The following is a 72089-nucleotide window of genomic DNA, read 5'->3' on the forward strand; positions in this document are numbered from 1 at the left end:
CTCATCATGACACAAACATTCTCCTAGAACTCACACTCAGTTAACAGATCCATACGAATCATGCATGAAATAGAAACGATAGCTTCATGTGCTTTACAGATGAATTTGAAGTCTTTATTTATTCAAATTTAGGGGTGCTCCGATCACAATCGGCAGATCATTATGCGCATCTCGTCAGTAAAGCCGGTTTTCTAATCAGCGGTTAATTCCCTCAGGTGTGTGATTTCACATAGGGCAGCTGTTACTACACAGAGCCGTTGCTAATAGAGAAGATGCGCAAATCCACTTAATTTTCAGCGTTTTTTGGCGCATCTTCTCAGTTAACAACGCCTCTGTGTAGTAACAGCTGCTCTATGTGAAATCACACACCTGATGGAATTAACCGCTGATTAGAGAACCGGCTTTACTGACGAGATGCGCATTAATGATCGGCCGATCGTGATCGGAGCACCCCTATTCAAATTGTCCAATAATACATAGTCTTTGACTCGGTAATACAAGTTCATGATCCGATTCGTGAACAGATGATTCTTTTGAGTCAATCTTTTAAAATGATCATTTATCTTGTTGAACAAAACCAGTTTGGAAACCAGTGTTTCACAAACTGGATAGATCTGAGGTGCAGGGCTCGTAAAACCGCTAGCCAGAGACCCTGTTGTGATTTTCAGTCGGGCTCCAAAATATATAATATATATATAATATAATATATCTTAAATAGTGATATAAAATTGCTAACTTGATTCACATTATTCACTCGCTTGAAGGGGTGAAATGGAACGTAGTTGATCGTTTGCACTTGTTTCTAAATCTTGCCGATTCAAACGTTTTAAACAATTTGCACGCACTCATTCAAAGCACGTGCTGAGATAAGCATTTCAGACAATGCGCATACACAGAATTAATTCATCTTTCACGTATCATAACTTCTGACTGAACACATACACACACAATTATCTCAAAATAAATGGCTCTGTAAGTATTCTCATAAAAAACAGTCGGTTATGTTTTAAAGTGAACTTATACTGCTCAGAGAAATTTGCTGTACCGGATAAATCTGTCTCTCTCTCTCTGTAAATGTGACGACGTGAAAGGGTGCGTGCTTCAAGATACGTGATGGAGTAGACCAAACTAAACAGGCAGTGAGGGCAAAACACTCATGCAAACAAAACACACTCCTTGTCAGCCGCGTGATCGACTCACTGATTCATTTGCATAGAAAAGAGATGTAATATTATGATTTCCGTCATTAAAAAATAAAAATAAAATTATATATATATATATATATATATATATATATATATATATATATATATATATATATATATATATATATATATATATATATATATATATATATATATTTGTGTACTGGTTGGGCCAGCCCACGTTGGCCAGAGGCCCACCGGGAAAAGTCCCGGTGCTCCAGATGGCCAGTCCGCCCCTGATATCTAATAATACCTCTCATTTCACCTTGTTTCTCCAAGCAATCTATTCTAATCACGTCTTTTCTTCTTTCAATGCTTCAAAATGAAAGCTAAAAGTCAAATTCTTAGTCATCTGGCGAGACAGTCAAACCCATTCCGACCTCTTCTCTTGTCCATCTCCATTGCAAGTTGGTATGTCCTCACCGGTGGTCATTTCTACCAGAGTATATTGCCCTAATCTTCTGGTGCACACAGCTGTTGCTCCTGAGACATCAATTGCACCTTGAGTAGCTAGTTTGTCTCTTTGTGGTGGCGGTGGAGGTTTGAGACGACTGCGTTTGCTAACTTTAATGGATCTAGGAGTCCCCAAAGGCCCTCTGGGGCACAATGCCACTTCACTGCCCTCTCTTACCATCCCCTCTTCTTGGTTGGGTTGGTAGCTGCTGCTATCATCATTGTTGTTGGAGCCAGGCATTCCTCCAAGTCTTGAGGTTGGTGGAGGGTCATCAACCAAAAAAATGGAAGCAGCTTCATAGCCACTTGATTTTCTGGTCCCTCTTTTGCCGTAACCTCCTGGTCCCATCACATCTCGAGTTGGCTGGATGCTGGCGTCCACTCCTTGATTTCCATTCCCTGACAAGTAGTACTGCTCCTCTGCGTACATCTTCTCTACTAGCATCTTTCCTTTGCTTTTTTGCCTCACGGAGCGCATGACGCCACAAATTAGGTCGCACACATTTAGCAACAAGGACAGAGTGGCTGCCCCCAACATGAAGTTCAACATGATGGTTTTCTCAGTGGGTCTAGAGATGTAGCAGTCCACTGTTGTTGTGCAAGGTGGCTGCTGACACATGAAGCGTTTGGGGATTTGGAAGCCAAACAAGTAATAATGTGCAGCTCCAAATCCAGCTTCTATAAGTATCCGAAGCAACAGATGCAAGATGTAGGCTCCTGTGAAGTACTGCACCTGGCCCTTCCCAGCTTTAACAACAGTCTTACAAAGAGATGATTTTCTGAATGGTTCTTGATGGATCTTATAGATAGAGTCCGCTTTTATGGACTCAGAAGTTCTGCTATCAGCAGTCAGTTTGTGGATCACATAAGTGACAAACATCATATAGGGAAGGCACAGGGTGGTGAGCTGCACCAGCCAGAATCGGAAAAGGGAGAGAGGGGCAAACATGTCGTAGCACACATTGGCACAACCGGGCTGAATGGTGTTACAAACAAATCTTTCCTGCTCATCCCGGAAGAGGGGATAACCAGCAAACAGCAAGATCAGGATCCTTAGGAATATCACCAGGACAAGCCATGCTTTCCCTAAGGAGCATAAACACACAGTTCTTTGTCAGTTTGACTTAGCATTCATAATGTTCCTTTAAATTGGTCTAGAAATTTACTTAATGTCAAGTTAATTGAATAAAATTTTGATGAATGGAACTTCGATATTACTTTAATGACAACATATAAGATATGCCCCAATGTTGGCAGGGTCATATCAGTTTTGCATTTGATTTCCAACTCTATATCAAACTCTAACTAACTCTAACAGATGTTTCTGTGAAACATTTTCAATGTACAGATGTGCTATCTTTCAAACAAATGTTTTGAAATTCAAATACAATGTCGTTTAGACATTGAAGTTTTGCACTTAAGTGCTCAATCGCATTTGGAGCTACTGTATGAATGCGTTTGAAAATATCGGAAGCGTGTACATACCTATAAGGGTGACGTTGTGGTTCAGTGTTATGAAGATAATTTCAGATGCAGTCTGTTTAGCCATGCCAGCAGATTTAGTCCTCCAACCCCGGAGACTACTGCACAGAATATCCTGGTCAACTCACAGCCCACTTGATTCCACACAAGAAACACTATTTTACAGTCTGTATTAAACTCAGTCCAAGCAGGCATTTAGAATAAGCGCTATTTACAAGCACTCAAATTCCTGGTCAGGTCCTACACAGCAGGTCAGCTGAAATCCGCAACAGCACGACTCACGCGTGTCCACCAACCTGGTTTCCCATCTTCCCTCTGCTTCTGTCCTGACAACAACTGTTCTCAGACAACAGAAGACGAGAGATGTGAGCTCTATTGTGAGGCTATTCTTACCCACCAGAGGCATGTCAGTCTTGGTGTGGTGTTTGGGCTCTGTCTGTCCTTACAGGAGAATAACTAGCTGGATCAGATATCAAATTCAATTATCATGTCTGATGGAAAGCATTTCAATGACAGTTCAAAGTGAAGTGACGTGACATACAGCCAAGTATGGTGACCCATACTCAGAATTCCTGCTCTGTATTTAACCCATCAAAAGTGCATGCACACACACACACACACCCGGAGCAGTGGGCAGCCATTTATGCCCGAGACGCAAACCCACAACCTTAGGGTTAGGAGTCAAACTCTCTAACCATTAGGCCACGACTTCCCCTCTGTCAGTCACATGAGGTCTTGGGTGGTAGAATCCTTAGGAATTTCAACATGGTGCATTTATTTGAACATTTTTGGATACTGAAGTCATTTACATACTTGTATCTAAGTGCTCTGTTGGGTGCTGAGGTCATGCAGCAAATTAATTAAACTTTTGATCTGAACTCTACAAGGACCTTTTTGGTTGGCTTCTATCAGTGATGCACTAGATTCTAATTTTAATGCATTATTCAAAAGAATCCCCTCTTTAGCCCTGTCCTTGAGGTGTTTGACATGACTGAATACCATGGGATCAGAAGAGATCATAGTGGAATCTCTAGAAGCTTTTAGCTTGGACTAAATGACCTCTGAATAAGGGACATCTGGACGGAGGGCTTGAAGGACTTGTTCTAATGAACAGAGGTTTAAGGCAGCAGCTTGGGTAGTGAACACTTACCGTTAAACTTTTTTGACATAAATGAGAGGAAAATTGTAGTGGAGCTAAATTCAGTAAGTAAAAAAAGAAGACCATAGACCAGTGAGGAACCATATGGTAACTTCATTGACATTGATTTGCAGCAGTAAAGTCACAAAAGTTTAAAAGTCTTGTAATAACCTCCAATAACACTATAGGGTTGACATTTGTAATTTCCAGGTATTTGATTGAGTGCGCTATAAAGGGTCTGTAATATGATTGGTAGGCCGCTCTGCTGGATAAAGAGATATTTTAAGGTAACGAGTATTGGTGTAGTTCACCGGGGACTTGAGATGGAAACTCATGGACCATATGCTCTCGGTTCAGAATGACTTGCTGGTATAGTTAATGCTTTAATTATAGACATGTCATTACTATTCATTTCATAAAATGGTGTGCAATGAAGTTTATGACCGTATTTGACGGGTTTTAAAGAAAATGCATCAGTATTTATGGAATTCCATTCATAAAAAAAATGAAAACTGAAAGTTTACTCAAAACTGAGGCTCATTTTCTGAATCACCCAGGGAAAGTTGACTGTTTCTAGAACATCTGTCAAAGCTTGTTCGGTATCTTTTGAATCTCATTTATTAGTCTGTGGCAGTGCTGAAAAGAAGTGATTGATATACAAATATCAATAAATACTATACGAAGTATAAATTATATCCGATATTATTGCAAATAATCATCCAGTAGTAAATGTATTTATGCATGTATGTTTGTGCAGCTAATTCTGAAAAGGAAAATATGCCCCTCCCCCCAAGATGATAGAAATAACAATAAAAATAGTTGGGAACCATTCGATTTTTCACATATTTTATACTTTTTTAGTCTCTGATAAGCTTCCATTGAGGTTTTCTGTTTTTACATTAATCTTCAGTGTCAACTTTTAAAAGATAACCTACTCTGAAGAGAGAGATAAAAATAAAATAAATAATAATAATAACAATATATCTATATATATATATATATATCTATATATATATATCTATATATATATAATTCTTTGAATTAATTTAATACATTTTAAATTAATAATTTTTCATTTCAATTTAAAGGGTTCCTTTGGCTCAGTGGTAGAGCATTGCTTTAGCACATTAGGTTAAAAAAAAAAAAAAAAACCTGTAAGTCACTTTGGATAAAAGCGTCTGCTAAATGCATAAATTTAAATTATTTAATATATATATATATATATATATATATATATATATATATATATATATATATCATGTGATTGGACTCATTAAAAAGACATCAAATCAGTTTTTATTGCAACTTTTAAAAGTTTATTCTTGTGGCGGTTTCTAAACATTGCTTCTGAACTGGGAGCATCAGTTAAAATCATAGTTTGAAGAAAAAAAAAAAAAAAACCTGCATGCAACCACTGTAGCCTCCAGCTCCTGGGCTGACTGGGTTCACTTAGTTAAACAAAGTAGAATCAAATAAGATAGCAGACAGGATTCAGCCTTTGGCACACATTGAAAACAGATACTGAAGAAGGGTTTGACCTTCGGAACAGAAACAAATGACAAGAACAATGTATTATTCATAATAACAGGCATACAACCAGTGACCAAACATAAAAATAAAAAGTCACAACTAAAGCAGTTTGCTTTCTTTTTACACAGGAAACCACTTATAGTATAAATGTTCTGAAAGATCTGAATTTGTAATTTCCTATAAATTGCAATGCAAATGAGAAAGATTACAGAGAAACAGAGCAAGAGAGAGTTATTAAATAAGAAACAGACTCTATGCAGAGGTAGAGGTCAGTGCACACGGCCAAAACTCCCATCAGGACTCGAGTTTATAACACCGTCTTCAGATCCAACGCCGGGCCGCATCCTCACATGCTCACAGAAAATAAATAGAATAATACAATCTTCGAATGCTTTTTATCAGTCTTTTGATTCATGGTTTTGTTTGTCTCCCCAAAGAGACTTTTCTAGAACGTTTTCCCTGATTTCAAACTATTTCCAACACTTGTTCAAAGGGAGTCTAAAGCACCACCATTTGCAAAGAACAGATCCTCCTTGAGAAGAACTTTGGTCGATATTCCTTAATCTTCAGGAAATAAACCGAAACAAACATCTGGGTTCACTGCCTTAGTTACATATTTTGTATAGTATCACGTCTCTGACAAAAAGTTATCTAAACACGCGATTAACACAAAACATGTCTGGGTCATATTTCACCACAGAATCAAAAGGAAATTATATATTGGATATATTAGCATCACATAGCCTACTTACTGTATTGTACACAAAAGACACAAAGTGTACACTACATTTAGATTAAACAATTTTAAGTAAATTGTTAAGACTTTTTTGGGCATTGGAGATAGAACAAAACAATGAAAATAATTAATGCAATAATCAACATACTGCTTGAAAATAAAATACCATTTTGATGTTATCTTTAGTAAGAAAATTACTAAGAAAATTTGTTTTTCATTGCTGCAAAAAAAAAGAAAAAAAAAAAGAAAAAAAAAATGCATCATTACATTCATGGCAACATAACATTGTTAAATTGCTTTATGTTGATTTTTTTTTTTAATCAACAGGAAATTCAATTGAAGACAAATGTACAACTAAAGAAGAAAAAAAAAAAAAAAAAAAAAAAAAATCCTCAATGACAGCGCTTAAGAGATTTGGGATCCCAGATTTACTTATTTCTGATAAAACAACTGACATTTTTATTTTTCAAAAATTGTGTCCATAATTTAGGAATTAGCTAAAGTAAATATTGGTCGCATATAAATATCTAAACATTATAATTAAATTTCTTTAAGTATGTACAATATACAAAATCTATTTCTGGAAGTACTAATTCTCAAGGTGTTTCTGAATGAAGTGTCACAAAGGAAAAAGTCTAAGTTATTCTTAACAGATAATATAACGAATCATCACATACATATGATGGCATAATTAAATGTAACTTTTACAACTGGGGAGAACTGATTTTAAAATTAACTTTGCTGTCTAAAAACATTATGTCTTAACGAGATTAATTTTAAATGTTTCTAATTTCTTTTTCTTCATCTAAGGCTGTTTTCCCGCTAAATGCAGGCACCGCAGGTGATGGCAGTGGATACAGCAGGAGTTCCTCTTCCTCACCAATTCAATTCAGTCTCTGGTTTGATGCATTGTAATCGAGAAATAAAACGCTGGAAAACACTAAGAGCTTCACCTTTGTGTTTTGACTCAAAATCATCTGGAAGTTCGTTAGGAGCCTTTCAAATATTCACTTCAATCTTTCCAGCAGGTATCGTATGGAAAAGAGCACAGCGTATTGCTTTGAGAATTGGAAATGAGTGACACAGCATGTGTATATCTGGCATTCGTTGAGGTTATAAAAAAAATAAATAATAATAATTAATTAAAATGGCGACAAGAATATGGAGCTTATACACGTTCATGGTCATTGATGATGGAATGTCAATGTTGGCTCTGCAAAAGAAAACCTTAGATTTCAGTATTAAAACTTCCAATTTCAGTCCATTTCTAGGCTCATCAAATCTTGTATTTCAAAAGGAATTCCCAGGGACTTCATATCCCAGAAACCCTCCACAACACATTCCTTTTGGAAATACAAAGTCAACTTCAATTACTCTTGGATTATAAGACTAAATGGTGCAAACTGCCTTTATCGAGTATTACAAATTGGGAAAAACAAAAAACAACAACAGCTACACAATAAAATATTCCAACTAAACAGAGAAGTCCAAAATGTAGATTTTCCCATGATCTTGCATTGTTAGACTAATTTTAGATCAATAAACAGTCATTAAGAATGTTTTTTTAATTTAAAATAAATCTTAAAGAGATAAAATGATAAACAACGGTTTGTAAGAACAGTGGCAATTTTATAGTTTAATCAACTCACAGCCATTTGGAAAGAAATGTTTTAAGGAATGGAGGAATATTCAGGGAATGTCTTGTGAGAAGTAGTTGATTTTGTCTCTTGATCTTGATACAACACATCCTTGAGCGTCCAAGTGGAATTTATCTAACCATACAAAATCAATAAACCGTACCTACACCCGCACCTACAATGGCAAACACATATGACAGAGCAGTTGGAATGTGGTTCCAGTCATTGGGCGTCTTTCTCCCTCATTTTTCATCCTCTCATTCGCATCCTCTAGTATTTCTGAACTGCAGTAGCAGTGTCCTCCTCTCTTTCCTCTAAGCCACAGGTTGGAAAGTGATCTTTGTGTGGGTGTCTTGTATATACAGCAGCCGTACGGCCAGCAAGAACACTCTTCTGACACACTCTGGCTCAAGAGTCTCATGGAGGTACTAAGCACATATGGTTCCTCTTAGAGAACGCTTCTTCTGAAAGTCTTTCTCTCTCAGTCTCTCGTGAAAGTTCTCAGTGTCCACCGTTATTAGGAGATGATGGCCGGCGACCATCTGACCACTGTCAGGTTATCTGCGCTCACTGAGCGCTTCTTGGCAGCTTTTCTCAAGTCTTTATATTTGTCGTCACAAAGCCTGGAGATCGCCTGTGAGAAACATGAGAAGGAGAGACAGACATTCACATTTTTTTTTGTGATTGATCTTTTTTACACTACCACTGGACTATTCAAAAAGTTTGGGATGAGTAAGATTTTTAATGTTTTTGAAAGAAGTCTCTTCATGCTCACCAAGGCTGCATTTATACACTAAAAACAGTAATACTGTGAAATAGTGTTATAATAAATATTTATATATTTTTAAACTAATATATTCCTGTGATGGAAAGCTGAATTTTCAGCATCATTATTCCAGTCTTCAGTGTCAAATGATCCTTCAGAAATCATTCTAATATATGAAGAGTTCCAAAGGTTCCAAAACGCGATAAACGGCATATAAAAAAAAAAAAAAAAAACGCAACAAACGCTAGTCTCCCTTTTTTGCAGAATGCAATATATCTGCTCAACCAATCAAAGCACACCATTCCACGCACTGTAAACAACCACAGCGAACCATGCCATGTACTCTGGACAGTAATGGTGGCGCTTTGAATACACCTGGAATTCCTCATTTACTTTGTATTTTGTCTTCAACAAACAAGGGCTACATGATAAATCACACGTGATTGTCATGCACATCTCGTCAGTAAAGCCAATTCTGTAATTAATAGTACCGGTAAATCTCCATCACTTGCTTTCAGATGGAAATTATTCGGATGCATTTGATACACAGAGCCGCAGATCACTGACAAGGTACGCTATAACGCGTTCATAGATGAATCGCATTCGGTTATGGACACAATATTGTGTAGCTTGTCAGTGTTGGTGTTTATATTAATGCCATGTATGTAATTTAATGGCATAAATAAAACTGAAAATAGAACTGGCCCCCCAAATGAGCCTGGTTTCTCCCAGAGTTTTGGTTCCTTGCCCGCTGTCGCCTCTGGCTTGCTTAGTTGGGGACACTTAATTACCAGCGTTTTCGTTGACTTGATTGCACAGATACTATTTTAACTGAACTGAGTTGGATGTTGACAGTTGAATTCAATGATGAACTGCATTTTTGCTTTATTGACACACTATTTTCCTATTTAATGCTGTTCAGTTGCTTTGTTACAATTTATATTGTTAAAAGCGCTATATAAACAAAGGTGACTTAACTATATTTTTGTTGATACAGCATATAGCACTAGTCAACTAAATGAATGTAACATGGCAAAGATTAATGCACTTTTGGAAGTTGAATGTAAGGGAAAAGTTTTGGAATTTCTGTGCTCTAATGTAATATTGTTGTTTATGTTCTTGTTCATTATGAAATTTAATTTTATGGCTGTACTGTAATTAATTTATAGCATTAACAAGATGACCCATTGAATTCATTTAGGAAGCGATGACCGATGAATGTATTTTCAGTCCAGTGCCTGTATATAATATATATTGACCAAGTTAAGAGGCTGTCATAATTAGATCAAGTTTCTATAGCCGCTTTTCACCGCTGGAACTTTCCCCAATAACTAGGGACTTTTGGCTGGTACTCTGTTTGTTTCCATCACAGGAACCAGAAAGTTCCAGGTAAAAAAATGCCCCTCAGAAAGTCCCTGCTGGCGAGGTAGTACTTTTTTAAATTTCCAGAAATTCTGGGGGTGGGACTTGAGCGCTAAACATCCTGATTGGTTGAGTTCACGCAGCATTGTGATTTCAACCACCATTTATTCGGATCATTTTCAGAATATTACAGTTATTGTGGCATGAAATGTAATTCTAAAAGTATTTTAGGTGAGATTGTAGTTGTTTAAAACTCAAATCTGTGGTCTACTTATAAAAATGTGTTTTTAAAAGTGTGTTTATCTATGTTGAAAACTTTTTTTTTTTTTTTCGGTTCGCAAACGAATCATTCGATGTAACCGAATGTTGAGTAAATGAATTACTCCGGGATATTGGTTTGTTTTAACTCAGAGGGAGTGTCAGCCACATTAAAAAAAGTTAACAGCTTAAGTCATTTGTGGATTATTGCGCATTGGAGACGGGAACAGTTTAAAACGATTCAGTTTGATTTGGTAAACTGGTTCAAAAAGATCCAGTTACATCGAGTGATTCGTTCGCGAACCGTATATGACAAACTGCTTTGTTTTGAACTCTCTCACAACAGACATGGAAGAGGAGACAATGCTGAATAAAGTCGTAGTTTTTGCTATTTTTGGACCAAAATGTATTTTCGATGCTTCAAAACTTTCTAACTGACCCTCTGATGTCACATGGACTACTTTGATGATGTTTTTCTTACCTTTCTGGACATGGACAGTATACCGTGCACACAGTTTTAATGGAGGGACTGAGAGCTCTCGGACTGAATCTAAAATATCTTAAACTGTGTTCCGAAGATAAATGGAGGTCTTACTGGTTTGGAAAGACATGAGGGTGAGTTATTAATAACATAATTATGATTTTTGGGTGAATTATCCCTTTGAGGTGTTCCCCAGGGTTCTGTTCTTGGCCCTTTTCTACTTTATTTCTACATTATTATTGTTATTATTATTATTATTATTAAACTTATATTATTAACTTATAAGTCATTATCTGCTGATGTATAAGTGATAACAATGTCATTGAGTAGATATAGAATTAGCTAGATTCACATTTGATACAACTGAAAGTGTCACAGAAAGAGTATTGGCTAAACTTGTACTTTCTGATGCAAGAACCAAATTTCCAAGTCCCAGCACCTCCAAAAAATAAGTGGTAAAAAGTTTAATTACTGAGACGATGCAACTTGTGTCCATTATTTTGAGATGATGAATGATGTGTGTGTGGGAGTGTATAAAGAAGACCAGTGCAAGATGGAGCAGGGGGGCTGGTCCTTATGAAAGAACTGGATCACAAACCACTGATTGACTGAGCTGTCCACCCAGACCACTGACTCTATATGGGCTGGTGAGCTATTACACCACCAAAGGCAACTGTGTGCACACACACACACACACAACTGAACTAACTAACATCATTATAGGCCTGGTCTTGTCAGGACTGTAATTGTGCAGCATAGAGGCTGAATGCTGGCATAAGACACATGGGGATTCAGACAAGGTAATTACTCAGCTCTGCTGCTACTGAACCAATGGACCAATACAACATGTCACGATATTCCTTCTTAGTGAGAGCTGTACCAATACAAGCTTACATATTCTTTATAACTTGATGGAACAACAGATTCAGTACTGCAATCTATCAAGATATTGGACTCTTCATGAAAACGTAGAAACCACAGCACACTGTGATGTGAATGAGATCTTGAGTGACAATCTGAGATACATATCTTGAGCTATATAATGTGTGTTAATGATCTAGAGTAGTATTGACCACTCACCTCGAGCTTCTGGGCCTTGTCTCTGCTGAGAGGTTCCAGGGGAAAGCTAAGGCTGTTCGCCTCAGAAAGTGAACGCAAGTCAAAATAATACTTGGCATACACGCTTGATGGAACGTTAATATTGAACTGCAGCAGCTCCAGAAACTGTCGCTCCAACTCATTCCTGGTGGGAGAAAGAAAGCAAAAAGAAGTAGCTTTGCATATATTCCTTTTGACATTTGTCACTGGGTGGAAGTAACTGAAAAGAAAACCTTGAAAGTTAAGCTATTCAAATAAATTCTGATTTTGCATGTTTAAAACTAAAATCCTGACAATATGAATAACTTTATTTATCCTCATATTTCTTACCACCAAAGAAAACTCCTGAAAGTTCAAAATAAACTATCTGTTGTCACCCCTTCCTACCAACCACATAATTATTCCAACACATGCAGAAACCTACCAGCTAAATATAACAGTGAAGCCTCTGACAACAAAAAAAACATCCAAAAACCACAAACCCACACTCTGTGGTCCTCCATTCTGTGATGTGCTTTGAGAACAATAATACTGCCTCAGTCACTGAATCTTTAGTCAGGTTGGCCTTTAAAATTACTGTGCTTAACTGTACTCAGCAGGAGTTTAAAGGGCAGATGTGATATGCTGGAAGTTTCAAGTGTCACTCTTTATATCGGTCAGCTCAATTTTTTTGGTACCTTACATTTATGGATATTATATATGCTACTTTAAGCTCTTTAGGATATACTTTCCAAAAATGTCACAAAAACATAATAAACAACAATTCTACAAATGCTTAGAGCCTTAGACTAACTAAATTTAGTCTAACCTTAGACTAACTTAACAAACCTAAATTTAACTAACTTAAAAAACCTAAAATTAAAACATGTTCCTTATTTGTTAGTGATTATCCAGCATATAGCATATATCTTAGAAATGTTTGAAGACCGAGCATCAAATCTATGTTTCCATTCATAGTTGCAAAATAAAAATTTGTATGGAAAATTTAAATATTGCATAAAACATTTACAAGTAAAGCACAGTTTTTATTACGTTCAAGATACTTGTTGCTTCCTGGGAAACTGGTGCAAATTATCAATAATAAAAATGGAAGTTGAAACCGACAACGTTGTTGTAGCCCTTTATTCCTACATATTAAATGACTTGCACTTCAGAGTGTTGTTATGTTATCTTGAATTCGGAGGCGCAAGAGACACACACTTACATGTCTTCCACGGTGATGTCTTTGAGGATCTGGCAGTAGTCAACATTCCATACGGCCTGATCATCCCACACTTTTGACGCCAACAGGATGGCACCCAAAACAATCCGCTTCCAGTTAGCAGGACAAATATCAATCTCTGCATATGTTAACAATCTCTCTAGATACACCTGAGCGAGAGAAAAAAAGAAGAAATTGCTAGCAACTCTAACACTGGCAAGTATGGGGAGTCACACGGATCTGTGTTAGGCCCCCTGGTGTTTTCAATATATTAGCTGCCCCTTGAGAAAATAAATAAATAAATAAATGTAAAAAAAAAAAAAAACACCAATAAAAAAAAATCATTTGATTTAGGTGAGTGTTTCTCTTCAAGTTTTTTTTTCTTTCTCCAACACCTCATCTCATTAACATGGTCACCTGGACTGTTCACTGGGCCACAGTTTGATTAAATGTAAGATTATTGTTCATAAGAAGCCAAACAACATTGTAATATCGCAACATGCATTTTCTGTAAAGCTGTTTTGAAAAAAAATTATATTGTGAAAAGTGCTATACAAATAAATCTGATTTGATTATACTTAAAATTACTATTCAATACTATGGTAAATACTTAAGTACTTGGAAATGAGTAAGATTCCTTCAGGGTTAGTTCACCCCAAAATAAAAATGAGTGTCTCGCAGGGCTCCAGGATGTGAACAAAGGCCTCCTGTAAAGAATCAATGTGTTTTTTTCTAAAAATAAAATAAAATAAAATAAAAAAATATTCATATTCAAAATGTAATAATGAGACACTTTTCTTTTCTTGGATGGGTGCTTTTTTTATTAAACTTATTTTGGACTGATGCATGCAACACCTGCTGAGTGGCATTAAACAGCTTGAAAGATCAAAGACAATTTTTTATATAATTTTTTATTACAATTTTGGCAAATCTTAAAGATAGGAAGCTCTGAAATTTTGCTATATTTCATGATTAAAAAATAAATATATGAACGCAGAAATGCACAGTAAATTATCAAAAATACACTATGTACTATTGACTCCTTAATCACATGGATACATTATTTCTCTAAACATGTAGGCATTGCAATTGTATACCATATAGATGAGAGAGAAAAACATACTCTGATCAAACTGCTTACTGAGGCACATTTATACATATTCTATGTCTGTTTAAAAGTTATCTGTTATGTGTCTGTACAAGGTTGAAACATACTGTTCAACACTACATTAATATTGAAGCAGAACAGGTAGATGCATGAGCCCTCATTTCAGTTTTATCCACTGTTGAAAGCACACCTCTTTTTAACATGCCACATGATTCAAGGTAATCTTCCTGTCTGCTAGACAAGTAAAGTGTAAAAGGCTATTGCTATGTTGAGTGGCAAAGAATAAGTATGAACACTATCAATAGTGATGGTTTCTTAAGTAACTCTTATAATACTTCTTTGTGTACTTCCATAGGAACGTTATAACCATTACTTCTTGAATGGTTGAATCATAAGTCTGTTCTCTATTGATGTGGTTTATGACAGTATGCAGCATTCATAAACACTGCTGATGGATGTAGGCGGACAAAGATGTCCTTATGAAATGAAAAAGCATGATGTATGCAGTGCAAAAAAGATTTAGCAGCACTGAGCAGCACAAACACTCATACACACTCAATAGAGGACAACAATTTCAAATAACATTGGTTTCCCACAGTGAGAAAGAAATCTAATAAGAGCTCAACTTTGTTTGTAGAAAGTATAAGACATAAATCGCAAGTTTAATTGGTTCCACTGCATCGCCGGACTCCTCCAACGGGCAGCTGTGCTTTAAATATGTGCTTATTAGAGTATGCTTATGTGAAATTCTGAGCTAATGTCCTCAAGATGAACTAGTGTCAGCAAATGGGCAAATTACACACCTACATTTATAAAACAACAACCTGTGGAAACTCTATGGACAGTGGTCTGCACCTTCAAAGAAAACACTAACCTGGGCATAGCTTTGGAAACATAATTCAGTTTTTATATATATATATATATTCATTTTTTTTTTTTTTTGATACCGTATTTTTCATTTCATATATTATTTATCAAATTCATTTTGATAAATAAGTCGCACCTGACTATAAGTCGCAGGACAAGCCAAACTATGAAAAAAAAGTGTGAGGATATAGTCCGGAAAATACAGTATTTCTGGTAAGGTTCATTTCAGTTTTAATAATTACTGTAATTTAGTTTAAACTGGATTTATTTTAGTCTGTTGCCAAGGTTAAATGTGTATGTATATGTGTATTTTATTTTTATTTCAGCATTGTTTCATATAATACAAATTATTTAGTTTTAATTAAGGCTGGGCGATATGGGCAAATCGGATATATATCTTTGTATTTTCGTTTTTGAATAAAAAAATAAAATAAAAATCACTTACTACCTAATGTTGTCAAACAAAACAATAAATATTAAAGGCTATGAAAACAAATGAAGTTAATGTAAGCCTTTATAATATGTGCAAAAAAGGGTTAAAATCACATCTCATATTAAAATTGTAACATTACAATATTAAAACAAAAATAAGGCTTTTAAAGCAGAAGTAAAATTAACTAAAAATGAAAATAAATGAGAACAAAAGCACAGATTTGTGTTAGGCTATTTTGATTATTATAGATTATAACTATTTTAAACTTGCACACACACACTTTCATTTAAGCCCATCTCAAGCATTCACAGCACTTTGTATGTCTAATACTTGTTTCATGACATCTCATGAAGGTAAATGGTTAAAAAAGATGCGCCTTCAAAATAAGGATTTGATCATAGATGAGGAACAGTCACACCTTAGACAGCTGCTGAGCTTAGCATCCACTCATAAAGCACTAAGAGTGACGGGAAATCCACTTCACTGACGGTAAACCCTATTTTAACTTGTGCTACCAGCCAATCCAAATAGACAAGGATTCATCTGTATTGGTCCACGATCGAGTCACATGACATTCACTCACCAGAGTAACTACGGCACACTCAGCCGTGAGCTGGGCGGCACTGAAGAGCGTACGGACGAATCTGTAGATCTGTTTCTGTTCCGGGTCGTGCTTGTCATAGTCTGACGGCACATCCAATTTCTGTGGAAAGAGGAAGTTTTAGAAACATTCAGGAAAGTTCAGGATGCAATTAAACATCTTATAAATGAGCTGCAGAAATAAAACACTTACTGAAAGTGGATGAAGTTTTTCATCAAAAATGTCTAACAGCATTCGCCCGTCCACATTTCTGAAAGGAGAAGGGTGAACTGAAATTAGATTAGGGAAGACTAGGACTTCTTCTAATATCATAGAAAGAATTAAAGAACTAGGAAAGAGTGTTGTGTTACATTTTCAGTGTAAAAGTTAGATTTCAACTGATCTGAAAGCCTTGGAGTTTGAAGGTTATAAATCATTAAAGGTTTATATGCTATTACAGTTTAAGACACAAAGACAGAGACAGAGCAGAAGATGGAGATAAAAGTACTTAGACACACAGATAGACAGAAGACCTGATCTGATAAGAGAATTGAAAAACATACCTGTTCTTTATGTGGTAGTAAATTGCGAGAGCAACACTGCAAACAGAAGAGATAGCAGAAAGAAGTTGATATAACGCTAGTCAACAAGATGAAGCAGCATTCAATTCAAGCTGAAGGAGAAGTAGTATATAGCGTTATCCTTGGTATTGCACAGCTTTTGCATTGTCCTCACTAACTGTACACTGAGCATTTGAGAATGTTTTTTGGCAAAACGATGAGACAGGCAAAAAAAGGTGGATTTTTGTAAATCATTCACAAAACTATTCCTGAATGAATGAACACAGCATTTAATGCCACAAGGAGCTTAATTTACAAAGAACAAATCTATTTGTAAATCCACAGGTTGTACCCATATCAGTTATCACAGTATCTTCTGTTTCATTTTGTATATGCTTTGGCCAATTTTGGATGTGCGATTATTCATGCTCATTTTTTTTTTTTTTTTTTTACATTAAAATGACCTTTGCTGACATCCAATGTATAACTCGTCTAAAACAAAAACAAACAAAAAAAACACTAATAATCTATTACCATTGTTGAAACTTTAGCAAATATATCATACTGTACTGTAATATTGTGACATCTTATCATTGATTTTACATTTTAGTTTGATGATTATGATGACGACGATGATTATTATATATATTGTATTTATTTAAATAGTACTGTATAGCATTTTTATATTGAACCTTTATTTTATATTAATGAAAATAGTTATTGGCTTACTACCTAACATACTTAAATTCATAAAGTGTTGTGATGAATGTGATCAGTGGAACTTATAAGACTGATATGATATGAAATATTCAGAATCAAATATTAAAATCATTTTTTTAAATCATGGACTTCATGATTTAGACGACTCCCTTCCACACTCAATCTGTTCACGTGACTCATTCACTCATTTTACAAGCAGTTATTGGGGAAGTCGTGGCCAAGTGGTTGAAGAGTTTGTCTTCTAACCCTAGGGTTGTGGGTTCGAGTCTCAGGCCGGCAATACCACGAATGAGGTGCTCTTGAGCAAGGCACCGAAACCCCAACTGCTCCCTGTGTGTGTTCACGGTGTGTGTGTGCACTTCGGATGGGTTAAATGCAGAGAACGAATTCGGAGTACGGGTCACCATACATGGTTGTATGTCACGTCACTTTTATTTATCAATAATACAACGTAACATGTTGTTAGGCCCAATTTCCAAAGGCTCCAGCCATGCTTTTGAAAACCCTCATTTAGATATCCGTCATAAACCAGTCGTGCACATTTCGATCAGTTTACAATGAGGGCGCAAGTACCATTTAATGGTGTATTTGAGGTTGGGTTGGCTGACGGTGCTGTCGTCCAGGAATATCGTCGAACAGGAGCTGTACTTGCGTCTCATCGGACCAGACGGATGTTGCTGAAACACAAGGACATGCAGAGTGCAAACTAAAACATCAGTTATTCTTAAACACACACATATTTTCAGCAAACAGGATGAAAATGAGGCCACCTGCAGCCTCAGAGAAGCTATTATCATCTCATTTATATCCGGGTGATTCTCACTTAATGTGTGTGGAGTACACGTTAGTATCCCAATCCAGTACAGCAGAAACAGTCATGTATTATACAGGACTTCAAAAACTGATAAGCAGCATTAATATTGCAAATAAATCATTACAATGTTAAAACAGACACTATCATACGTTTAAAGAAAATAAATAGAGCAATGGGCAAATATTTACCTTTGACTCCGCAATGTGTGTTAACTTGCAAAGCAATAAAATACATTAAAACAGGAACAAAACATATGCTATTCATTACAGTTTGAGTATGAATAGCATGCGGCAATGAAATGGAGAAAGTTATGCACATTAGAGGAACGGTTCACCTCAAAATAAACATTTGCTGAAAATTTACTCACCCATTTTTAAAAAAAATCAGAACATGTTTCGAGAAATGAAGCATTACATCACCTGCTCAACAATGGATCATCTGCAGTGAATGGGTGCCGTCAGAATGAGAGTTCAAACAGCTGATTAAAAAAAATATATAAATTCACAATAATCCACACCACCCCAGTCCATCAGTTGATATCTTGTGACGTGAAATGATGCATGTTTGTAAGAAACAAATACACCATTACCTCAACCATCACTTTTGGCCAAAAGACCAGTCAATTATCCATATTATCACTTCTTTACAGTGACACAGTCCATCCCCTGTTGACCTCTCACTTCAAAATCCACCGGCATATTTCTTTAGAACAATTTTGGACTGTTTTAGCTTGTAAACAGTGCTTGATCTATGCATATTTCTCTGCTGATTCAGACTTTTATTTACAGAATAAAGCATTATTATGGATTATGAACTATGGAATTTAACTGAAAGCATTAGACTGACATAAAAAAAAAATAATACAAATAAAAATAAAACCTTAATGATGGATCTGGATTGTACAAACATGCAGCTTTTCACAAGACATTAATTGATGGACTGGCTTCGTGTGGATTACTTGGGGACTTTTGTTTTGTTTTTAGCAGCTCTCATTCTGACAGCACCCATTCACTGCAGAGGATCCATTGCTGATGCTACATTTCTCTAAAACTGTTCTGACTAAATAAACTTATCAACATCTTAGATGACCTCAGGGTAAATGTTCAGCAAAGGATGGTGAACTATTCCTTTAAAGCATTTATATAGAAGGAAAGTGTTGATCAGAAAAGCAATGCTGTTACAGATGCAACACAAGCTCAGAGACTCATGCGATACTGGTTCCTGCATTCTCATGTGGGATTTGATTAGTTCTGTGGGTGTTGTGACACATGAAGGGATGTCTTTATTGTAGACAGAAAACACAATCAATTGATGACATGGCTGCTGCTACTTACATGGTTGACGTACAGACTTTTCCGTTTTTCCCGAACTGTGAAGAGAAACATAATCAGTAACACTAGCACAACAGTCAGTACAGTTAATCAGACACAGACAAAAAGACAAGGGCGACAATTAAAGGAACGTCAGTAATATAAAGAGTAATATATCCAATGGTCTTAAACCATTGGATATATTTCATTAACTGTAATTAAACTTCCCATGTAGCACCATTGCGCTTCGTGCGTCCTAAGTTTGAGTCCTGGCTTGCGAACCTTTTTTTTTTTTTTTTTTTAAATCATGACCATGATTTAACTAAAACGAGGCAAAAAATATTAAGTCATGAGAATGGCCATGAAACGTATAGTTTTTATTTCTTATGTCATGTACGTAGGGATCTACTGTTTTTGCATTTACAGTAGTTTGTTGTTTTTCTCTTGCATTTATTTTTTGACTGTAAAACAACAGGTTAGCTCGGTGTTGGAAAAACTAATTAGTGCAAAAATAACTCAAGCAGCATGCAGTCTGTGCGTACATAGTATGAGCAGTTAAAAAAAAAAAAAATAAATAAATCTAGTACACTTGACCAACTGACCGTAAAGCAACCAATCAGAGTTTGCTATATTGTACAATTTGGGCGTGAGTAAATCTATCAATGACATCACAATAGCACATCCAAATTTTATCACGTAGCAGCTGCACAAGCTATTAAACAGTGCTGGTGATGTTTGCCATTGATTTAGACTTTCAAATGTTGTTTTCTCAGTCAAAGCTTCATAAACCTCTCTATTTATTTGCCATTGCTGGTCTCTGTAGAACAAAGTTCAATGCACAGATACTGTATATACTACTCTATAAACATACTGTAACATTTCTCACAAAGCTATTTAAAAACACAAAAGTGCTCTTTAGAAATTGTTATGGTGTTAGCATTATAACCATAAGCATATAAACTTACGCCTACAAGCAGTTAATTTACATATAGAAGGCTGTGACACATCAAGCCAACAGCCATTCGCTAGACAATGATGGGTTGTTGTTTAGGCCCTGTCAGACTATTTTTTTTTTGTTTGTTTGTTTCGCACCATTGGCAGTAGTCTGACTAACATGGAGTGATTGTCTGATGATTGAACATGCCAAATTGGCAACTGAGCCCGTTTGTGAGAGAGATCACTCTGATTGGATGATCAGCATAAACCGTGTTTCCACCGCAGGAACTTTACCCAGGAACTAGAGACTTTGGGCCAGTACTCTGTGTGTTTCCACCGCAGGAACCAGGAACTAAAAGTTTTGGGTAAAAAAATGCCCCTCAGAAACAGAAAGTCCCTGCTGGCGAGGTAGTACTTTTTCAAAGTTCCGGAACTTTCAGGGGCGGGACTTGGGCGCAAAACATCCTGATTGGTTGAGTTCACGGAGCAATGTGATTTATTCGGATCAGTTTCAAAATATCACTGTTATTGTGTCATGAAATGTAATTGTAAAAGTATTTCAGGCGAGAATGTAGTTGTTTAAAGCTAGGGATGCACGATCATGATTTTCATGGCAACAACTGCATAGTTCTACAATCCAAAAAACACAATCAACACACATTCAATGAGAGGTTTCTTAATCAGCACTCAGTATTTGTTTTAGTTTTTACAATTTTTTTTTAAGGTCTTTACCATGAGACTAAAAAGTATGCTATATGAATAAATTATTCCAAAATTTTTAAATCAGATAATGTTGGTGCGAATAAAAAGATGCAAAGTATTTAATTCATCCAATTAAAAAAAGGGTATTGATTCACATCTATATATTAAATTTATATATATATATATATATAATATAATATAGAGGATACATTTTTTTTAATTGAATGAATGAAAGACTTCAGTGTGCTATAGCAGGTGATTTTTAAATCAAATGAAGTCGCACAGCTTCAGTGAGAACAGGAAAGTACTCTTATTTCTTACAGTTGGCTGTTCGCTTCCTAATGATTGCGTCATAACCTGCGACTCTCTGTCGCACAGTAGAGAAATTACCATATGGACAGGAAGAGAAGCTCGCAGGCAATCTTTTATGGTCTATGACAGTGGTTTTCAACCTGTAGTCCGCGGTGGTATTGCAGGTGGGCCGCCAATTATTTTCTGTTCATTTCCAGTCCATTCTAGGGCTGTGCGATTAAAAGAAAACGTCCTAAAATCACGATTTGAGCGTGCGCATATGCCTTAACTCCAGGTTCACACACTGTCTGTGATGCGCCTTTTTTCTGAGCCAATGTTGACGGATCAGAGCGTTCTCACTGCGGTAAAAGGCTAGAAATAAAAAACGTGCGAAAATAATTTATGTCTAACACATGAGCATAGAGTGAATTTGTTAGTGAACAGGATGCAGTTTAAGTGAGAGGAGACACGTTTTAAGTGTGCACACTCCCTCCTCGCAAAGCAGCGTGTATCTGAGCAAGCACGACCGGTTTTGTGACAGAGCAAAGGAAATCTGCTGCGAAAAGAGAGATTCGCACTCGTGCATTATTTTAATGTGCTTTCGCGTTATATTTATGCGCTCTCACTGCTGACCGCATACACATACTGTATACACACTGCAAACACCTGAGGCACCGCTACAATTAATGAGCTCTATGAACAATGCATGGCAAAAAAGAAAAAAAAGTCCCTGTATACAGGATTTATTTTTTTTTTTGCCACAAGTCTATACATTTTTTTACATCTTCACTATAGTGATAATTTTGACTTATGTCTGTTCTAGAGATGTTACTGTTCTAGAGAACTTTTTGATAAAGCTCTGATTGGTTTTCTTTTGGAAATATGTTTCAAATTAATCCTGAATGCATTTATGACTGTAAAAGCACAATTGCAAAATTGATAAAAAAAAATCGCGATAGTTTTTTTTTTTTTTTTGTCCATATCGCATAGCCCTAGTTTATTCAATAAATATAGTTTAAAATCTAGCTTCTGAGTACTAAGTTATTAACCCAACAATAGCGGGGTCAGTTAATTTTTTTGAAGTGGGCCGCGCAAACATATGTGTTTGGTTGTGTGGGCCGCGAGTTGAAAAAGGTTGGGAACCACTGGTCTATGAGGCTATCGGGGCTGAGTTATCGGGTATTTGAGTCAGCGCAGTATGCTCAACCCCCAGGAAGTGTGTGCTTCTAATTGACTTCACATGTCTTCATTGAATCCAGTGGTGTCGCTGTGTCCATTTCTTTTACTGTCTATGCCTCAGACGTAGCTCTGCACTTCCAGCGCTGAATGGCCGTGTGTGTCCTGCGCACAGATTTCACAATAATTCCACACAACTGACATGATGGCGAATGATTACAAATGTAGTCTGTGCAAGCGGGTGCACTTCCGGAAAAATCGGCCGAAAACAAAAACAAAAACCGATTGCTGATCGTGGATTTTAAGCAAAAACCGCCCGGTTCCGATTCATGGCCGGTTAACCGGTGTATCCCTATTCAAAACTCAAATCTGTGGTTTATTGATAAAGACAGAGCCTATTTAAAAATGTGTTTTGGAGTCGGTGAGCTCCACTCGATCATCGGGAGCTCAGTCCTCATGTATCCCCCCAGAGCACTCTCACCTCGGCTCGACCGTCTGATATGTGCAGCTGGCTCAGATGTCTCTTTAGTGGTTAAACATAAGATATAATTTGTTTAAGGTAAATCTAAAAGGTGATCTTTGGTCTGTATTCAATTTATCTATATGTTAAAATGAAAATAAAAAAGGCAAATTGATATAATACGTCGTTTCATTCTAATGACTGTATATATATATATATATATATATATATATATATATATATATATATACACATTTCCCTGGACATTTCTGCAGCTATTATTGTTTAAATGAAAAAAATAAAAAATAAAGGAGACAGTGGTATTTTATATCCTATTTCATTTTATTGTAAATATACAATGAGGGAAATTGCAGTATTCAAGGCGAGCTGACTGATGTTATCAAGTACTCTGCTGTTTGCAGAATTACCGGATTCACGTCGTCGCAGACGAATGCGCATATACGAATAATTTCGTCGGAAACGCGGCATTAGTGAACTGTAGCATGCGAAGAAAATCCAAACGACAAAAGCAAGTGGTCAGGTATGGAGAGTTATCTTTGATATTGTTTTGGCGTCTTGTAGTTTGTTTAGACATTTTATGTCAGTCCCTGGAGCCTGTTGGCCCTCATGCATACAAACACAAATATGAAAGCTACTGTATGTCTCATGACTCGCATATTATTCTCACATATTAGCAGTCTGACTATTTTCATCCATATTATAACTATTAATCTAAACCTACAGACGACAGCACAGCGTGCATGATCTAAACAAACAGCTGCGCAGCCAGACAAATGGGACAGATTCACAGACACTGTCAACATGCATATCCCCTTAATGCCATTAAACTGTGTAAATGACTGAAAGTACCGCCGTGATTGTATTTAATGAAACTAATCTGTTGCCCCATTAAGCAGTTTCAATGTACAGTAGTTAGCTACTTTTTGTTAGCCTGAATCTATAAAGCTTCAGCACAACACATTCAGCACACTAACAAACAGACTGAGATCAAACCTACTTTTCTTGTTGGGTAAAAGAACTGAAAAATAAGAAGGTATCTAAATTAAATCTGAGCATGGATAGCAAGGATGACAGAGGAGAGACACATAACATTACGCTAGCAGTTCACTGAGAAACAAGGAGAATATCACAACATTAGCCTGGGCAGAAATATCACCCACTGAGAAAAGCTGACATTTAACAAAATATCATCACCCAGGGGTATTCTGTTAAATAAAACTATTATTACAGCTTTTCTCTGAGGAGATGCTTGGTCTGACTAAGTCAGGGCTATCTGTGCGGTCGCCTCCTGATTGGTTTGGTTTCTTTTAATTAACGTTCCCCTCCAGCCTCCAGGCTTAAGAGGAGACCGTCCCACTCATCCACATGGAGTCTCTCACCGTCTGTCTGAGACTTGCTGAGAAAGATGGTGCTGGCGCGCGGGTGGTCCGAAGGATTGTACTCCATGTTGAGCTCTGAGGAGTGAAAAAGAAAGAGATGATTTATTATTCAAGACTGAGGCTTCCGCTCCTCTAGTATTAATAGAACATCCCAAACAATAACAGGAGATTTCTGACAGGATGATGTGAAACATTTAGTCAGACAAGCAACAACACGGAGTGGCTGTAATGTGAACACAGCATTGAGAATACAGAGATATATTAAATAATTAGATCAGAATAATTCGAACAGTATAATTTATGCATCATTTATATAATATCACAGTATTCATTATTATTCTAATTAACCTTCCATATTTTTATTTTAAGGTATAATTTAATGTAATGTGATATATATATATATATATATATATATATATATATATATATATATATATATATATATATATATATATACACACACACACACACACACACACACACACACACACACACACACAATTTTTCACAAACACACACACAGACACACACAATGATCTCATCAGAGCAAAAAGAGCATAGGCACACACCCTGACCAGGAAACAAGGAAACCAGAGTTCCCAGCATCTAAACCCGAAACAGCTGATCCTAGAGTAGCTGTCAGCTGCAACATGCATGCTGAGATTTGCTAAATGTGAGTGTAACCTTGTTAAGAAACGGCCTCTACGTGAGCAGGCCACTGGATTGTGCTTTAAGTCTTTTGAAGCGGCGTCTTAAATGCGAAAGAGTCACCTGAATCTCAAAAGAGCCTCGACAGTGAGACGTATGGAGCACTCTGGGGTGCAGGGGAAAGACTGATTAATAAAAGATGGAGCTGTGTGGGAGAGAAAGATGGAAGATGGATGAAAAAAGGAGAGAAGAGCAGAGAACGGTGAATTTGTTGCCGGTCTTAGAGAAGCTGGACACATGCGCTCTAATATTAATGTGTCTTATTGAAAAGAAATGTGCACACTCATGGGAGAACGTGTTGTAATAGTACAGTTTTCAATGGGATCGAGTCATTTCCTCTCTTCCTGTTCCCCACCCTCTGTATATTGTGAAAAGGGGCTCAAGTGTTCGGAGGGGGTCTGATCTGAACAGCCCACCACTTCCTCACATTCAGGAGAGATTCTTCCAAAAAACACACTACAGCTTTCACAAACCCCCATGAAGAACATCTTTCATGCATGTACAAAACTGTTTAGGGCCCAAATCTGGCCATGATTCAATACAGCATTATTTTCAAAAATGATTGTAATCAAATAATCACATAACTCATTTGTAATCATTTTCTATAACCATTCCTTTCATTTTTGGCAGACAAACTTAAAAATTGATGAAAATTGTGTGATATTCCTGAAAATGATATTTGAATAAAACATATTATTATTATTGTTATTACTTTGAGAGGTAAATTATATTCTGTATAATAGTAATATATTTGTCAAAATCTCTCTGCTTCATCCACATTAAATTCGTGATGCAGTCTGACCTGATGAAGGCCTGTGTTTACCCTCGCTGTCTGGTATTTTATATTCTATTGATGTTTCAGTAAAGACAAAGTGGATACAGTTGAATATGTATCAATGAGGTCAGTAGATGTTTCTAAGCTGAACGAGGGCAACAGCAGCAGTAGCTGTGGTCTGCCTGCCATCAGCTCCCACAGCGGGTACTGACAAACCAGAGTGTGTGTGTGTAAACAACACACTCAACAAACAGCAGAGAAAAGCACAGCCACATGAAGAGGATGTCCGATGGCTGCTCACTTACAAATGACAGTTTTTTTCATCATAGACAGAACGTTCTACAGACAAACATCTACTTGTTTCTAATAAGATTTGTGGCAGAATCAGATAAATGCTTTGGTTTTCTTGTAATACGAGCTTCATGAACTTCAGACATTCTACCTATGTTGACACAGGCACATTTATTATACATTTGCAAGAAGGGGTGATCAATATAAGCACATCATAATGTGTTTTAATATAATTTGAGATATTATTAGAGTTTACGTAATGGTTTAAATTAGTGTTTATTAATTTAATAATTCTTAATTATTATTAATTATTAATTATATATATATATATATATATATATATATATATATATATATATATATATATATATATATATATATATATAACACAAACTAAACATTTTAAGTAATATTTTTTTTCTTACTGACTTTTTTTATTATGTTTGGTAGAGCTCGTGTCAGGTAATAGGAGAGTTTCTGGGCATCATTAGTGCTGTGTCCAATATATAGATATGACGATGTATAGTAATAATCTGATTATGGAGTTTGGCAATAAACATTTCAACCATGCTTGGGACGGTCAACATAAATGAGCAAAAATGCTTTAAATGTCTTAAAATGATAACTTCTAAACATTAAACATTGACTGTCAGTCTTTATTCACCTGTTTCTCATTGTTTCTCATTCAAATAAAAAGTAAATCGTATAAATTACATAGCTAATGTCTATAACACATTGTAGCACTGTATAACACATAGCACATTGAAACACAGTGTTACAAATTAATAAATAACAGATTGGAGATTAAAATAATGGCAGATTTGTCTAATTTTAAATAAAAAAAAATAAAAAAAAACTGAGATGAAAAACATAACCCCACATTACTTTGTGCCCCGCTCCCCTATATGTCACACAACACACTTTTCTGGGAAGTTTCATCTGTGTGTGAAGACAGTACAGCAAATCCGTTCCTAAGTGAAATAAACGTCAACGGAATAAAATTGAATGGAATTGAACTTAAACTTCACTGTTCAATGCACTGATGTCAAACTCATTTCGGATAGTAAAGTTTGTTAAATTGTTAAATGGCCTGCCTCCATTAGATCTCTCTTTCATGTCATTATAAGTGTTTGAACACCAAATTTGTGTGATCATTGCAGAAAATGTGTTTATGTATATATAGATTATGTTTATGTAAATACTGTATTCTATATAGCAGTCCCTCCAGGATTTAGCGATTCTGAGATCACTGAATTTATCGCAAAATCACACAGTTTGTAATTTTCGCAAAAGCTCGCAAACTTTCAGAATTGCCACTGATTTTGGGCTTAGACACTTCCCATGACGTCATTGCAATGCACATTCAGACAAAGAAAGGTTGTTTCTCAGTTCCAAAAATGGAATGAAAACTACTTTGCTACTTTGGATAAACGAACCAAAAGCTGAACGAATCCGCACTATTTGTTTGATCACTGCTGGGAGACACAGTGAAGAAAGCAGTTGAATTCGCCACAGAATCAATAAAAGTAAATGTTATATAAATGTTCTACAGTATGAAGCGTTTAATAAACAGCAGTTTTACTAAATTCGTCTGAGGTGAAATTCAGTGCAGTCATGTATCATGATATGTATCATATCGTGAACTTTGTATTGTGATATGTATCGTATCATGACTTTACTGGTGATACACAGCCCTAGGCATCATGCGCACAGCATTTAGCACGAACACATCACAATGGAAAGTGTCACCTGGACATTGTATGCAATTACCAAACACTGACACAAAGCCACATGATAAGATCAAAAACATCCACTTGTCACATGAGCAACTCAAGGGAGTTTTGGAATATATACTTCCTTTTTTATGAAGACATAACTGCTCTTTTTCATTGACATTCCTTTCTTCCACAGTGTCGAGTTCTGTTACATTAACACACAATTCTCAGAACATTTTCAGTCAGTTAGATTTGTAAAGTTCCAAAGACTGAAGTCTCAAATCCAAAGAGATATTCTTAATTAAAGTTAAGACTTGTCCACACCCACTTTCTATAAAGTGGGGCAATTCCAACTTTGCAAGGACAGTCTGGCACATTTGACTCACAGCCAGTAAGTACATGTTTTATATTTAAAGAATTTGCCACTGATGATTCAAACTCGAGTTTCGAGCAGTGTAGAGCTTGTTGTTAGTCGCTTCTCCGAACACAAAAGGCAGAAAAAGTTTTATTTTTATGCAGCGCGATATGCAACATAACCCATAATAATCAGCATATTAAATAATCAGTACTTATGTCCCCACTGGATGCAACAAATGCCTGATTTGTAATGGGCTTTGTCTCGTCGTGCTGGGAGATGGCATCACATTATGGTAAGGTGCGTAACATTTCTGTCACATGCTTGAGGATTCAGCCAATCGCAAAGCCAAATACACAACTTAATATTCTTTTGTAGCAAAGTAGAAATGACCCCTTTAACTGATTATTGCAGTTTACTGTGATTAATTACAAACAATCCTAATATTTTTTACATCAATTCTAACATTAAAACTTGTTATCATTTATATATTTACACAATCTTTAATGGCATATTTACCAAGTTCTCTACTAAAAGATTTTATATTTATAAGTACCACAATGACCACAATATAAAAAATAAATATTCTTAACGATATAATATTAATAACAATATATAACTTTTAATATTATTACATGTAAATATTTACTATTAACATTCATTAGGGATGCACGATATTGGATTTTGGCCGATATTCGATATGCCGATATTTTCTAAATAATTTTGCCCGATGCCGATACCGATATCGATATATATACAAATATATACTGATATATTTACAAATATATACTGATATATTTAAACTTTAATTTTACTGAAGAGAAATCCATGTATCTCTTCTGTACTGATTCTACCATAAATTTATTATTTTACAAATGTAGACAGACATTCACATCTGAAAAACAGGTCAATTATTTCACTTGGAGAATATCGGTTTGGCTCATCGGCAGAAATATTCATATCGGCCGATACCGATAATGGTCATTTTAAGCTTTTATCGGCCGATACCGATGTTGTGCCGATATTATCGTGCATCCCTAACATTCATTATTAATATAAGCACTTGAAAATGCATATTTCTGCTTTCAACCCTCTTAAATGCTTTGCATCCATTGTAAGGAAGGTTTTTTTGTTAACACAATTGCGAATTGCTTTTAAAATGGAGAGCCTTTTCCCTTTTTTTTTGGTACCAGAATGTTTCTCTGCACTTTAAAGTCTCCAGGGTGTGAGATTTCTAAGAAAACAGCATCTGAGAGCACAAGCAGCATAACAGAGGTGTTAAGTGAGCTGTGCTGATGCTGACTGACGTCTCACTCAACACTCTCATTTACCCTACCTTTAAATTATATTTATTTCAGCTTTAGTTTTACTAATTTTAGTTAACCTTCAACATCAATGTGTGAATCAATTTGAAACATTTATTGTTGCGTGCAGTTTCTCAAGTTATTTTTCCCTTTTTTAAGTAGCATAGTCTGCACAGCATTCAGTATTCCAGTTAAATCATAGCCAGTGCCTTCCATTTGGATCCCTGTCAGGAAGACAAGAAATTAAATTGTCTTTGTTTCTTGATTTCTTTTTCTCCTGGCTGGTACAGAGGAAAAACTTGATTTGCTTCCCAGCCCCTGAAACGATGAGGGCAGTTAATGAAACTAAATGAGAAGTTCCTGGAACACAGTAAAGACTAAATAAGGCCAATAACATCAATAAAGTGTTAACAGCGTTAAAGGTGAGGTGTGTTTTTCTACACCACTAAAGGGCACAGAATGAAACTGGGGCAACATTCGAAAAGGTTTTTTTTTTTTTTTTTTAGGTTTAAGTTTTTCCATTGAATATTTAGATTTTATTTTATTTCAACTATTTTAATTTTAGAGATTACATTTTGGTTAACAATGACAACAATGGTGCTCAACATGCTAAAATGGACACACACAAGCACACAGGGTGGTCACTCAACACAAACAGCGAACAACATCCTCAGACGACAGGAAGTGACATAGGAGATCAAGAGCTTCCTCACTGAACCTTTACACACTGCACAGACAGTTCTTTCAGTGCATGCCTGCAAAGACTGTCAATAAATCAAGTATGATAAGAGTCCATCTGCATCTTCAATCAACCCTTCAGCCCAAAGTCTAATGGGAGAGACAGTTGGATGGTGATGTTATTTCTGTTTGAGTCATTATCTGGTTCAAATGAGCCATCTGTGGCCTGCCACATGCCCCAATCACTCTTCCAGTGAGCCCAATTGCTCTCGTGAGACGACATCATATCCTCTAGGTCACTGAAAGCTGTGGTGTAAACAACGGCGCTCTGCATATAAAGAAAGATTGCTCAATTGTCTGCACAGTGAATGGTTTGGGAAGTCTAAAATTGAAGAAAAGCAGTATAGCAGATTGGTCAAGAACTCAATTTGATCTTTGCAGACTGCATGGAATTAATAGTTTTAATAATCATTAAGTACATAGATTTCTGTCATTATTTATTAACCCTCATGTTGATGCAAACTTGTTCTGTGTTACACAAAAGGAGAAGTTTTTAGAAGGTCCGAGCTGCTGTTTTCTATTCAACAAATCTGAAGTTATACAACGCTGAGCTCTAAAAATGACAAAAAGTCACCAGAAAAGTGGCACGAAAGTAGCCCAAATGACTTAAGGCTCTCTCGGATTAGCAATTGTGTATTGTCATATTTCCATGCAGCAAAACCACAAAATCTTAATTAACCAAACATTAGTAACATTTAGTAAGTGATAACTTCGATTTTGATCTTTTTACTCCCTTTTCTTGGAGTTTGATGGTGCCAACTAAAACTTAAAATGAAAATTTACCGTAAAGTAGAAATACTGAAAGTTTTAATTTTTTTTTACAGTGTAATTAAAATGTTTAAGTACTAAAACTACTCAAATTAAATAAAATATAAATATATAAAAAAACAATTTACTTCTACAACTATTACTACTACTAATAAAAACTATAACAAAATTAATATTTTATATATATATATATATATATATATATATATATTAGTGCTGGGCAACGATAAAATATTTTAATCGCGATTAATCGCATGATTTTCTGCGATTAATCACGATTAATCGCAGCATGCGCAAAATTCAATAATGAAATCAAAAGTAGTGTATTGTGTAATTTTATTCTTTCAAAGTTCTGCTGTATGAACAAAAGTGCAATACAATTTTGTTTGTCAAAGCTTTAAACAAATAAAGTCCTTTTTTTACAACAGTTAAAAGTTAGTAGCGGTTAACATTTCTTGTAAATCTTAACTTAAACATTAATGTAATCATATTAAATATAACATTAACGTATAAATAAATAAAAATGTTTTATTAAATAAAACATTAAAGTTTTGTTTAGTTTGTAAAAATATATATATATATATATATATAAATTATGTCCAGAACCTCAATCATAACATTTTAACTGGCCCCTTCCGATCAACAACATCAATCTCCTTTAAGAGACTGAGAATCTCAGTCCAAAAAAAAATAAAAATATTTCAGTGATGCAGGTTGAGTGGACAAAATTAACTTCATTTATCCATTCTTCCAACTTTACATTTACTTACTCATCTGCACCTAGCCAGTTGCTAAGACACACAAGGTCATTCACATTTTCAGATCAGAATCAGAATCAGAATGAGCTTTATTGCCAGGTATGTTTACACTTACAAGAAATTTGTTTTCGTGACAGAAGCATATACATACATATATACATACATACATATATATATATATACATACATATATATATATATATATATATATATATATATATATATATATATATATATATATATATATATATATATATATATATATATATATTTATATATGCAAATTTATTATATTAATAAATACTAGAATAATATATCAGTAACACTAAATAACAGATTTGGCAGCCCGTGGTAACTGTATGTTTTCACTGTATGGAAAAAAAGCAGCTTGAACATTCTGCTAAACTTCTGTGCTCCTCAGAAGAAAGACAAGTGAGTAAGTGATGGCATACATATTTATGTTTGTATATTCCTCTAATAAAGGTGAAGACAAGAGCAGAGGAGCATGTGCAGCTTCATTTGGAATACAAACCACACAGCAGTGCTTTTCAAAAAGGGTTAAATAAATCAAAGGATCGTGCTGTGATGATTGAAACACTGCACCCATTAGTGAGGAAGAAAAGTCAATTGTGTTTCCAACACCAGAGACAGACTAGGCTTCGTTCAAACCACTCTTCTGCATAAACGTTATAGTCTGTAATTCACAAGATGCTCTCAGAAACAGTCTAATATACATTTATTGTAAATCCAAAGTATTCATAAGGTATAACGTACAATGACATAGAACTACCCCATCAAGTAAATATGTGGTGCATCCTGACAGTAGAAATTTGAAACAGAGGTGTGTGTGTGTATGGAAGCATATGGGTAGCATTATTCAATTTGGGATGTAATATGCAAAATGACAATGCAATATGTAAAATGGCAATGCATTTCTGTATTTACATATACATTTTTCAATACATCTGTGCAACGTTTGGTGCAAAATGAAAATGAAAATTAAATTACATAATTTTCATTTGCCATTTACTACACCAGTTTTAAAATGTAAAATGAATATTAATTTTAACGCTTTATAAGTTGCAAAATTAAAAAGAAAATGTATTACAGAAATGATTAGATATGTCTAACATGTTAAAGCAAAAACTGTGGCAAAATGATCATTTAAATGCTATTTTTCTTAATTGCATTAACACTCACAGTCAAGACACTTACGATTGCATTTTCATTCGGTGTCCCGCAATGAATGTAGCAAAATTCAATCTGCACATTGAAAATGCATTCCGAGCCAATCACGTGTCCCCGCCCTCGCGCCACGTCAATCATTGTGTGAACAAGGCGGGGCTTACAGAAGGTCAGAGACTCAAGTCTCAAGAAGAGGATTCAATCAAGTGAGACAACATGGACAAGACAGTTGGTCCGTGTATGTTTTGATCATTTAGGTTTATGGCTTCAATATTTCATTCGGATTTGTGGGCGGAGCTGAAACGCTGCTTTCATCTGATTGGTCGAATCGGATCGGTTTTCATCTGACAGCCTTCAGCTCGGTCTTGTCATTCTTTCAGGCAGAATAAGAGTCAGTGCGAGTGAAGCACTGAAATGTCTGAAACTACGCTCACTGTTAATTAGCATAATATTTGAATCAGATGTAGCTGGGCAAATTCGTGCTGCTGAGACCTGCAAATTATTTCTAGGTTGTAGTATTGTATGAATATTGTCCCAATGATAAATACAGTGCAAATAGTTCTGTCCCTTTGGATAACAGTGAAGGGGAAATTAAAATCAATAATAGACTGAACAGTTCCATGTCTGTAACATTTACCACTCTCATCTTTTAAGTCATAAGTGTGTGTGTGACATTAATAAATAATTGTAAAAATGAATATAGTTACATTTCTAAATAAAAATAGTAAAATTAGCTCTATGCTGCTCAGTGTTCCTGTAGCCTACCCCAGAGCGCCCTCTCGCGGCTGTAGACGGTAATGTTTTCTCTTGGTCTTGAATAAATGTGACATATAGTCCAGTGCGACTTATATATGTTTTTTTCCTCGTCATGACGTATTTTTGGACTGATGCAACTTATACCGAAAAATACAGTTAACATTATTATTATTATTTATTATGAGAGTAATTGACACAGACTAGAACTTTAATGTTTCACCCAATTCAGCTCATATCTTTAGACTCGTCCGACTCGTGTTGCTTGTATAACTGGCCAGACTTACCTTCCCAAAAAATCCTATTTAATTTTATTTCATAAATTTATATTTATTTCCACTTTACTGTTATCCAAAGGGACAGAACTATTTGCACTGTTTTTATCAGTGGGACAATATTCATACAATACTACAACCTAGAAATAATTTGCAGGTCTCAGCAGCACGAATTATGTGCCCAGCTACATCTGATTCAAATATTATGCTAATTAACAGTGAGTGTAGTTTCAGACATTTCAGCTGAAGGCTGTCAGATGAAAACCGATCCGATTCGACCAATCAGATGAAAGCAGCGTTTCAGCTCCGCCCACAAATCCGAATGAAATATTGAAGCCATAAAACCTAAATGATCAAAACATACACGGACCAACTGTCTTGTCCATGTTGTCTCACTTGATTGAATCCTCTTCTTGAGACTTGAGTCTCTGACCTTCTGTAAGCCCCGCCTTGTTCACACAATGATTGACGTGGCGCGAGGGCGGGGACACGTGATCGGCTCGGAATGCATTTTCGATGTGCACATTGAATTTTGCTACATTCATTGCGGGACACCGAATTAAAATGCAATCATAAGTGTCTTGACTGTGAGTGTTAATGCAATTAAGAAAAATAGCATTTAAATGATCATTTTGCCACCGTTTTTGCTTTAACATGTTAGACATATCTAATCATTTCTGTAATACATTTTCATTTTAATTTTGCAACTTATAAAGCGTTAAAATTAATATTCATTTTACATATTAAAACTGGTGTAGTAAATGGCAAATGAAAATTATGTAATTTAATTTTCATTTTCATTTTGCACCAAACGTTGCACAGATGTATTGGAAAATGTATATGTAAATACAGAAATGCATTGCCATTTTACATATTGCATTGTCATTTTGCATATTACATCCCAAATTGAATAATGCTACCCATATGCTTCCATATATGTGTGTGTGTGTTCAGCAGGGTGGAGAGCAGTAATTAGCCTGTGTTAATAGTTAGTTTTGTCTTGTCGCCGGTCGCTTGGGCAGGAGCACCATGGAAACGCCAGATGAAGGATAGCGGACTTAATCTCTATTAATGGTTCAGCCAGCAGAACTGCCTCTGTACATCTTTGTGAGTACACATCTACTGAATTCGGTCACTTTATAACGTGTATAACATTTAAAATTCCACCATATTATTTCTAGGTCATGCACTATATGGACAAAAGTATAGGGACACAACTCTAAAAGGGATAGTTTTTCTGTGCGATTTAGGCAAGGTACCAACTCACACTGTACGAGTAGATCGCATGCAATGTAAAGCCAAAGCTCACGATTTTAATGCGCTCACTGTATCCGATCGTCGAGTTGCGATTTGACTGCTTACACTATACGTGGGGAATCAACCGAATCAACACGTAGGATCCCTCAGAACCCGGATGTTTGTGGCTGTTCCAGAATAAACATGGTTTCCCGGGATAAACGCACTGCTTTGGTGATATACGCAATTCTTTGTGCTGAAACGTCCAAAAAAAAAAAAAAAAAAAAACTAAATAAATAAAAAGTCATCGGCGTATCTGGTGGCTTGGAAGATGTGGCCAATATGGTTTATCCATTTTGCAACGTGAAATGAAGGCAAGCAGGCGTTTTCATTAATCAACACAGCTCATATCAGAGAGCTTCCTCTGCGTTATGGTGAGCAAGCTGTCCAAACACCAGCAGTGTGTGCCAGTGCAGTGTGGCAGCTGCGAGTGGTGTTAGTGTGTGGGCAGAAAACAGGCCAGTGGCACCTGCTGAGGGCATTAGAGCCCAGATCAGAATCTGTGCAGTGCTGAGGTGTTAACAGGTTAACAACACAAGCTCAATGAAGCTTCACACATATGATGTGTGTGTGTGCATGTCAATGAAGAAAGGTTAGCTTATGGCATATTTAATAAATGTAATATTTAAAAGGCAGTAGGAAGCTTAGCAATACAAACAGAAAGACAACATGTAAAAATAAATAAATAAAACAAATTATTTATATATATATATATGTATGTGTGTATGTGTGTGTGTGTGTGTGTCTGTGTGTAAATGTAATAACATATTACTTATTAGTATTTAACTAGATGAGTAAAGTTTGATGACAAACTTGGTTGTTGGTTTGGCAAAGTCTTGTCTGAAAATTTTTTATCATTCTTGCTCTAAGTCAATATTATGTTGCTAACATAATTTAACACATTGCTAGCATGTTGTTAACATGATTTAACATTTTGTCAGCATGTTTCAAACATTAACACATTGCTAACCTGTTTTACCATGTTAACACAATTGTACATTGTCCAAGCATGGTTTAGCACACTACTAATGTTTCTAATATGTATTAACATGATGCTAACGTGTTTCTAGTATTTTAAACATATTCATAGCATGATTTAACACATTAATAACATTTTTATGGGGTGCTAACATAATGTAACATTGCTAACATGTTTTAAATTGTTGCTAGCATGACTTAACTTGTTGCTAGCATGCTTTAACATGTTGCTAACATGATTAGCACACTGCTAGAATGCTCTAAGATGCTATCTAAGGATAGCTTTGCTTGTGACTGATAGCTTAAATACTACATGCATATGATTGTAAAAAAGTATTGAACCCTCTCAGTGAAAGTCTCTACAACTTTTTTATATATAATTTTGATCATCTGTTTAAAAAAAAAAAAAAAATCATAAGCCCAATCAGTTAGAAAAGATAAGCAACTGAGTCAAATGTCTGAGCCAAGTTTGCTGGTTGTAGCTTAAAAACAGTTTAAAATGTAGTTCCATAAAAAGGAGAAGAAGAACATTATTTTATGCTATCAGCTGACAAAAACTAAGGTGTTAAGCAAGTAGCACATATCCTCCTGATAAAGTTACTATGTTGTTTTAGTGAAGGATCAGCTTACGGTAACCATGCCTGATCTGGGACATCTTGAGTGAATCCTGGAGGCTTTATTTTCAGATACTCAAGTCACTTGAGGAATGGTTGTCCTATTGCAGTATGAATGTAAGAATGTGTGTGTGTGTGTGTGTGTGTGTGTGTGTGTCATGCTGGTAAGGAAGCAGGTCTGACTGTGATGCCATCTGTGCCAGCGCCACCCTACCTTCCTGACATTTACACTCGGCAACACAATATGTACACTACACTACACATTACACACAGTTTATCCAATATGATATCAGAATCAGTTATGATTTCCACACTGGAGGAAAACATGTATAACAGAGATAACCTAGCTTTCAACTAATCAATAAATTATTTAATGACACAAACAAACATACACATGTAAGATTTTTCAAACGTTTTAAAAATAATGCCATTCTGCTCACCAAGGATGCATTTATGTGATCAAAAAGAAGTAAAAACAGCGATATTAAAGTTTTTCTAAATTAATATATTATAAAATTTAATTTATTTATAAGTCAAAGCTTAACCTGTCATAATTTCAAAAAATTAAAATGTTATTATTAAATACACTAAAAATTAAGATAAAAGTGCTGGGCAACAAAAATAATTTAACAGCGATTAAACAGCAGGACTGTCTGTGATTAATTGCAATCCATCGCATTATGCACAACTAACAAATGCATCCAAAAGAAGTGTACTGTGCACATTTTTTTTTCATTAAAAAGTACTGCTATATGAACAAAGGTGCACTAACATTTGGTTTGCAAACACTTTAAACAAATATGGTGCTTTTTACAGCAGCATTCCTTTTACAGAGTAGCAGTTAAATTATAACATTAATGTAAATAAATTAAATATAAAACAAGCTATTTGTCACTGCCAGGACATCAAGGTCTTTTTAAATAAATAAATAAATATACACACAGTGGGTATGGAAAGTATTCAGACCCCTTAACATTTTCACTCTTTGTTATATTGCAGCCATTTGCTAAAATCATTTAAGTTCATTTTTTTCCCCAATGTACTCACAGCACCCCATATTCACAGAAAAACACAGAATTGTTGACATTTTTGCACATTTATTAAAAAGGAAAAACTGAAATATCACATGGTCCTAAGTATTCAGACCCTTGGCTTGACCCTATATCTAACTCAGGTGCTGTCCATTTCTTCTGATCATCCTTGAGATGGTTCTACATCTTCATTTGAGTCCAGCTGTATTTGATACTGAAACTGATTGGACTTGATCAGGAAAGCCACACACTTGTCTATATAAGACCTTACAGCTCACAGTGCATGTCAGAGCAAATGAGAATCATGAGGTCAAAGGAACTGCCTGAAGAGCTCAGAGACAGAATTGTGGCAAGGCTCAGATCTGGCCAAGGTTACCAAAAAACAAAAAACAAATCTGCTGCACTTAAGGTTCCTAAGAGCACAATGGCCTCCATAATCCTTAAATGAAGATGTTTGGGATGACCATAACTCTTCCTAGAGCTGGCCGTCTGGCCAAACTGAGCTATCGGGGGAGAAGAGCCTTGGTGAAAGAGGTAAAGAAGAACCCAAAGATCACTGTGGCTGAGCTCCAGAGATGCAGTCGGGAGATGGGAGAAAGATGCAGAAAGTCAACCATCACTGCATCCCCCCACCAGTCTGGGCTTTATGGCAGAATGGCCCGACGGAAGCCTCTCCTCAGTGCAAGACACATGAAAGCCCCCATGGAGTTTGCTAAAAAACACCTGAAGAATTCTCTGGTCTGACTTTTTGGCCTTAATTCTAAGCGGTATGTGTGGAGAAAACCAGGCACTGCTCATCACCTGTCCAACACAGTCCCATCAGTGAAGCATGGTGGTGGCAGCATCATGCTGTGGGGGTGTTTTTCAGCTGCAGGGACAGGACGACCGGTTGCAATCAAGGGAAAGATCAATGCGGCCAATATCCAGCGATATCTTGGATGAGAACCTTCTCCAGAGAGCTCAGGACCTCAGACTGGGCCGAAGGTTCACCTTCCAACAAGACAATGACCCTACGCACACAGCTAAAATAATGAAAGAGTGGCTTCACAACAACTCTGTGACTGTTCTTGAATGGCCTAGCCAGAGCCCTGACTTAAACCCAATTGAGCATCTCTGGAGAGACCTGAAAATGGCATTCCACCAACGTTTACCATCCAACCTGACAGAACTGCAGAGGATCTGCAAGGAGGAATGGCAGAGGATCCGCAAATCTTTCCCAAAAGGACTCACGGCTGTATTAGATCAAAAGTGTGCTTCTACTAATTACTGAGCAAAGGGTCTGAATACTTTACTATGTGATATTTCAGTTTTTCTTTTTTAATAAATATGCAAAAATGTCAACAATTATGTGTTTTTCTGTCAATATGGGGTGCTGTGTGTACATTAATGAGAAAAAAAAAATAATATAAAATAATAATACTTAAATGATTTTAGCAAATGGCTGTAATTTAAAAAAAACGTGAAAAATTTAAGGGGGTCTGAATACTTTCCGTACCCACTTTATATATAGTTTGTTGTAGAAAAAAACAAGTTATGCTCAGAGTCCATAGCCTCGATCATAATATTATAACCGGTTCCTTCCTATTAGAGACCTGCAGGATCGCGGGACCCATCGCAGCAGAGTGTGGTGCAGGACAACACTTGATGGGTGGGTAGACACTTGTGTTACTGGATGTGGGAGAATAATTAGGGTGTGCTCACACAAGGCAATCTTAACCCCAAAAGCCTGGTTTGTTTGACTAGCGTGATCGCTCTGTTTAGCAGTCCCTGGCTCGTTGTAAAGAGGTGAGCAAGAGTGGTTCAGTTATATTTAGATCAGTGAGTGAGAGCGCTAACCGCGTCGGAGCGCAGATGTTCTGATGCGTGCTGCATGATTGCGTGAATATTTCTGAGTGGCAAAAGCAATATATCTGTACAGCAATATTTTGTGAGAGGGCAGTGTGTTACTGCGTCCCATACGACTCAAAATAATAAACCACAAAGTTAACAAAACAATGCACTCCACTGTGTTGAGCAAGTGCTTCTCTGCGGTCTTCACATGCTGTCGGAAACTTACTATTTCTCATCTATGAAGTAAGAAATATGAGCATGTTGCATTATTTTCTGTGGTTTGCGAATGCTGATGCTTAACCTAAATTATTTGATCGGGAGCATCCCCTCCTGTGACCCATGATTTGTCTGTATGTGTATTCAGAGCTGGTGAGCAACGGATTTTCATAATAATAATAAAAAAAACTACAAATTTCTATACAAATGCATACAGATATACAAATGTATATACAAATACACCCTGACCTAATATATACATATTAGGACTGGGTGTATTTGTATAAACATTTGAATACATTTTTCTTATTTTATACTTATTTTGTATCTTTTCAAATTGTCCTTTTTTTATTAATAAACACAATTTAGTTCCAATCTCAATTCCTCAGAGCTGATCCAAACATGTTCAGGAGACACACCTCCATTTGTCATATTCATAAATGTTTCGCTTTCATGTGGCTGCTCCTCAAACTACATGCATCAGCTGCAGTGATGTCCTGGGAATATTTCCTGCTCGCCTTGACTTCCTAACAACTCGAATCATCTGAGAATGTGTTTTTTTTTTTTTTTTTTTGATAAATGTAATCTGTTACTAATGTCCTCTCCTCTACTAACACCTCTCCATGCTTGACATTCAAGTGGCTTTAAACATTTAAACATCTGACGAAAAGCAGGATATCAGACTTGAGCTAGACAGGCTGAAGAGTTTAAAGACGGCAAATGTGTTTAAACACTGAGAGCAAATATTGAGGCAAAAACTGCTGGGAGCGAGACAAATTTTAGCTGCCTGTTGTCTTGCTGCTTTAATGAAAGGGTTGCGAGATATTTATGCACAGCTCTAAAAGCCAGTCTATAACTCCTAAACCCACTGAACAACAGCCCCTGTGGATTCACCCTCCAGGCATTAGATGCAGACGCCTATTTTTCATCCAAAAAACAAGAATGAATAAATAAAAAAAAAACAGACACAAACTCTGAATTAAAGGAATACCAAAGACGAACATGTTGTCGTTGTTTACTCAAGCGAACGTACAAACAGATTTGAATAAATTTAACTTTACATCACTTGCTCACCAATGGATCCTCAGCAGTGAATGGGTGCCGTCAGAATGAGAGTCAGTAATCCACTCCAGTCAATTAGCATATTCTGAAGCAAAAAGCTGCATGTTTGTAAGAAACAAATTCATCAAGGATATTACATTCAAACAGTCTCTTCTGGACAAAATATGAGTTCTTAATTCATAATAACACTTCATCCAGCAAAAAAGGAAAAGGTGTCCATTTCCTGCTGCCCTTTCGTATAAAAATTAAATAAAATAAAATTGTAATTCCACTGACATATTTGTTTAAAACTGCTTTGGAGAGTTATTCTTCTTCTAAAAGGTGATTGTTCTGTGTATATTTCTCTCCTGATTCAGACAGGCTTTTCACTTCACAAGTCATTAACTGATGGACTGAAGCGGTGTGGATTACTTGTGGATTATTGTGATGTTTTTATCAGCTGTTTGGACTCTCATTCTGACGGCACCCATTCACTACAGAGGATCCATTTGTGAGCAAGTGATGCAATGCTACATTTCTCCAAATCCATTCCGACCATGTTCTAACCCGATGGCCTAAGGGCAAGTAAATCATATAAAATGTTCATTTTGGGGTGGCCTATTCCTTTAATTACAAGAGATTTGCAGATCAGCACAAATGGCCCATACGTCTAATGTTCACAGTGCAGATTAGAAGAGCTGTTGCTAAAAACATTTCTCCTCCATTCAGCTCATTACGTTGGTCATCTGGCTTCACAAATCCAAGAGAGAGGTTTGAGAGGATTTATTTGTTTATAGCGCATCGGCTCTTTTGAAGTAGATCTCATTAGCATAATGATTATGCATACAAACTGATTCTGATTCAATTCAGATACATCTGGCCCTCAGTGGTGGGTCCTTTGCCTAAACAACTACATCAGTTAGAGAGGAGAAAACGAAATAAAGATATAAAACAGATAGTTCTAACTCTACATATCAACAGCATCCCCTACATTGGGCTAACAAACAATATAATATAATATAATATAATATAATATAATATAATATATGTTTGGACAGTGTAAAAAGTTATATTGAGATCTATTACAATTTACAATAACTTCGTAATTTATTCCTGTGATCAAATCTGAATATTCAGAATCACTAATTCAGTCTTTACTGTCACATGATCCTTCAGAAATCATTGTAATATGCTGCTTTGCTGCTCAAGAAAAAAAAAAAAAATTCTAATAATGTTGAAAACAGTTTTTACTGCTTCATATTTTTGCAGTGCATTTTTTTTCAGGATTAAGAATAGCATTTATTTTATTTTTTTTCTAACATTGTCTAAACTGTCACTTTGGCCCGTTTAATGCATCTTCGCTTTGCATCTGTTTTTCAAACAATGGTATACTCTCTCCCTCCCTCCCTCCCTCCCTCTCTCTCCCTCCCTCCCTCTCTCTCCCTCCCTCTCTCTCCCTCCCTCTCTCTCTCCCTCTCCCTCCCTCTCCCTCCCTCTCTCTCTCCCTCTCCCTCCCTCCCTCTCTCTCTCCCTCTCCCTCCCTCTATCTCTCTCTCTCTCTCTCTCTCTCTCTCTCACACACAATAAATGTTCAATTATTTAGTGAGATCTCTAACCTTGGTAAAATCTCAAACATGGTTTTGACAGCTGATATTATCATAGTGTCTGTTCTGACCACAAGGTTTCCCCAAAACAGATCAAATACAGTTTCAAATGACAGACGTTTGATTATCTGGCAGTATTTCAAGAGTCAGACGCTTCAAAGCAGGATCTAGGTTAGCCTTCCGTCTGAAACATATATCCACGTGCGCAGACTCCTGCTGAAGAACACACTCACAGGAGGATCTCACACAACTCATCCTCATGCAGCGCAGTGACGAGTCTTTAACAGAGCCCAGGCTTCCTTCCACCTGCTGATCCATTCCCACAAACATTTCCAAATGCTGAAGTTTCATGTGTTTCCTGTAAAGGCCATTTTTTTTTTCTCTTTTTGCAACATTTATCTGGAAACTAGTCAGTTGAATTCAACACGTGTAAGCATATGAATGAATACAACATGTATTGTGAATGTCATTTACACACACACACACAAAAAAAAAAAAAAAAATGTGTAAAAATTTGGGGCGAGTTATTTTATTTATTTAGCAATAAATACTTGTATTCAGTGAAAATGAATTAAATTGATCACAAGTGACAATAAAGCCATTTACAATGCTACAAAAGCTTTATATTTTAAATAAATAATGTTCTTTTTAATTTTCTATTAATCAAAATGTCCTGAAAAGTGTCCTGTATTACCAAAAAAATATTAAACATTACAACCATTTTCAGCATTGATAATAAGAAATGTTTCTTGAGCAACATATTAGAATGATTTCTGAAGGATCGTGTGACACTGAAGACTAGAATAATGATGCTGGAAACTCATCTTTGACTCAAAGGAATAAATTACATCTTCAAATATATTACAATAGAAAACAGTTATATTAAATCAGAATAATATTTCACAATATCACTGATTTTATTGTATTTTTTTATGACATAACTGCAGCCTTGGTGAGCAGAAGAGTCCTTCAAAAACATAAAAAAACGTGGTCGATCATGTAGCCTATTTTCCACTCATATAAATAATATTTTACAAATCAGCATTGACAGGGAAGGATTATGCTGATAAGCTCATATATTCCACACGTCACTGGAGCGTTCAGATACCGCTGGTTTCCAGGGCTACAGCACTGAATAAAGCAGAAACCTATGTCGGCCACATAACGCTCATCTTTGATGATTTCTGAGAGCAGGAAATCAGATTTAAGATGCTTTCCTACAGCAAAACAGGGCTGATCAGAGCAAAAGTATGATCAAATTATAGAGGAAATGTGATCGTGAGGACTATGATACAGTATGTCATGATTCACTCACACCAAAGTGGGAGGTAAAACAAGAGTCAATCTGACAAAAGTGGCTTAGAAAGAGGTCAGCTGCCAAAGTTCAGTCCAGACTGTCTACAGACCTACTTACAAAATTAGGCAAGGAAAATCAAGCATGGATGTGGGTAGAACCGACTCCACATTAAACACAAGAGAACCTATTTGTGAAAAAAAAAAAAAAAAAAAAAACACCGGTAAAGAAATACAAAGCAAAGCTGCGGGGGCAGTAGAAGTGTGTGATTTATGACATACACCAATTGTTACAGCCACTTCTGTTATGAATTTGGAGAACCCAAAGACATATCTTTTCAATTGTTTTAAGTTGTAATAATATTCCACAAAATCACTGTTTTTAATAATACTGTTTTAAGCCATATTTATGAAAAGAAAGAAAAAAAAACTTACTAAATAATAATAAATAATAATAATAATAATAATAATAATAATAATAAATGATTCTGAATCTTGTATAATGGCAGAAGATTAATCATTTTTTGGCTCAATGTCCCAGTCCTGGTGAGAAGGACTTCTGAATGTTTCACGAAGCCTCACCAAACCCGCTTATTTCTGCAGCTACATGAAACAGTTTAGCACACAACGCACGGACGTGGCTGAGGAAGGGAAACCAATGCACTTCCTGTGTGTCATTTCCTTCAGAGGACAGAAATCACAGTGAGAAAATGTCAAACATGACTCGGGTTCATTCATGACTGAGACTGACAGTGATTAAGAACGATGTAGATGTTTATGTAGATGCACTTTAGTTACAGCTAAGGTTTGTCATCAGCAGTGCAGCTCAGCAGTCTTTCCACATACACGGCCCGTCTCATATTCACTCTCTAGTCTAGCTTAGGTGCACTCATAGTTTCCTACGGAAGCCCATTTCTGCCACAAAAAAAAAAAAAAAAAATTGGTTTTATCTCACAATTCTGACTTTTTCTTCACAGAATTGTGAGCTACTGTATAAATTTGCAGTTGCGAGTTTAAAGTCAGATCTGTGAGATAGAAAAGTCAAAATTCGAGATACAAACTCTGACTTTTTTCCCCCAAGAATTGCGTGATACAAACACACAATTGTGAGCTATAAAATCATAATTGTGAGATATAAAGTCAAATGCAAAATAAAAACTCATAATTCTGACTTTTTTTTCACGTAACTGGGATTTTATCTCTCGCAATTCTTTTTTTCTCAGAATTGCGAGTTTCTCTCACAATTATGACTTTTTAACTTGCAATTGCAAGTTTATATCATGCAATTCTGAGAAAAAGTACGAAATAGGGGTGCGTGATAAATATCGTCCGATAATTAATGCGCATCTCGCCGGTAAAGCCGGTGCTCGCTCTAATCAGCGGTAAATTCCATCGGGTGCATGATTTCACATAGAGCAGCTGTTACTACACAGAGCCGTTGTTAACTGACTAGCTGCGCAAATAAATGCTGATAATGAATGTGGATTTGCGCATCTTCTCAGTGAACAACGGCTCTGTGTAACAGCTGCTCTATGTGAAATCACGCACCTGAAGGAATTTACAGCTGATTAGAGCGAGCAACGGCTTTACCGGCGAGATGCGCATTAATTATCGGACGATATTTATCGCGCACCCCTAGTATGAAATGCCACATAAAAAGTCGCAATTACATTTTTTTTTTTATTCAGTGGCGAAAAAACGGGCTTCCATACTTTCCTCCCCTAAATTAATTTGAAGCAAACCGCAACAAAATCTCACACTGGAATTGGGCTGGATTAAAACACGGAGTATATTCAATGTTTCATCTGCAATATAAGATTTCATTTTTAAGATTTGATCAACTTCTCTGTTTTAAACCTCAGTAGCAAAACTGTGCACAGACTTTTGAATAAATTATTTAAAATAGTCTATTTTCAATACACTAGATCACAAACGTACACAGTAGTCGTGGCATGCCATTTGATATGCTTTAAACATGTTTTGAATGCCCATGAAAGAGTTTGCATCGAAACTGAAGTCTACTTTGGGCTTAACCCTCTCTTTGTTCCCTTCCCGTATGGTGCATCCTGAACTGCCTGTGTCTCTGTGCTAATAAAGGGGGATTTTAGAACACTACTCATCTCCAGACCTGTGCTCTGGTGCAGTAGCAGGAATTAACACAAATCTCCCTATCGTTTCTGCCAGAGCAAATATGAGCCCTGAATGTTAGCTAAAATTAGGCTCGTTTGAGCTCACTCCCATCATGAGACATCAGATAATTTAGAACGGAATCTTCAAATAGAATGTGTTTGTCACTTCTCTATTGTCACCTTCTGGAGTTTTATGTTGGTTTCCTTTCAGCTATTTTGGCGTCAGTATACGAATAGATTTTCAAAAGTCAATAAATGTTAACAAATGTAAGTCAACGAATGTAAAAGAAAATTGACAAACCGAATATGTCAGTTTCGTTCATTCCCTATAATAGGTATAAAGAACATTTTTTTTTTATTTTTTTTTTATCATCATCACCCAGAATCAGACAATTGGAATGATCAGCAAAACAGAATGAAATATTTCACACTGCATGATAAAGAGAATAAATGCCCAGTTAGTTAACATCATACAACACGTTCTGGTTCTGACTGACTTTTTTATGCCCAAACTGAACATTTAGACTTTGATTCTGAGATTGCTGATGTGCTTTTATTATTTTATTTTTTTATAATCGTGGAAATAGATGAAACCGTTAAATACGTCATATTGAGTCCCTGTTGCTTATGTTATTAGAAAATGAAACAAAATTTTATCAAAATTTGATAATTGCATGAATATTTTAAACAACTGAGAAAACATGTTTTTAAATCATCCATCAAGTTCCCGAATCTATGCTTATGTATATGCATACATTCATATATATATATATATATATATATATATATATATATATATATATATATATATGAATGTATGCATATACATAAGCATAGATTCGGGAACATAGATTCGGGAACTTTTATATACATACATACATATGCATTACCAAACAAAAGTTTGAGATCAGAACAATTTTATTGTGTTTAAAGGAGTTTCTTTTGCTCATCAAGGCTGCATTTATTTGATCAAAAATACAGGAACATATGTAATATTGTGGAATATTATTATGATGTAAAACAACATTTTTCTATTTTAATAAACAGTAAAATGTAATTTATTCCTGTGATGCAAATCTGTATTTTCAGTAGGGTTGCTCCAATCACGTCAGTAAAGCCGGTTCTCTAATCAGCTGTAAATTCCCTCAGGTGTGTGATTTCACATAGAGCAGCTTTTACTACACAGAGCCGTTGTTAACTGAGAAGATGCGCAAATAAACACTGAAAATGAACGAGAGAGAGAGAGAGAAAGAGCGTGAGAGATAGAGCGAAACCACGAGAGAGAGAGAGAGCGCGCGAGAAACCGCGAGAGAGAGAGCAAGAGGAGAGAGAGAGCATGAGAGAGAGAGAGAGAGAGAGAGAGAGAGAGAGAGTGTGCGAGAGAGAGTGCGAGAGCGAGAGAGAGAGAGAGATTGCACGAGAGAGAGCGCGAGCGAGAGAGAGATTAATAAATATAGTAACAAAAGTATTGCTCGTGGTAAGTTCATGTTAGTTAATATTTTAACAATTCAAACCATATCCTAAAGTTACAAACAAATAATTTACTCTAGTTTAAATAATACTATAATCAATTATAAATAATAATCATTTAAAATGAGAATGTAAGTGTGCTCACCCCATTTTTGTTTGTAAGAAAAAATGTGATGATTTAATATCGCAGAAAAATAAAATATCGGAATGTCATTTTTTCCCAATATCGTGCAGCCCTATTTCATAGTCGCAGTAGTTTGACTACTGAAGTGGCCGACTGTAGAGCCCTGTAATGTCTGACTTCAAGTCACACATTCGGAGGGTCACAGTGTAACTGCAAACAAATGCCCCACTGTACTGCACTCTCAGTCATGCCAGAGTCACATTGCACTGACTGCAGGCAACAGAAAAGATGTTGTACAGCATCATGTTAATGAGTAAAAGCATGTGGAAAGGTGCAAACCAAAGACATTGATATTGCATAGTTCATGATCCATGTGGGGTGACCAGGGGCCAATTAATTAAATGACCTGGAAATAGTAGCCACACTGCAATTTGGTTTTAATATGTCCAACACTCACAGCTACAGTATGTCAGTATGCTCATTCATCAAAACAGTCACAAGTCTATATAATGACTTTTAATTTCCCAGAAGAATGTTTTCACATTCTTGTTGTCATGCACTAATCAGTGAAAAAAAATATCTGCATATCAGTTTATATCTGCATGGTGCTCTGATTCACAAAGCAGCTGTCTGAATCACAATGGACCGTGTTAATCATAGCACAGCTCTCTCATCACAGGAGACTGACACAGACTGACCCTGAACCATAGCGGGCTAGCTGGGATGGAATATAGGACTTCCTCAATCTGAAGTGCATCATAGGAGTGGGCAATAAAAGCATTTCTATGTCAATATACTTAAAGATGTACTTATGTGTCTTTAAATCATCTTCAGAAGTGTACCTGAGATAAATTTAGAAGAGCACATTTGTAATTACTGCATAATTATTTAATATGAATTTCTGGGGCAAAGACATATTTGGAGCTAAACAGGGCTATCATAGTTAACTACTAAAACCATAAAAAAGCAATCCTTACAATTTTGTTACTTGTAAAAAAAAAAAAAAAAAAAAAAAAGAAAACACACTTGAAATGAAATAAAATATTTAAGACAACTGCAAGGAAAGTAAGTTTTGTTTAGTTTAAAGGTACAATTTGTAAGATATTTGAAGTAAAATATCCAAAAACCACTAGGCTAGTGTTATATATTTTGTCCAGCTGATTACTAACAATATCTCTAATGTTTTCAACTACTTGTAAATTATGAGAAAATTCCCATTCTAAACAGTGACACGGGGCATGATTACTATTTACCATCTGCCGCTGGTTCTGTCGACAAGGACAGCTCCCGTAAACGTAAGCGTACAATCCATAGTCTGATCATGTCTTTGCATTGACTTTGTATGTAATCTACTCGAGCAAATCGTTGAACTCACGTTTGCTATTATTGTTTTTGAATGTACACGAGTGTATATATTTGTTGAACAAGTGGTAATCGTTTACATATCGTCTGATTGATGGCCGTCAGCGGTTGGGTAGGGGACAATAAATCCCATCATTCCACGCTCCTCCTTAGCGTCATCAAACCAAGCGATTGTTATTGTTTTGATAGTGCGCCCTCTAGTGGCAGGTCCTACAACCTGTACCTTTAACTTGTGTACTAAAATACATAAAACTAAACAGGAAATAAAAATAAAATGTATAACTAATAAAATATAACAACAAAAAAAACAATTACTAAAAATGATTGAAAATGAAAATATTAAATAAAAAACAATTCAAAATATAAATAAAAGATATAATATTTCTACAAAACAACAACAACAACAACAAAAAAGTGCAGTCCATCTCCAGTTATTAAGTACTGCATGAGAATTAAAAATAAATAAATATATAAGTTTGTCATCACAAAGACCAATAACTAGGATGATGTAAATAGCATCAGATCGATTACAATGCATTAAGCGTTAATTGTTTCTTTATTAAATTATGGAAATGTCATGAAATCAACAAATCTAACAGTTCAAACAAACCAATAAATAAAGACTTTTCATGGCGCCAACCTACAGTATGAGTATGTTGGTTATTGATTTTGCAAGCTGCATATCTAGATGAATATCATGTGATAGTGAGCATAACTGTTCCTGGATCAGCTTTACCTCGTATACATGAGCTCTGCCTGCGATCACATGACACTCTCATCAGCCTCTGTCTTCTGCTAGATGTTAAATCACATTAGAACATGGCTGGGTCCACTCTCCACGTCAACAGATCGAATCTACCGTCAGTTTCAGCAAGCGAATAAACATGTGAGTTAGCACTATGGTGGTACTACGGTAAAGTTAGATGGAAAACCCACAGTAACAGAGGGTGATACCATGACAATGTAAGATAAACAGAATGATTGCCATACTAAAGTGCCGTGACATTCACATACTACTCCAAATATCACCGTAATTGTAAAAATTTTATGCAGAGCAACATACAGATGCGCGGTATGAATCACCTTTAACGTGTGTCTTTTCGAGTGATGGAAAAGCCTGATGCTTTGCATAAAATAAACGATTTTATTCATAAAGATACAGAATCCAAATATTCCCTCAGAGCTGTTTACTGTTTGTTTTTGGGCCAGTTATAAAGGAAGTTGAAGTATATTTCGGTTATGACTGAGACACAGGAGGGCGGTCTCAGCCATGAGCAGTTCCCCGCCGAACACGACTCCAGCTCGGGCTCGAGAACCAGCGCGACACAGCGCAATTACGTCACTGTCACGCATACCTTAGTATATACCTTTTTGGTCTACAAAAAGCTATGGGCTTTACTATGCTTATTACCACAGTATTTAGTCAAAAATACAATCATGTACATGCATGCATTTCACATATTATTATAGCCCAGTTTGTGCTGATTACAGTGATATTAGACTTTACCCATTTAGATATTTATAAGAAACTGAAAAAAGCAAAAATGTCAGGGCATGACAAAACTTCTCAAGGCCCCAAAAATACCCTTAGACTCCAGAGGGTTAACAGTGTAAAGCGTTACCATAGTACAGTGGGGTAATACCGTGGTACTTCCACCTACTGTAAGAATGATGGCGTTCATGTGGTACTTTACCTAATACACTCTAAAAACTGTTGGGTCGTTTCAACCCAACAGCTGGGTCAAATATGGACAAACCCAACAGCTGGGTCAAATATGGACAAACCCAACAGCTGGGTCAAATATGGACAAACCCAACAGCTGGGTCAAATATGGACAAACCCAACAGCTGGGTCAAATATGGACAAACCCAACAGCTGGGTCAAACATGGACAAACCCAACAGTTGGGTCAAATATGGACAAACCCAACAGTTGGGTTCTATCCTTACATTACATTTTTAACCCAGAAGTTGAGTTAGTCCATATTTGGCCCAAAGTTGGGTTGAAACAAGAGGGGTGTGATAAACTCTCCAAAAAGCACAATAGTTTTTGAACACATAACCCTCAGGAGCAGTTTTCTCTTCAGTGAGCGTTATTCCACGAACACGGTTAATAAATGTGTAATATTTGAGTGTGTATGATGCTTGACACGCACCGTCGATGTTCTCTCTGTCGCTGATGTGCTGCAGGTTGCAGCCCGTGTCCTCGCGGCTCAGCTCCGGTTCGGGCCGGTACGACTCCAGCCTCGAGTGCGCGTTCCGCCGGAGCTTCGGGCTGGACGACACGCAGCAGGACGTGCTGTTCCCCATGAGTCCCGGTGTGTGCGGATCAACGAGCGGCACTGATCGACGGAGCCCCGCCGCAGATGATGGGCGTAACAGCCGCGGACGACGGGAGGAAACAAGGGCTCTGCGATCCGCGAGAAGATCACGCCCGCGCGAAACGCTCGTGTGGAGACATCAGCGGGTCACGATCACGAGCGTCCTCGTCAAATCAACACATAATCCACGCGGACTGCTCTCGGGGAGGTCACTGTTACATCTTATCGTTCAGCTGTCAGTGTATCACCCAGCTCTCAGTCACAAACATATACACACAGAGACAGAGAAGACGAAACAGCTTCCGGTTCAGCGCCTGACGTCACTCAGAACGATACATTTTGTACCTGCTTGCACGAGATTGTAATATTAATACGAAATGAAGAGTGCCTGGAAGATTTGATCTGGCATATTTGTCTCTTGTTGTTGGTTGTTTGGAACTACGTTGATTTTGTTACATATTAATCAATGAATGGAACCATTCGTATTATGTAAACAGTGTATTTTGGTGTTGAATGTTAACATATATACAGTGTTTATATCTTGAAGGTTCATATTCTGTATATAAAGTACTCTATACAGATACACACACACACACACACACGAAAAAAAAAAAAAAATATATATATATATATATATATATATATATATATATATATATATATATTACGCAGTACAGACCAAAAGTTTGGACACACTTCTCATTCAAAGAGTTTTCTTTATTTTCATGACTATGAAAATTGTAGATTCACACTGAAGGCATCAAAACTATGAATTAACACATGTGGAATTATATACATAACAAAAAAGTGTGAAACAACTGAAAATATGTCATATTGTAGGTTCTTCAAAGTAGCCACCTTTAGCTTTGATGACTGCTTTGCACACTCTTGGCATTCTCTTGATGAGCTTCAAGAGGTAGTCACCTGAAATGGTCTTCCAACAGTCTTGAAGGAGTTCCCCGAGAGATGCTTAGCACTTGTTGGCCATTTTGCCTTCTGTCTGCGGTCCAGTTCACCCCTAAACCATCTGGATTGGGTTCAGGTCCGGTGACTGTGGAGGACAGGTCATCTGGCGCAGCACCCCATCACTCTCCCTCTTGGTCAAATAGCCCTTGATGCCTTCAGTGTGAATCTACAATTCTCATAGTCATCAAAATAAAGAAAACTCTTTGAATGAGAAGGTGTGTCCAAACTTTTGGTCTGTACTGTATATATATATAACCCTTAACAAACCCTGCTTAACCCTACAAAACCCTGACTTATGAAATATTAGTCAGATTTTTTTAATAGATCATATCATATCGATTTTGACATAAGTTTTAATTAAGAAAAATGCTTACATTTTACCAGTTTCATAATATTATAGACTGTTTAATATTTTTTTCAACATCAACAAAAGCCATCTTAAATTGCAAGGTATAAGGTGTAATGCCACTCAAGTACGTTTACACACACACATACACACACACACACACACACACACACACAAAAGGCATGATATAAATAGCACATAAAAAAAAAAAAAAAAAAAAACAAAACACTTAATTTTAATGTGTCCTTATTAAAGTGTAAGTATATTATTGAGTATATGAATTAACTGGTTATGGTCAGGATTAGGGTGTGCCTCACAGTTACTTGCATGTGATTATGCATGATTTATTGATATTATAATAGTAAGTACATGTAACATATGTAACAAAGACACCTTATAAGTGAAGTGACATTCAGCCAAGTATGGTGACCCATACTCAGAATTTGTGCTCTGCATTTAACCCATCCGAAATGCACACACACAGAGCAGTGAACACACACACACACTGTGAACACACATCCGGAGCAGTGTTCATCATTTATGCTGCAGCGCCCGGGGATCAGTTGGGGGTTCAGCTCAAGGGCACCTCAGTTGTGTTATTGCCAGCCAGGGATTCAAACCCACCAACCCTAGGGCTAGGGGTCGAGCTTTCTAACCACTAGGCCACAACTTCCCTAAAACAAAGTATTAAAAAAAACAATGCTTGTTACAGGATATGGCAATGATTATTAATGCTAATTAATATAAAGTTTTGTGGGGGGGGGGGGGGGGTATATTGTGTTCTGTCTACATGCAAAACAAGAACAATTTGCAAATTTGTTTATTGGTTTTTACGGATTAGAAAATCATGATCAATCACATTGGTTATTTCAGTAGCATGTGTAAAAATAAACCTGATGCTACTCTAATGCAGACACGTTCAATTCATTTCACTTTTTACTAAGCTAGTGATAACTGTGATAGGGCTAGATTTGTTATGCAGATGCTAAAAATGTGTGAGGGGTAGGTTTAGGGCCGGTTGGGTTCACAAGTTTTCTGTGAGAGTTTTGTGAGGTTAGGAAACAGACAATATGATTCAGTATAAAACAAACGCACTCAGAGAGTCCTTTTAAAACAATTATTACTGTGTGTGAGTTTGTGTGTGTGTGTGTTTGTAAATTTATAAAAGCTATTGAATTTCACCTACACCAACATCTGTGAAAACTAGACACAGTCATTTAGAATGTAAGTGAGATTGCAAGTTTTGTGACCTTTAGGCTACACCAAAAGACTTTAGGTTTCACATAAAAAGGCCTTAATGAAAGGTTTGTGTTGGCCAGCATTGTGTTTATGTTATCAGAGCCTAGTTTGATTTAATGTCATTGACGTCATGGACACGTCATTAAATCACAAGTTCAAATCTCTTTGCTCCAAAGGAATAATAATAATAATAATAATAATAATAATAATAATAATAATAATAATACAAATTCAAAGACTGTAAACATAAACAGAGTAATACATCACAGATTGTCTGAAGAGTCAAGAGAAATGCAAGGAACAATATCAGCAATATCACATATTTCTCATTTCCAAGTCAGCTATTAATAAGTAGGCTATCACATATTTAAGACTGTAAGACAAGGCAAAGGTTTATTACACACGGATAGTAATGAGAAGCACAGCACACTATCAATCAATGTAAGGCAGCAGCGCCCTCTAGTGGTTCAACATGATATATGCACTTGTTACATAGAACAAATCAAATACAATAATTGGTAAAACTGGCCACCCGGGAGTTTTATAGGAAACGAAAATGCTGACATTTTAAAAGAAGATTCAAATAATGATTTTTATTTAAAAGCAGGAAGGTCAGAGATCAAGTAATTTGCATGTGCAAGTAAAGTCAAAGCAGCTTTACAGTGTCAAACATGAAAATAGATGGTCAGTAAAGCAAGAAGACAATAACAGAGACTTTGTTCCCAGCTGAAGTCAGTTCATGTGCAAATGATGTGCAGTGGAGCCTGTCCAAACTCAGAATCTTAAACATCCAACACGATTGGTCTGGTGTTCAGCCTTCACCGACAGGAGGCGCTATTGAGCAGTCAGACTTACAGTAACGGGAGAAGATGAATCCACGCCGACAGGAATTACATAGCTAATAATAATAATAATAATAATAATAAATAAAAAATCTGATTAATGACATTAGTTTAACAGGCAATCTTTAAAAAAAGTCATAATAAATTATTTAATTTCTCTCTCTCTCTCTCTCTCTCTCTCTATATATATATATATATAAACAACCAGTGGAATGAATGTTGAACTCATTAATTCTGATCATTGAATTATTTTAATTACTCATCAGCTGTGCTCAATAAAGAAAGTTCATAGATGATCCACAGATAATGTGGTTTCATATTTAATTTTAAATATTAAATACTAATATTTAAGATTTCCAATGTAACATTACCAAAGGGAGTGTCTTTTTTTTTTTACAATAATTGTGAGTGTAGTATTTTGGCATACTGTAACTTCTTACCATGGTACTCTTTTCTTGTGTAGATATAACACAGAAAAGATAAAGATGGCTGGATGTTATCAACCTAATATAATGAATGTTTTCTGGCTTTCTCAGAGTCCAGGGATGTTGGGTTGTGCTCTCGGCTCTGGACCAAAGTCATTTAAAATGAACCTTTCATTAGATCGGGTTAATATCAGAAAACATTATCCTTTCATTAACAATAAAGAGGTCATTCTGATGTTTTGACAGACAAACCCAATCCCTAATAATCACGATTTCATCTGAAGACGATGCATTTGTACCGAAGGCTGATAACTTGCTCACTCTGATTCCCAGTTTATTGCATCATATCTTTCCTCTAGCAGCAGAAGTGCATCCAGAAACCGTTTAATACAAGACTCTACAGGACACATGGTTATTACTGCCTGACAGACTCAGACAATGTTCACAAATTACAATATACAGATGATTAACACAGAAAATGAGCAATGGTTACACAGAGCAATGGTGTCAGTATAGCAGTGTGCACATGAAGTGAGAGACTGTGTGCTGCATCACAGGCACAAAATATACACAGAAAACAGAGCCATTAACAATCACCATCTCTATGTATACGTTTTACATTTTTAAATATATATATATATATATATAATATTTCGACTATCACAACAATTATTATTATTATTATTATTATTATTATTATTATTCAATCAGAACTAGGTATGCCAGATTTGGAGATGAATCACTCTTTTGATTCATTCGGTCAAACATGTTTGCGAAAAGGTCTGAATTATTCACTCAGTTTGATTCATTCAGATGTTCACTTATGCACTGATTGTTTGCAGCAGTTTCTCACACCAAAATAGCAAAAGAGTGATGTGTTTACCCAAAGCTGAACATTCTTCAACTCTCTGTGCTGAGAAAAAATGTGAAAATGTGAAAAAAAATGTTGAAAAAGATGCCCATCGCCCGGCACACTCCTGACTCTTTTTCTCAAGACTGTGATGACGCATTACAACGTTCATCAGCGTAAAACATTCTCCAAAGGTGTTTATGTTTTCATCAAAAAAAAAAAAAAAAAAAAGTTACAGTAGTGGGTTTGGCAAAAAAATAAAAAAATAAAATGGCTTGATAATGCTGCACATTCAACAAAGTGCCACTCAAGCTACTTGTTTTTACGTATGAAAGTCAGTAGACAGACATAGTACAACACTACACACAAAAAAGTCTATTGGAGCAAAATCCAAAACCCAATATGAAATCAGTTTTTTTTTTCTCTGCTAATTTTGTGTTGTTTTGCCTGAACGCAACTAAAGGTCAACATTCAGTTATTATCATAGCGCCACCTGCTGGCAATAGGAAATTACTTATTTTTTACTAACTTAAACATGCTATGTCCGATCTGCCCCAAACTCCACGTGTTAGGTAAGAGTCCTGGCCTGAAGACATCTACATCACACTATGCCGTTATAGGCATAGCGCCACCTGTTGGCAACATGAAATGTTATGTTTTAAACTAACTAAAACATGCAATGTCCAACCTGTCCTAAATGTCTTGTTCGATAAGTCCTGGCTTGAAGACATCTAAAGACTATATTCAGAAAATATTCAGTTATAATCATAGTGCCACCTGTGAGCAACAGGATATGTCAGATTTTACACTCACTCAAGCATGCAATGTCCATTCCGCAAACAAACTTCACCCGTTTTATTTTGGTCCAGCGCAGACCACCACTATATATATATATATATATTTAGACTGGTATAATGAATGTCAAAAAAATATATTAAAAAATAACAATCTATATATATATATACAGTACAGACCAAAAGTTCACACCAAATTCTGACTCTACCCTCTGAATGTCTCGACAGAAATCCAGACTCATCAGACCAGGCAACATTCTTCCAGTCTTCAACTGTCCAATTTTGGTGGGCTCGTGCAAATTGCAGCCTCTTTTTCCTATTTGTAGTGGAGATGAGTGGTACCCGGTGGGGTCTTCTGCTGTTGTAGCCCATCCGCCTCAAGGTTGTGCGTGTTGTGGCTTCACAAATGCTTTGCTGCATACCTCGGTTGTAACGAGTGGTTATTTCAGTCAAAGTTGCTCTTCTATCAGCTTGAATCAGTCGGCCCATTGCTAAACACACAGTATGTTAATTTGACTTTATTTGGTTGATTAGTTAGGACTTTGATTGCATATTTAACCAGTTAAATTGAAAAAGTTGCAATAGATAAACGTGAAAAAGCTAGCATCTTTGTTTGTTAACAGTCACAAAATGTCAGCTCCGAATCAAATGTCATCGTGATTTGTGGGCCTTTCCCATCAACCATTCGATCCGTCTCTCTCCTCAGCAGCACACAATCCTCCTTGAGTTCACAAGGAAAGGACATAAGACGCCTTTACTCTTTCCATTTAAATCTTGAATGACATTTATTGGAATCAGATTAGCAGGCTTGCATTTCCATATCTAAGTGAATTGCACTGAATAGCATGAAAATGTCATGAAGAGTTACATGTTGCGATAGGTTGTGGCTACTGTTGCTTTGGCATTTCAAATGGTGAGTCTGATTGGGTTCAGCGGCTGTTCTATTCGTGTCGCCTTGTCCTAATGGCTGGCTTCATTGTCCGCTGCTTTTGCTTGATATTTCACTTCTTTGTTCTTCATATTGTGCTTCAGGACAGCTGTTGTGAACCCTTCAGCTTAATGAAACCATCGCTTTCTGCCTTTTTTCCAGCCTGTCACTGATAATGTGGACCTCAGAAGCCTTTTGTGTTCTGTGAGAGGTCTGGAACTGCTCGGATGTGGCGGTTGTTTTCAGCCACAGTGGGGCAGTGTGAGGTTGTGGGATTGGGCCATAATGTTGTCAGATGAATATTAAGCCGGCAGTCCATTGATTTATTGTGAAAGACAACACACATTTGTCCATACACACCAGAATAGGGAGTGCTGTGTTTGGTTTTTAATAGTCACGAGAAGAGAAAGTTCTCAGTTTTATTTCATTTATCTATTGGTCTCCTCAGAGAAATGTTGCCTTGGGAAACATCACACACCTTTACATTCATATACCCACATTACCACAGCTCTTTACTCAGTAACTTTGTTAGTAATGACACACCGGAACGTTTTTTTTTTAATTCTTCCCAGTGGCATCAAATCCTACGTCGTATGTTAGATGTGGTCAGTGTTTCTACCTTGCTGAACCGGCTCTTCCTCAAACATATCATCCAAAGAGGAAGGGTGCAAAATGACATCCACCACTGTTTTACCTGGGACTTTTAGTAGTAAAGTACCATACCATGTTGAAATCCCATATTTTGCTCATAATGTATCTGCGACATTAAAATCTGATTTAAAACTGATTTATCTTTAAGCATATACATGTTTGGTCAACATGATTTGCCCACTTTATATTAGATACACAGACAAATCAGGTAATTGATGTTATACAATAGAAAGCTATGATTCAAACATTTGTTGTCTATACAATTTTTGTAATGTTTTTGAAAGAAGTCTCTTATTTTCACCAAAGCTGCATGTATCTGACAGAAAATATAATAAAAACAGTAATATAGTGAAATATTTTTAGAATTTAAAATAACGGTTTTCTATTTGGATATGTTTTAGAATGTCATTTATTCTGGAGATGCAAAGCTGAATTTTCAGCATTATTACTCCATACAAAAAAAAAAAAAAAAAAAAAAAAAACAGACAGGCCTGAATCTGAAGACAGCTGCCAAAATCTTTTTGTTTTTTTCATATTGTAGTTTTATGTAGAGCATTTTTAAATGTGATGAACTGGGTAAGTGAATGTCCTCATCGAATGTCTTATCGCTAGTCTTGCTTTTATTAAATTTGCATGATTAATAGCTAATTTGGCTTGCTGCAGTATATTACATGAATTACTGCTTAACTGAACTGGCTGTTTCATTAACTTTTGACCTCCAAAGCACAAATTATATTGTCATCTCTGAACTTGAAAGTTCAACTTATTCCATATTTGTATTCTCTCTATCTCTCTCTGTATCTAAATCAGCCACATTTTGTGCCATTTAAAGTCTAAAATATGCCGTTTTTAAGCAATCTTTTTTTTCTACTAAAATCACTTTCCTCATTTCCCAGCAAAAGGTGTCAACTCATATTCTTGTCACTATGGAAGAGATGTCATGTCTTGTTAGCATAAAATCACTTACAACCTTTGAGATTTGAATTAAAATGACTGCTACTGCATTCGGGGTAAAAAATAAATAAATAATAACAATAATTTATATATATATGTGTGTGTGTGTGTGTGTGTGTGTGTGTGTGTAAAAAAAAAAACACAAAACTTTATAGGCTTTTTTATCTTGAAATTTATAAATAGCATAAGTAAATATATAATGAGTATTTTTTTAGTTTTATTAGTTTTTTGTATGATTGTATATGTGTATTCTTGTGAATAATAGACTGGTTTACACATTTCTACTGAGATATGAAAAAGTGTTTTGCTTGTCACATTACAAATTACATATCCATCACTGTTTGCATTATTTTGTGTGGTATTTTTATTTATGAAATCTCGATTTGGTCAGAAGCTTTGCAAAACTTACAACAGAATGACCCACGTAACAGTGTTGGACTTTCTTATAGATTCTAAATCGTTTATGGACATTGATTCGTTGTTACAGAGGTGGAGATGTGAGATGGGAAGAGAGCCTGCAGAAATGAATATGAATGCTCCACATTATGCTCTATTTTATCAGCCAGCAAGAGGCAAGGATCGTCCTCCTCCAAGCACCTGGGTGAATTTTAAACAGCAGTTTTAAGCTGGGTAATTCACCTGGGAGAGAAAATCTCAACACATTACCTGGAAAAAGCCATCGCGCTATCACTCAAGTCTTCCTGGTGGGAGATCGGGCTCTAAGCCCTCTTTCTGTAGCACACTCCCGAGAACTTAAGAGCCAATCAGATGGACAGATGTGGATGTAAAACCAACTCCTGGCCGTTTATCCCTCTCCGGGGTTAAACTATAGCAGTCAAGCCTTTGCTCTTTCCTGTAGGTCACTGCCCAGTCAATAAAAGGACATTATCTTCAGGACAGACATTGTCTGCATGTTTATTGCATGTCATCAGTGAATGCATCAGACAGTGAGCTCATGAATATCATAGTGTCTGTGTCTGTACATTGCTGCAGCTTTATGATCTTGTACGCTCCCACACAAGTTTCCCCTGTGGCCTTGAGGAGTTTCACCCCGCCGGGAGATCTGACGGAGCTGTATATTCCCATTTCAGAGATGATGGTTACATTGCTCATTGTATTGGCTGCTGTCAAAGTCAATATGCAGTAATAGGCCGAGCCAGTGTTTTCACACAGTATTCTAATCTAATTATGATGCTTTGCTTTCTGCATGTATCTTGTCACAAAGCAGAGCAGAGGACGTTATGGAAACGATGATAGTGTGTGTCCTTTACAATATCGGAAAGCGCTCAGAAACTGCTGAAACGGCTGTAGACAAGATGAAGGAACTGTTTAAAGGGATAGTTCACCCAAAAATGTAATTCTATATGTTACTCACCCTTGTGTCATTATTTATCTCTATTTTGTTAGGATGATTTTTTTTCTGTTGACGTAATATTTTCTCAATTGAAAAGTCATTCAAAAAAGTTTAAAGTGTTAGAGTTACTATAAAAAAATTGGTTGAAACTCTAACATCCGATCACATGAGATACGTCGGAGCTGTAAAATGCAGATATACACACATCCGACTTAACGTTTACATCAGTTAAAGCTGCAGTAGGTAACTTTTGTAAAAAAAATTTTTTTACATATTTGTTAAACCTGTCATTATGTCCTGACAGTAGAATATGAGACAGATAATCTGTGAAAAAAATCAAGCTCCTCTGGCTCCTCCCAGTGTCCTATCGCCATTTGCAGAAATCCATTGCTCCCGGTAAAAAATAACCAATCAGAGCTGCGGTCCGTAACTTTGTTTGTATTCAAAATGTAGAAAAATGTATATAATAAGCGAGTACACCATGAATCCATTTTCCAAACCGTGTTTTTAGCTTGTCCTGAATCACTAGGGTGCACCTATAATAAGTGTTTATATTCAGACTATTTTAGATTGCTTCGGGGATACTGCGGCGGAGTAACCCAGTACCTTTGTGATTCTTCATAGACATAAACAGAAAGAAGTAGTTCCGGCTACGATGTTCTTCCACAAGACGCAAGCAGTTCTGTTTATTAACCGCTAGAGCGTCAAAAGTTCCCTACCGCAGCTTTAATATTTATTTTATTTCAGGTAATGAATGAATGAATTTATTTGTTTATTATTTGTTTGTTTTAGTTTCAGTTAAAGGTGCTGTATGTATGATTGACCCCGAGTGGTTGAACTAGGTATTGCAGTTCAAATTCAAAATACTGGAGAGGGTTTTTTTTCACCCGGCCTCTCCTCTCCTGATGCACACACACAGGTTGCCAGATCGGCGACACCAACAAGAACCAGAGCACTAAATGATGAATGAAATTAAATACGCTGTGTTTTCCGGCAACTGGCAACCTTGGGTGCCAAAATACACTTGGGTAAACTGACAGTGGGCTGATTTCACAAACTAAAACAGAGACCGACTTTCTGGCCCGCACGCACATTTTTAAGGGAGAATAACTGACCTTAGCATAGTTTTTCAGATAAACAAGTATGCTAACGTGGCATGTTTCTTAAATATCTGCAAACATATTATGGTATTTTTATACTTTAGTAATATCAAAAACTTACGTACAGCACCTTTATCTATAACAACTGTGATATAGTGAGGAAAAATCTGTATAATTTTTATTTAGCATTTGTTTGTCAAATAAGATATAATTTTGTTGGATGAGATGGGATTTTATTATTATTATTATTATTATTATTATTATTTTGTATTTGATTAGGATATACAGTACATATATAATGCTATCTATGAAAATAAATTAGCTTTAGCAGGACAAAGCCATCTACCTTATTTTTTGGCAAAAACTTTTAAAACGATATTTCCATCATATAATTCAAAACATAATTTGAGATATGGTGGGCATGATATGTGTTGTCTCAGATAAAATCCCAGAATGCTCACATGTGTGTCCACTGTTGGCCACGGCAAAATGAAATAAACCAGTCTGAGTGTTTTGCAAGTGAGTTTATTTTCTAAAGGTCCACATGACTACAAGTGGCCACAGAAGAAACATCCATATAGAGCAGTGGCTTGGCCAGCACTTATGTTGTCTATTATCTTGGTTTCCACAGAAACATGACACACAGCACCACAGCCTGAGCCTGAAATTACACTCATTCACAGATCCCAGAACTGAATTACACATCGCTGGAACACCCAGCACCTCTCAGCGCATTTCAACTAGTAGAGCCAATACAGAGACATTAGAGATTTAGAGCATTTAGTTGGAATATCGGATTACTTTGTCGCACAAGGCTACACATCTGTCCCATGCAAATTGCAGTCTGCAAATGATGTATCATTGGATGTAGGCAATGAGCTGATGATCCACAGGCAGCCAAGACAAGTTCCTGTATCATGGCATACATCTCAAGCACGCATATGCCGCTGTCTACAGCAGGCATTGTTCTCGTAGCACATCTCAACTGCAATGCTGCAATGCTGTATTTAGAAGCCTCTTCTGTTTAAAATAAATTTTAATTTGGCCTCGGCTGGGAATTTTAAACCAGGATTAATCTGTAAGGCTTGACAGGTGTGATTGATCATTACTTACACTTGATCAGGAAGCTTTAGTATTCAGATGACTGCAGCAGTAATGTGGCCGTGTCACATGGGCCAATCGCAGTGGTGCTGGAGTATCACTGACTGACTGAAGAGTCATCATTTTAGCCACTCATGTAGGGGAATTCCACTTACTGTACTTGGAACTATTTCATAAAGAAAAGAAAAAAAACACACTTACTTACAGTGTTATAAATTTAGGAACTAATTATCCGAGCTTGATTCTTGTCGTTCCCCATGCACTCATGACATTTGAAGTAGAAATGTCCCCTTAATTTATTAGTGGAAGATCACAGTGTCGATTTTGCGGTCAATCTTATTTTGAACTGTATTTCTTTTGAAATGTATTTGCCAACATCGAGTAGATTACAGAACCTGTTCGGCCTTTCATGCGTCACGCACAGAAAATGCTTAATGGGTATGTTCTTGATCTTATGTAAAAAGATCTAAAATACATGTTCAAAGACTCCAAACAAGATAAATATCATTCTTATTTTGAAGTTGTATGTTGCTTCTTTAGCAAATACACACTTTAAAAATGGGAAAATCAATGAATATTAAAACATCAAAACAGGAAGCTAGAGGACTAAAAATATGAAAGCATTTTTGCATGACATTTGATACACTCAAGCATATCTGAAAGTGACACACAAGCTTACTGTAACTCACTCTTGGACTGTTTCCATCACATTCAGCCAAACTTTATACAGTATGACTCATCATGTGGTTTCCAAAAAAACTAAAGTGAGATACTTGTGCATTTTAAGGTGTTGTAGGTGTGCAAAGGTTATTCCTCTCTCATGGCAGTTTGTATGGTTTTAGTAAATTGGTGGATAATTTGCATTAATTCTTGCAATCTCATATGCAGTAGTGTAGCGGACAGGCACGCAGCGTAGGGGACCCATAAACTCCCTGTACTGGTTTGTGTCAGAAGATGATGATCATGTCAATGATAGCCAGAGATATTGTCAAAAACATCAGATATAGGCAATATTAAGAGCACTTAGCATTTACAAATTAATGTAGGCATGTTACATTCTTCTATCATTGTTATAATCAGGTTGCTTTTATTAGTGAATTAATATTACAATTAATTTGCCCTGCAATAATTTATAATGACGCGCTATGAGGATAATAAAAGATTAGGCCATTAGCTTGCTCCTCAATGAGAATGTTTTAAAAAAGGTATTTTAAAACAGGTCTATTATACAATGAATTATGGGCCTATAATTAAAATGAACACTGCAGTCATCAATGAAAATTAAGAGCAGCTTTATTCAAGCACCAGTTTTCTAAAACGACCTGTTTAACACTTTCTGCATTGTGAAATGACTGAGGTGAAGACAGTCACTGGCATAACTCCTGAGCAAAGTTTGCACATTTGTGTGATATCCATCGGCTCGCCTTCATGGTTTAAACCAGAAATATTTACAACAATGTGACACATACTGTTTCTAGACTAATCACATTGTACAAATTTATGCAAAATTGCATCATTGTGAAAATAATAGTTTTTTAATGAGGTTAAATTGAAGTAATCAAGCATTGTGAGAAAAACAAGGATCTTTCGGTCTGACTGTAAAGGCCCCGATAAACTTTAAACAATGTTCGTTTTCGTTCTTCGTTTGGGGGCAAAAAGATGTTCGAAAAGGCTGAGCAACGGTATAGTGTTTTGAAACTTTTGCTGCTGGAGACGGGGTGTAGATTATTGTAAATGTGTTGCGACGCTCGCACCTATCCCTTAAAAAACATCAACGAGCTGAGCTGTTGTTGTGCGCTGTTTCGAACTGCCGAAACAAACTCAAAACAAACTTTGTTTTGTTTGTTCTTCGATTTTGTTTGAAGTATATCAGGGCCTTAAGGCTGTATATAACTCATTTCCTTTGAAGATACAACTTCGGAAAGCATTGGGATGAGATCAATGAAAAATTAATAGATAAATAAAATAAAAATTAAGAAGAAGAAGAAAGTAAATCATAATTATATCTGATGTAATTTAAAATATAATACTTGACAATCATTTGTGTGAGCTATTTATTTTATTGCGTTTTGAAGTAACGCATTGTTAGCTTAGCACTGTTTGTATGATGTCTGCTGCCAACACATATGAATAGTGTTCCAAATCAGTCACTTAGGAGGTTCCCGTTGAGTTAAGATGCTGCCTAAGAAGTTGAAATTGCAAAAGTAGCAATAGTTTTGAAACAGTATCATTGTGGTTATGGATCACCAGAAGGTAAAACCTGGGACTGGCTTATTTGTGCACCCTATTTATTGATTATCTTTATGCTGTACTCTTTGTCCTCCTTAGTGTTTGGAATTCCAAATGTCTCTGTTCATGCTACTGAACTGGAAATTTCTGCCTTACGTTAACTAGACAAATCATTATCCAATGCCATGTGTCTAATATACAGTAGACTAGGCAAATATAAATATTGGCAAACAATAATAATTATGGAACAACCAGCACAGTGTTCATGTCTACCAGATGCTTAAATCTCTTAAGCAGTTGGAGCATGTGTGTCCTCTCTTCCCTTATTTTATATTATGTGAATTCTTGCACCTTGAAAAATAAAAATGAGTCAGATGGAATTTTTTTTTAATAATATGAAATTAAGGAATGCTGCCTCAGAGGAAATCTCTTAAACAGTTGCTGAGTGTAGTTACATAACCTTTCCAGCCAGAGCCCAAATAGATCAAACACAATAAATTACAGAGGGCAACCAATTTCTACTTGAGATTTCCACCAAGGCAAGCATTTTTCACTGTTATTTTCCAAGTATCTTGACTAACACTGAGTCACACTGCGCTTCATGTGAGTGCTTCTCTCTCTTTCTGTCTTTGGAAGTGGTTTGGCTGAGAGCACAAAGCTTATTTACAGTGCTGGGATGGTCAGTGTATCTCCACAGGGTGTGACCAGCAAAAGAGAAGAAAGGGTGTGGATCTGGCTCTGTTACAACATCACTTTTAGCCCACCGTGACACTCCTAGTGAGTCACCAACTTAACACTGTCAACCACGCATCTCTCACGTGGACGGAGCTGCCACCATACACCCAGCCATCCCTGCCTCATCATCTCATCCTACAGTCTTCTTCATTGCTTTGGATTAGCTCTGAAGACTTACTTCTTCAGTTACTGTATTTGTGAACAATAAAGAATTAAATGGTACTGTTCCTGGTGTACCTTCAGTAATATGAATTTTAGAATTCTCCCTTTTTTTTTGAAGCATCCATTTCTAAGAGCCTCTACTAACAGTCTGATCAGTTGAATGTTGGATCAGGGAGACATCCGAAATGTGCAGCGCTGGGAGTTCTCGAGGACTTGTGTTAGGAATCATTGAACCAGTTATCTTGCAAAGAATGCAGTGTGCTTTTTTTTAAATCTTACCAACTAACCAGGGGTTTCCAACAAACCAAACTCTAAAATAAGCCATAAAGTACTATAAAAGCAGCCCCTTTGAAATTTTCTGAAACTGTGAGAAAGATCGTGCAAGTTGTTATGCACTAAAACATATCTCCCTTCACAGTAGCTCTTAAATATCCACATTTGCAAACTGTCAAAAGAACTACTGATGTTTGAAGTGATTTATCTTAAACGTGTCGCAACATGTGTTTCAGAGTTCTCATTCTGGCTTCTGCATATTCAAACTTGTTGTGATTATGTAAGAGACAATCAGGAAACTGTGCAGTTCAGTTTCAAACCTAGAAAGTTTGAAAATGCATAAGAACAAGTTAGATTTGAGAGTCAAAGCAAGGGCAAATTTATAATGATTAATGACTCGTAAAGATGCATTCACACTCATCGTGACTTACAGTGACAAAGCAAAACAAGAAAGACTTTATTTATTTTATGCAAGAGTTGGCAATTTGCCTTACCCACAAAACAGAGACCATTGGTGATGCAACAACGCAGACAAAAGTGAGCATCAAAGCAATGTGGCGAATACCAGTGACATTTCAGACAGTAATTTATCACCTGATTACCTTAAAATATAATGCACATCCTGTTGCAATGGTCATAAGGACACCTTTTATGGCCTCTGGTCATCTTCCACATTCATTCTATGGAAAGGAGAAGCTTGGACACTTAGTTAGATGAACCTTTTGTTTTCCTCAAAGGGTGGGGAAAGCAGGTGTGGCGTTTCCGTGTGTAGCAATTGCCATACCATAGCCTCCCCCCATCCAACTCTGGTTGTTCATTGTCATACTCTAGGCAATGCAATATCCTGTGACGCAATCTGTATATCATTATCTACCATTCCTTTAAACGCCACTACTGTGGGAAAGACTTACAGATTTGGAATGACACCAATGGTGACAGAATTCCTGGAAATATGTGTCCTTTAATGTCTCACTCAGTCTCATTGTTCTAGATTGAACTTCTCTACTCCTCTAAGCAGCATTCACTTTCTTTATCTTGGTCAGAACCCCTTAAACACTTTCTGACCCAGCTCTCAATGGGATAAATTCCCAGTAGCCAGGCTTGGCATGCCATTCCCCTGAACCTGCCCACCCCTTCCCAAAGCCCTCGTTTTATCTTGCTTTCTCTCCTCTGGTGAGTCACTCTCTGTGTATCTGGTGACACTTGCAGGACTTTCTGATTCAGCTTATGGTTATACAGGTACGCTCATTCACACACTTGCTTCACCTCTCATCATCTGACTACCAGGAAGAGTACAGCAGCCTGACTGAATAGAAATTATGTCATTAACCTCTTACCCAACAGGGACAGCGAGAAACTGTGAGTCAGTACGTGGCTCAGCAATTCCTGCTGGTCATTATCTCAGACATATGCATGGGATTTAGCAGGAGATGGGATAAATGCAACCACATACCATTAGTAATGCAATCACCATCAGAAGCCGTTAGAGTCTACAGTTTGTGGATCCAATAAAGGAGGCATTTTTAAAACACAAAACCATGTACGAGACAGCCAGGACAGTTGATATTGCAAATTGATTTTAGATGTTACACTTTTTGCAGAAAACAGTGTACAAGATATGAGGATGTGTGGTTTTATCTTGCTCCTCCAGGCGGTTTGTCAGAGTGTGTTTTGGGTCAAAGGATAGGATTGACTCATGTGTATTTACGTGTGCATTTCCTGTTCAGCACATGAATGACATTCTGTCGTTCCTGTTTGGAAAACGCGGAAATAGAATGTGATTGCAAATGACGATTGAGCATAGTAGCTTATTTGATTTTTCCTTTTGGACCTAGAATTTAACATCACCTGAGGACACTCAGTTATGCTTGTTCATATGAACAAAGATAAGCAAAATCCTTATCACATAAGGATGCCATATTTGGTATAACTTGACCTTGTAACAAATTTCATCTTTTTATTTGAAAGACTTTGAATTATTAATATGCTTAGACATCCATTTGAAGATGACACGTTAAGGCTGTGCTTTCATATAACACTTTAGCACTTGTTAACAAAATTGGCCGGCCTCTTTTCTCTAGGGCTTGAAAGTGACTCTATATTCCCATCACTTCCCAGCATGAGTCACCAAATTTGTTCTCAATAAGATTCAATAATGCACAATATCCCACAGGAAAACATTTATAGCAAGTCTACAGTGATTCAAATGTCATACTCTGGCTTTATCGTTCTTTGTGAAGGTTTTATTTGAGAGAATTCAGCGCTAAAGCAGAAACTCGCCACACAGACAGCTGCCTGATAAAATGCTGACAAGTTATTGAGAACACTTTCAACATTTCTAATAACCACCTAGGTATCTACCATGCTAAAAGTGATGTATTATATTTCAAACAGGCCATTTCTCACTGTCAGTAATGCACATCAAATCCTACTAGCAGAGGTTTATAAGATTTGATCTGCTTTAATGCCTTTAGCCACAACTACCGGTTTGCTACAGGAAATCTCATTTAACTTTGCCCCTCATGTCTTGGACTTGGCTTTCAGTGGCTCGAAATGCTTGCGGTTTGGAGTGCTGCAAAAAGAAAGCAGAAATCAAAATCCATCTTGATCTTGATTTAGACTCTGGTGGCAAATTGAGCTAATTTGTTCCTTGTCCATATAAAGAAAAGAAGCTAAGAAAATAGTAGCCCTTCAGTTGGAGATTATTACTGTGTGTAAAGCAGGATTGCACAGGAGCCTGGAACATTCTCTGTCTTGATTGAGCAATAAGTGGCTTGTACAGTCTTTTCCATCTTGGAACAAAATCGTGGTGGTAATGAGAGGCAAATGTTTCCAGTTCTGTCTCGCGTCACCTTATCCTCAAGTGACCTTTTGCAGACAGAACTGAACGTAGTAAAGCTCCGTTTCCAAATTAAAATCAATCAGCTGAAGGAAACAAATGAAGCAAAAAGCCAAGTGGATCAGACATACATATTTACTTATGTTAGCGGTGACCTTCAGAGAAACATCAAGTTCACGGTTTTTCCCTTTTCATCAGAATAGAGAATAGAAAATCACAGACATATGCATAACTCAAACCCTCAGTTTCACCTCAGATACGGGTGTTTATTTAACGGCAGACACTTTCATGTCTGAGTGGGTAGGGTTGTGATGGTGAGGAAATTTTCCCAAGGGTAAATCGACCTGGGACAACACCGGTAATACCGGTCTCACTGATGGGGTGGTGGGGGTTGGTGTGTTAGTTCGTTTGAGTTTCCCTTTTTTCTTCATTTTCAAACGGCTTGTAAAAGTGCCGTGCGTATTTTACTTTCAAACTAGTGATTATGTAAGAGACAATCAGGAAACTGTGCAGTTCAGTTTCAAACCTAGAAAGTTTGAAAATGCATAAGAACAAGTTAGATTTGAGAGTCAAAGCAAGGGCAAATTTATACTGATTAATGACTCGTAAAGATGCATTCACACTCATTGTGATTTACAGTGACATCAAAAGCAATGTGGCGAATACCAGTGACATTTCAGACAGTAATTTATCACCTGATTACCTTAAAATATAATGCACATCCTGTTGCAATGGTCACTGTTGGGGTGGTGGGGGTTGGTGTGTTAGTTCGTTTGAGTTTCCCTTTTTTCTACACTTTCAAACGGCTTGTAAAAGTGCCGTGCGTATTTTACTTTCAAACTAGAAACATAACATGGTTTACTTTTAATGCTGTATTGGAAACCATTTTACCATTATTTCATAATTTGCTATCTTTTAAATAGGTTTCATAGGTTTTATTCTTGTCCCAGACGCAGGCTTTCGGTGTTAAAATATGAAAACTAACCAGTAAATACTGCAGCAACCCTGGTTCGGATCTGGGTCACGGCACCAACATTTTTTTTTTTTTATAATAATACATAAATACAAATAATTTTATATAAAACTAAATGCTACTAATATATAATACTAAATAACTATGTTTAATTATTTTTATTCAAATATTTTAGTGCACCATTTCCAGTCAATCTGAGTATATTAATCAGTGTGATGTGCGTTGGACGTTGTTTGTAGACACAAAAACAAATAAATGAGTGTGAAATGTTTTAAGAGAGTTAAAACAGGCCAAAAGTGTTATTATAGATGAAGCTCTGAACCCATACATAACAAGCTCTGTTATATAACATGTTCATGTTAATGAGAAGCAAACAGAGGTGTGAAAATTGGTGAGGACGCTGAGTTCTGTTGTTGTGTTTGAGCTGTTCAGTTTGAAGCCAACGAGGAATTAAAGAAAGCCAGAGGACGCCTGCCACGTTTTAACCCGACTGAATGAAGGAAAATGTTGAAATCTGCAAAAAGAGAGAGTTTTGAAAAGTTATGCAATCAAAGCCTAGCTTCCCTAAAGTTTGGTTTCATTTGTCTTTTAAATGGTAGCATAGATAGTCACTTCCTGGCACTGAAACACTTCTTGTGTTTTTTTATTTTATTTTTTTAATTCTGTGTGGTGATTGTTGTTTGGTACACAATGACATAACAGTGGTGAAGTCTGAATTCTTCTCTCTGAGTGAAAGAACACTCCAGCCATTAGAGGAAAGAGAGGCACGTCATGATGTAAGTGCGGTTTCAGGTTTCCTCGTTCACCGTATCCTCAAATGACCTTTGTAGTCTCTATCGAAAAATGAAAGTACATGTCTCTTTAGTTTCATTAATTGCTACTTTCCATTTTTACATTCCATTTTAGAATAGTTTACATCAGTTTGAAAATGACATAATCTATTTTTCCCTGACAAAATTGTAATGGATTTATTTGGTGAAATTAGTTGACCATACAGGATCCAAATGGTTTGTTAACATTACTGCAAGAACATCTGGACATGATTTAACAGCTAGTAACACTTATATAATCTCATTGCATGCTAATTACTTAGTTTTTGCTTGTTATATATATATTTTTATTATCTATCATATAGTTACTAGGCAAATTATAAAACGATATATATATATATATATATATATATATATATATATATATATATATATATATATATATATTATTGCCAATTTTTGCCAAACTATAAACCATAATAATTTCCCCTAGAAAACATCTGTTAAAATATGCAGCATCTTGACTTCTTTATTGATCAGCCCTCTTCTGGCTTAAAAGGGTCAAAGTAGTGTCTGTAATAATCGTGGTGTTAACATGGTTTTTAAGAGCATTTAGACCTTGTTTGTGGTTCTGTAGTGCACGTACCAAACACATTGGTCTGTCAAGTTCTCAGGAGTTGCAGAAGATGCCTTGGCATTCACTCCAGCTCTCAGCCAATGCTGACTGCACCATCAGACACACTAGAGGGCAGTGTGTATACAACATGGAGATGTATTAAGACACCTGCTTCTGAGCACATATGTGAAATAATCAGGTTTAATATAAATTGCATTAGCCATTAAATTACATTGCATAACCACTATAATATAAATATAATATAAATATAAATTATCTATTTGTCTCTGCCTTGATTTGCCCTC

The 72089-nt window shown here is 36.4% G+C and overlaps 2 protein-coding genes across 5 annotated transcripts; both read right to left on the bottom strand.

The window, feature by feature from the left end:
• Positions 1 to 1569: 1569 nt before the first annotated feature.
• Positions 1570 to 3207, bottom strand: LOC113065929 (gap junction delta-4 protein-like). The gene is made up of 2 exons (XM_026237464.1): positions 3144 to 3207; positions 1570 to 2744 (listed from the first exon to the last, which is right to left on the bottom strand). Exons 1-2 carry the CDS (start codon positions 3205 to 3207, stop codon positions 1570 to 1572), a joined length of 1239 nt encoding a protein of 412 aa, XP_026093249.1.
• A 2349-nt stretch (positions 3208 to 5556) lies between these two features.
• On the bottom strand, positions 5557 to 51997 carry LOC113066054 (cyclin-Y-like). Of its 4 annotated transcripts, XM_026237650.1 has the most exons (12): positions 51473 to 51997; positions 24705 to 24779; positions 24323 to 24343; positions 19764 to 19798; positions 18618 to 18641; positions 18189 to 18292; positions 16899 to 16934; positions 16549 to 16606; positions 16339 to 16458; positions 13351 to 13517; positions 12129 to 12291; positions 5557 to 8815 (listed from the first exon to the last, which is right to left on the bottom strand). In XM_026237650.1, the coding sequence occupies exons 1-12, from the start codon at positions 51624 to 51626 to the stop codon at positions 8699 to 8701; spliced, it is 1074 nt and encodes a 357-aa protein (XP_026093435.1). In that variant the 5' UTR covers positions 51627 to 51997; the 3' UTR covers positions 5557 to 8698. The 4 variants fall into 4 exon arrangements, with proteins under 4 accessions (XP_026093435.1, XP_026093436.1, XP_026093437.1 ...); XM_026237651.1 differs by lacking the exon at positions 24323 to 24343 and having other exon boundaries at positions 51473 to 51990; XM_026237652.1 differs by lacking the exon at positions 18618 to 18641 and having other exon boundaries at positions 51473 to 51988.
• Positions 51998 to 72089: the final 20092 nt, after the last annotated feature.

Source organism: Carassius auratus, chromosome 49 (genome assembly GCF_003368295.1).
Source record: "Carassius auratus strain Wakin chromosome 49, ASM336829v1, whole genome shotgun sequence".
Taxonomy (NCBI): Eukaryota; Metazoa; Chordata; class Actinopteri; order Cypriniformes; family Cyprinidae; genus Carassius; species Carassius auratus.

Excerpts from the sequence above, each read along its gene's own strand:
- LOC113065929 (XM_026237464.1), bottom strand. The coding sequence starts at position 3,207 with ATGGCTAAACAGACTGCATCTGAAATTATCTTCATAACACTGAACCAC. Across the intron at positions 2,745-3,143 it reads CCACAACGTCACCCTTATAG|GGAAAGCATGGCTTGTCCTG; the intron begins GTATGTACACGC and ends TATGCTCCTTAG.
- LOC113066054 (XM_026237650.1), bottom strand. The coding sequence starts at position 51,626 with ATGGGGAACAGCACGTCCTGCTGCGTGTCGTCCAGCCCGAAGCTCCGG. Across the intron at positions 24,344-24,704 it reads CAGCAAGTCTCAGACAGACG|TTCTTTTACCCAACAAGAAA; the intron begins GTGAGAGACTCC and ends CTTATTTTTCAG. Across the intron at positions 16,607-16,898 it reads TACTACCACATAAAGAACAG|AAATGTGGACGGGCGAATGC; the intron begins GTATGTTTTTCA and ends TTCTCCTTTCAG.